Source organism: Electrona antarctica (assembly GCF_951216825.1).
Source record: "Electrona antarctica genome assembly, chromosome: 23".
NCBI lineage: Eukaryota > Metazoa > Chordata > Actinopteri > Myctophiformes > Myctophidae > Electrona > Electrona antarctica.
This window is the reverse complement of record NC_136804.1, coordinates 30,125,446-30,196,213: the sequence shown is the minus strand read 5'-3', so window position 1 is coordinate 30,196,213 and position 70,768 is coordinate 30,125,446. Positions and strand designations below refer to the sequence as shown.

The window sequence follows — 70,768 nt, the reverse complement described above, 5'->3', positions numbered from 1 at the left end:
ATAGATTGATGCAGGCAACACACAAATAAAAGATTGTCAAAAGCTAAAGTAGTAGCCAGGCAATAAAGTAAAATTTCTCATCACTCGCACTAGTGCCCTAACTGACTAGAGGTGAATATGGTGGCCAATCTTCTAAAATCAAACGGAATTAAATTAAAAGATAATTTACATCAAGTTTAAAACTTTTAAATTAACTTTCTGGGGCGCGAAACGACCGTACGACGGACCATAATTTCGGCTTTATTACTTTTATTTTGAAAACGACCCGAGGGCGACGATGGCACAAAACACTTCCGCAAAACACAGACGTCAATCCGTTTATCTGTAAACTTGGTGTCTCACTTGTTTAATGTTTTGACTAGTAATATTTATCTGGACGAAAAAAGAAAAAAAAAACCACCATCCTAATATTCGTCAACATTATGGACGCTTGTGTCACGTCCAAGCATTTGGGAAGTGCAGGTATGTTTAGGTAAAAGTGTGTTGCTATTGCTTGTCTTTTTGTAAACTGCTGCTGCTAGCTCAGTTGCTAAGGTCAAAGCTATAGTGTCCACATGAGCTGCAAGTAAAACAAACGCAATAAAGTTACAAAAGTAACGTTTAACGTTACGTTTTAATCAATGTACACCTCCTTTGTACGTCTCTAAATGTTTTGATGAATTGAACAAGCTGGTGGGCCCTATTGTAAACAAGTGTAATGCTTATATGGTTTCGTCAACTCTTTGTATTGAGTTGTGCTTGAAATGTACTGTAATTCTCCAAACTGTTAATAAATATTTCAATCATTCAATCCTCCGTGTTGCTGAGTGAATACAAAATAAATAACTGACATAAATATTGACGTAGATGTCATGAGCTGAGATCATAGGCTGAGATGGATGACTGACTGTCAATATTGGAGAGAGAAAAAAATAATTATACAAAGCATGAGAAAATTCTTTCCAATATCACTATCATCACGATATCTGGTTAATCATACATTGATTGATTGATTTAAGTATTTAGTAACAGTATGCAGAATGGATACATTTCAGTTTGAAAGCACAACTCAATACAAAAACTGTTACTGAGTGAGGACGACACACTGGTAAAGCATTCAAAAATATAAATATATTTTCGTGAACGGAAATGCATGGCAGGCTTGGCAGCTTTCTTACTCGGATTTCGGGAGGTGTAGTAAAGTTCCAGATTGTGGAATAGTTGTCTGCATGGCTACGCGAGACTCCACTTGTTTACAACAGGGTCCACCATTTTCAATTAATCAGAACATTCAGAGACGCACAAATATACACTTCTATAAAAAATGTAAAAAGTTTTTACAGGAAGAATTAAATAAGAAGTGACTGAAACAGAGCAAAGTGTGACAGTTGGCACCCTGGCCGTAGGAAAGGCTTCAGTAAAGAATCCAGTTCCAACAGTTACTAATGCGTAAGATACAAGTGGATGGGGTGTGGTGCCACATCCTCTTATTAATCGTAAACATGCATGATGGTGATTAGAGTGGAAGCAAAATGATGTGAGGGAGACAGGACAAATCCTATGGAATGGATGTACAACAGAAAGGACTCCTATCCTATCCATCCATCTTCAACCGCTTATCCGTAGTCGGGTCGCGGGGGCAACAGCTCCACCAGAGAGTTCCAGACTTCCCTCTCCAGAGCAACATTAGCGACTTCCTCCTGGGGGATCCCGAGACATTCCAAGGCCAGTGAGTCGATGTAATCCCTCCATCTGCGCCTTGGTCTGCCCCAGGGTCTCCTCCCAGTGGGATGTGCATCGAGGACCTCCCTAGGGAGACGCTCGAGAGGCATCCTAACCAGATGCCCGAACCACCTAAGCTGGCTCCTTTCTAGAAAGGACTCCTAGTCAGAGTTATTTTCCTCCTAATTAAATGGTTCTAACACATGTCATGCATTGGCCGCTCAAAGGGCTATTTGTCACCTCAGGCACATCATGACGTTGTACACCCATGTGTGACCATGCAGATTTATTTCTCCCGTTGTCGTCTCTACGCCTGCTGATACCCCCGCTGCGACTGGTGTCCGCCGCCATGTGGCAAGTGGCTCAGCGAAGAGACATCGTCGACTATGCCAAGCTGGACGATTTTGTGACGCTGGTGACGGCCGTGGTCCCAGACCTGCTGGAGCCTAAGCAACGAGCGAAGCTGCTGCTCCGACTGAGAGCCAGAGTACGTGCGTTGAATTGGTAGTCGGTAAAGTCTTGTTGTTCCAATAGTGGTACACATATATACTGTATAAATTGTGTTGTCTTTCACGGTATCTGTGTTTTTTTTGTCAACTGAAACCACTGACGAAAACTAAATAAAAACTACCGGTAAGCTAAGATGAGATGACAAAACTAACTAAGACTGAATATATTGACAATTTCGTCAACAAATAAAAACTAGACTAAAATGTTGGAAAGGGACTAGTGGACAAGATACCCAGTATAAGTAAAAGACAAGTCATTTAACACTTGGTTGCATGCTGAAAATAGCAGATCTACAAGCTCACAACGCGTCGCAACACGTTGTGAGCTTGTAGTGTAAAATCAGACGTCATCAAGGCCAGCCAGGTGACTAAAATGCTATTCAAAAGACTGAGCAAAACTAAAATCCAAAAATGTCCTCTTCAAAAACAAGTTACACTGCACAGTATCTCAGAGTGATTTGCTAATCGGACAACCGTTTGACTCATTGCAGCCTATATTAGAGTTGTGTGGTGTGGAACAGACAGCCAATATCGTATCTGTACAACCCCACCTGGAGAGGATCCGGCCCCCTGGACACAAAGGGGTAAGTGATGGGTGCAACCCATTTAGACCTGAGACCAGATTCTACAAATGCAGTTTTCTGAAAAACCCCTATGTTTCTATGTCAGTCATTCTCAAACATTTTCATGTCAAGGATCCCCAAGATTATATGTATTTGGCCGCCGACCCCCCCATCTGAAAATATGTTGTTCCAGGGACCTCCCAGAAGCAAATATTTGAGTTAAAAACGTTCGCTCTGAAAGAATATCCATCATTTTACACTCTCAAGAGTTACATTATTGTTAATTAAACATCTGCATTTACTTAATTTTCAAGAAGTCTGTATTGTTATTTTGCCTATAGTTTGCCTGTTATCTCTGAACATGGTGGACCCTCTTGTAAACAAGTGTAATGCTTAATTGGGTCGTCCACTCACAGTTAACAGCCTTTGTATTGAGTTTGTGCTTGAAATGTACTGTAATTCTGCAAACTCTTAATAAATATTTAAATCAATCAATCGATCTCCTGTGGTACCAACATCAATACAGCATGGAATTGTGGACAAAATCGTATCCAATGACAGCAAAATATTGGGTCTGAGAGGTCTAAATGTAATAAATAATAATAAATAAATAATAATAAATAATGGGCCTTGATGTGAAAAGGGTTGAAAATCACTGGTTTTAGCGAAATACAAGGTTCACTCGCTCTCTTATGCCACATTTACTGGCCCGTTCGCCCAGGCTTTTTTTGGTTTCCTTTGAAAACAAAACGCCTGCGGTTTCCGAGGCCTACTTTCTCCCCCTCTCTCTCTCTCTCTCTCTCTGACCTGCCTGTGGTAATGCTCTCTCTCTCTCTCTCTCTCTCTCTGACCTGCCTGTGGTAATGCTCTCTCTCTCTCTCTCTCTCTGACCTGCCTGTGGTAATGCTCTCTCTCTCTCTCTCTCTCTCTCTCTCTCTCTCTCTCTCTCTGACCTGCCTGTGGTAAATGATAATCTCTTCCAGAGTGGGGAGGCTGAGGTGGATGCTGAAGAAGCCATTTTCCTGGAGCTTGTCCAGACGCTGCTAAATGACCCAGCAGAAAGAGAGCATTTTTACCAGGCAAGACATCTTCTCAGCTCTCTGTGTCACGCACCAAAAATAGCCTGTTTACAAGCTCAAGGCATTAATAACGCATCAGTGCAGCGCAGTGATGTAAATAGGTTTTCAATTTAATGAGTCCCGGGATGCAGGGATGGTCTTTTAGATGAGTCCCCGATGCAGGGATGGTCTTTTAGATGAGTCCCCGGGACATGTTATGAGTCCCACTTCAACGACGTTAGGAGTCATATTTTTGCCATTTTTACAATTTGCAGCATTTAACTCCCATTTAATTTTATATAGTTATAATGTGGTTATATTATATATATATATATATATATATATATATATATATATATATATAGAGAGAGAGAGAGAAAACAGAAAACAGGAAGAAATAATTATTATAACTAAAGCTAGCAAAATTAACTAGAATAAAAAACAGTACAGTAGTGCATCCCATCGATGCAGAGGTCATCGTTTTATTGCGTCCCTTAACTATAAACTGCGTTTTGGGATGCAAAATGCACCCTATTTTAATCTCTGCAGCGTCGTAATTCAATTTGAAAGGGTCGTTTTTCTGACTCCCAGCATGTCACTGGACATTAGGGGCTCCCTCCATCTTGCACCACCCTTATCCCTTATCCCTAAACGTATTTGCAATTTTTTACTATTTTTAAAAACATATTAAAATAGTTCAACTAGCCGATCTACATCGAGACATTGTGAGCTTGTAGATCGGCTGTTTGAACTATTTTAAAAGGTTTTTTAAAATAGTGAAAAATGGCAAATTAGTTTAGGGATAAGATTTAAGGGGTGATGTTAAGATATAGCCCTAGATCCCCACATTGACTATTAGTTCTGTGTCTGTCTACCTTTGTGTCTTGTCTCTGCAAGCTAATATTGAACATACTAGCCCACTTGACCCAAAGTGCCTGTTTGGCTTGGTAGTGTTAAGAAAGGTATTTGGTTATTTGTGGCATATGCTCCAGGGGGACGTCTTTAGGCAAATTGCTAATCATTTATAATGAACAATTATGTATGCTTATTCACAACTCAAACATGCTCACCAAATAATAAGTTACCGATATTCATGAAAGTTTTCCTTTTGCAGGAGGTTTTCCCAGTCGAGTATGGAAACGGCTATGACACAGACATGCAGCTTCTTGTGTGGGAATTTCTTTCCAAACTTGAGAAACTACTGCCAGTGCCAGACCTCGGTCAGGTAAGACAACACCTAGGGTTGACGTTAGTAAATAGAATGTCTTTCAGAGGTGGGAATGTCTGTCTTTCAATGGTTTAAAATGTATTTACATAATTATTTACAATATTATCACTAATAATATGTGCACGTCAAATCTAGCCTGACACACTTTCGTTTCACACCATTATTCGACAGAATATTTTTGGTTTGTGATTCAGAGGCACAAGCTGTGATTGGCCAGTAGTAGTCGATGTGATTGACAGTACTTCCTTCGTAGCGTTTTTGCAACTATGCCAACCTAACCTTAACCTCAGTGAAACTATGCCTGCCAGGAAGCCAATCACACACGGGCAAGGCGGGTCTATCCTATAACGTTGGCTACATCGATTCCAAAAGAAAGCATTTTATTCATTTGGATTTATTTTCCTCTTAACAGACAGTCTCATGGCTCAGTTCTGCCCCTTCTGTACTGGAAGACTGCATGCAGGCACTTTCCGATTCCAATGATTTGAGGTCCCTCCTGCAGCACCACAAATGCCTTGAGGATCTTGGCAGCCAAGGCAAGTGGTGGCATTATGATTTACATCCAAAAAGGGACAAATTTGAGTTACGTTATATAGAATATTAAACCCATTCTGGGCGGGAACCCCATTTGGTGTTTTAAGCATTGTGTTATACTTTAGCTATTGAAAAATAGCAGATCTACAAGCTCATAGCGCGGCACCGAGCTTGTATGTCTGCTATTTTTGAAAAATGAAAATTTGGCGCAAATCTTTAAATATATATATACTTTCAGAGCGAACGTTTTAACTCAAATCTTTGCTTCTGGGGGTTCCCTGGAATAACATATTTTCAGATGAGGGTCGGCGGCCAAATACAGATAATTCTGGGGCTCTTTGACATAGAGACATAGAAGCATTTCTGTAGTTTTTCAGAAAACTCATGATTTAGAAGGCATTTATAGAATCGTCCTCAGGTCGAAATGTTAATATGGATCTACCAATCTTCCACTTCTTTCTTCCTTTCTTTTTATATACATGCAGGTAACACTGTAGAGGTGTCTTCTCAGGTCTTCGCCTGCTCCCAGTGCTCCTTTTTCCACATGCAAGAGTCCTTCCTGCTCCAGCACATTGAGCGCAGTCACCCAGAGGAGTACAGCAAGCTGCAGAAGGTCGCGGACAGCGCAGGCGTGCCCAAAAAGAAGGCCCAGAGGCCCGTGTTCCCCAAGCCATTCCCCATCCACAGCAGGCCCGACCCGCACACGTGTCAGGAGTGCGGCAAGACGTTCACACGCGCCTCGGACGTGACCCGCCACCAGCGCATCCACACGGGGGAGCGGCCGTACACCTGCACGGAATGCGACAAGGGCTTCAAGAACTCCTGGGACTTGACCAGGCACCAGCGCATCCACACCGGAGAGCAGCCGTTTCGCTGCCCCCAGTGCGGCAAGGGCTTCACCCAGATGGGACTGCTGAAGCTGCACTTTGAACGTTCGACTGTTTGCAACTCGTGCCATGATCCGCCTCTGGAGACGGAAACGGAGGAGGTGGTGGTGGTGACGGAGGGGGAGAAGGCGAGCAAGTCTCGGTACAAGTGTCAGAAATGCGGCGAGAGCTTCGACACCATCCTGGAACGGTTGACGCACAGGCAGAGCCACGTGGCGAAGCGAGTGCGACAGTACAAGTGCTCGCAGTGCGAGAAGATCTATGGCCGCGCGTCGGATCTCCGGAGACACCAGATGAAGCACACGGGAGAAAGGCCCTTTCCCTGCGAGTGCGGCAAAAGTTTCACCCACGTGTGGCTCCTGAACAAGCATCGACATATCCACACCAAGGAGCGTCCGTACCCGTGCACGGAGTGCGGCAAGAGCTTCACGCAGCTGCAGATCCTCAACAGGCACCTGTTGATCCACAACGGCCAAAGGCCCTTCCAGTGCTCGTACTGCGACAAAAGCTTCACACAGCTGGCGGGCCTGACGAGGCATGAGAGGATTCACACGGGCGAGAGGCCGTATCTGTGCGCCGTCTGCGAAAAGACCTTCCTCACGCACGGCGAGCTGGCACGACACCAGCGCAGCCACAGCGACCTGCGGCCGTACGCCTGCCCCCGGTGCCCCAAGAGCTTCAAGACCAAGCGCGCTCAGGGCGAGCATGTGAACACGCACACGGGCGAGCGTCCGTTCGCGTGCGCGCACTGCGGGAAGCGGTTCGCCAAGTCAACGTCGCTGGTCCGACACAACCTGATGCACACGGGCGAGAGGCCCCACCGGTGCGCGCAGTGCGCAAAGACCTTCCTGACGTCGGGCGAGCTGCTGCTCCACCGGCGCATCCACACGGGTGAGCGGCCGTACCCGTGCGTCCACTGTGACCGCAGGTTCCGCTGCTCCTCGGACCTCAACATGCACGTGCGCACGCACACCGGCGACAAGCCCCACAACTGTCCGTTCTGCAAGAAGTGCTTCTCCACGTCCACGCGCCTCAAGAGGCACGCGCGCACGCACGTAGGGAAGTCATCGTCGACGTGGACTCAATGAGATGTGTGTCCACGACCTGGACCTTTTTTTTGTTAACACATTTAGGACTGAGATCAGATTCTACAAATGTAATCTAATCTATCCTGACAGTTTTCTGATAAGTTTCTATATTAGTGGTTCTCAAAGGACCCCCAGAAATTATGTAATTAGCTGCCGAACCCCATCTGAAAATATGTTGTTCCAGGGACCCCCCAGAAACAAAGATATGATTTAAAAATGTTCGCTGTGAAAGACTATATATTTCAAGAATTGCACACATTTTCACGAGTTTTCAAAAATAGCAGATACAGTATACAAGCTCATGTAGATCTGCTATTTTTCAATAGCTAATGTTTAAAATAATGGTTAAAGTGGTTAAAAGGTGACATTGATGAGTTCCAGTCCTTAATGGGTTAAAGGATCACTTCACCACTTTTCAACCTATCTTAAATTCTTCATATAATTGTGCCTCACTAATGTGTGGGCTAGTTCGGAAACCCGTCCACCAGTGACATCATCGATGGGGAATTCCAAGCTAATAGAAACTGCTGGCTTTCTATTCCTGAAAAGTTGCAATGCGAAAATGGAAGCTATTGCTCTCATAATAAAAATCTAAATATATATATTTTATTTAAAAAAATCACAGGCAACAAAGTCTTATGCACACCTGTATGCTCTGAGGCGGGTGCGTAGGCAGGGCTCAATGTATTCAGAAATTGGCAACGTTTCGGTCAAACACCTTCAGGCATCTGATGCCTGAAGAAGGTCTTTGACCGAAACGTTGCCAATAAAGTTCGTATTGCAAGTGCAGACGGTGTGCGGGTCTTTGTGCACTTTATGTGCATTTTTCTGAATACATTAAAAAAATCACAAAGAAAGGAAAGAGGAGATCCGCACACCGTTTTAAAAGCTCCCAAAACAATTTATTGACAACAGAGCGGAAAACATTACAACGTTTCGGCCTCAAGGGCCTTCGTCAGGTATACTGAAACAGCATATATACTAGGACAACGTTTGGCCCTCAGGGGCCTTCGTCAGGTATACTGAAACAGCATATATACTAGGACGTTTGGCCCTCAGGGGCCTTCGTCAGGTATACTGAAACAGCATATATACTAGGACAACGTTTGGCCCTCAGGGGCCTTCGTCAGGTATACTGAAACAGCATATATACTAGGACGTTTGGCCCTCAGGGGCCTTCGTCAGGTATACTGAAACAGCATATATACTAGGACGTTTGGCCCTCAGGGGCCTTCGTCAGGTATACTGAAACAGCATATATACTAGGACAACGTTTGGCCCTCAGGGGCCTTCATCAGGTATACTGAAACAGCATATATACTAGGACGTTTGGCCCTCAGGGGCCTTCGTCAGGTATACTGAAACAGCATATATACTAGGACGTTTGGCCCTCAGGGGCCTTCGTCAGGTATACTGAAACCGCATATATACTAGGACGTTTGGCCCTCAGGGGCCTTCGTCAGGTATACTGAAACAGCATATATACTAGGACGTTTGGCCCTCAGGGGCCTTCGTCAGGTATACTGAAACGGCATATATACTAGGACAACGTTTGGCCCTCAGGGGCCTTCGTCAGGTATACTGAAACAGCATATATACTAGGACAACGTTTGGCCCTCAGGGGCCTTCGTCAGGTATACTGAAACAGCATATATACTAGGACAACGTTTGGCCCTCAGGGGCCTTCGTCAGGTATACTGAAACAGCATACTATGACGTTTGGCCCTCAGGAGCCTTCGTCAGGTATACTGAAACAGCGCGTCTAAGTGCTGGCATATATAGGAGTCAAGTGGTGTCGCTCACGTCTGTTTGTGAGTGGAGCAACCTGGGACTCACTCCGCCCTAATTTATCAGTCAAATATTCATTAAATATTCAAGGCACTCGTAAATATATGCACCAAAAAATAGAACAACATGACATGACTATAATATATACAGAAATAGTGGTGAAGTGATCCTTTAAGTCATTTATAGTGGAGACACAGTGAAAGCAATAAGGTACACCCGCACACTGTGTATCTGCTCGGCACAAGAGTATTGTCTTATTTAATGAAGCAACGTTTCGGTCACTAGGGACCTTCCTGTTGCCTGAGCAAGGTCCCTGGCCACTGGCCTACGCACCTGTGCGTACGCCTGATTGCTAGGTGTGCGATAGTTTTCTCCTATAGTGGAGACACAGGAAATGCAGAGATTGGAGTAATGAATGACAATGCAGGAAAAGGTCTATCCGGCATGGAATGCGGGGAGACTCGCTGATCACGTATTATGCGCCTTAGGCGCGATTCATACTCCTATTTTAGAGCCAAATAATCGGTTCGGCTCTGTAGAGCCTACAATGTGACGTAATTTGAGGTTCGGGGGGGTGGGTACCGTCCTAAAGTCGGCTCTTCGGTGCTACTGAAAATTTCTGACGAGCCGAATTCATTTCGGCACTACAGCCGTAAAATGGGAGTATGAATCGGCCCTTAGGAACCGCCTTAATGTCCTCTTGGGTCAGCTAAATCAGAGGTTCCCAAACACTGGTACTTGAGCCCCCTCTGGTGGTAAACAGAGGAGTCACCCAAAAATGAAGAAAAAAAGACAATGGTGGAATGAAATATTTATATTACTACAGGTAGTTCTTCTGTTGAAATAGGCTGTCCAGCCGTGCTGAAATGAGCATGACAGCACACCTGGCCGTTAATAGAATATTTGAGAATGGATTAATCACGTTAGAAATATCAGTGTGCTGATTAGACAGAGTTTTGTCAGAGCAAAAGCATTATTGGCTTAGGAATGGAACAAAGATGACAGGTATACACATCAGTTATTATGGTGGTACTTGGAGAGAAGGTTGGGAACCAATGAGCTATTAAATGATGGGAATTTGATAACCAAATGGACCTTTGGTCCCTTACAGATCTTTAACTCTTGAGTGTAAAATTAAACCAAATGGACCCCGTAAGAGTTAAATTATTGTTAAACATCTGCATTACTTCATTTACAAATTACAGAATGTAAAATATTTGTTTTATCAACGTTTGGCTGTTATGGCTGTTTCTGCTATTGGTACCATCAGTTCAGCATGGAATTGTGGACAAAATCTTATCCAACGGACAGCAACAATACTCTCTGGGTCTGAGAGGCTAAATGTCATCAAATGGTGGTCCATGGCTCGAATAAATAATGGGCCTTGATATGAAAAAAAGGGTTGAAAACCACTTTTTCTATGCTATAATATGATTGTTATGCGTTCACAGAAATTATTTGCATTGTTGTACATTCACTGAATGTTTACTAATTTGTATTTATTTGCTGTGGCCTATTAAAACTGGGATCATTGGAACCTCGTTTGTTATTATCAGTATTATTTATTACTATTGTTTGCCAAACTCCTGTTTGCGACCTAGCCCAGCCTACTACTTCAGAACGCCATGCCTCTCCTGTAGCATAGCAACCAGTCACACCCTGTCCCCTACCACATCATGCTAGCATCTGTCTATGCCAAATAGCAAAAACTTAGTCAGGTTTTCAATTCAAATATATCAAAAATAGCTGATCTACAAGCTCGGCTCAAGATTGGCTATTGTAGCTACGACAGTGATATGCAATGTGGCCCTCTGGAGTGAGTTTGGGAATATATTGGCCATTGTCAAAGTTGCCAACCCCTGGTCTATGCAGTCAACAAGCATACCTGTTTATTATAGTGTGTGGTGGTGACTAACAGAATTTATTGCAGCATTTTGTGTGTGTTTGCTGGAATAAATAGAAAACCAACAGGTGTTACTATTATCAATCAGATTATACAAGGTGTATGTGCGTTTCAGCTGTCTGATAATGCCATTCTAAAACATTTTAATGTTATGACACTTAATGCTAATGAAGCCCAAAAACCTTCGGTGAGGCCTTTAGGAGGGCCATTCGAGCCGCAAGCGGAGCCTGCAGTGCCGCCGTTGCCCACGTGTATCCTGCAGAACCGGCTAAAGAATCCACCACTCCTGAATGAAGTGTCTGGTGCTGGGAGTCTGGTGCAACGCACAGGTCCTGGCTGCACCCACAGAGCCTAGTCCCTCCACACGCCAGAATGGTGCCTCCCAGTCCCGGCAGAGTAGTTCCGGAGTGGTTCCAACGGATTGTGTGGCCCTGGTCTTTCCCTAGTGGGTCTGATCGAGGGTAGCTACTGGGACGTAAGTCGGGACTTGATCACGGGACTTGACTGGGTCACCCGAGTGAGGGGTATGATGTTCGCGAGACCTGAAACCCTGATGACCTTGGGATACATCACTGAGGATACGTCCCAGGTGCATCCATGCGATGTATTTTCGTTCTTATTGTGGAAGCTTTATTGAGGAGCCCAGGACATAATTTAGAATATATAATGCACAAGGAATAAAGGAAGATCATCTGAACACTCAGTAAAACTCAATAAAAAAGACGTGATTAAGGCCAATATTAAAACGTATAAGTTACCGCCTAAAATAATACATCCTAGTCCTAAGTCTATTCTAAAGTTGAAGTTCCTGTATTGACAAACCTGTATTGGCATAGGTGTGACTTCAGTTATATCAATGGACAGATTCAAAATAGATTAGCAAATCAAAAGGAAACAACCTATGTAAAGGTTGTTATGAGGCTATTGATAAATTCACTGTCATTAGATATTTCTTTTAAGATGTTGACATAATTTAGCATTTCAGGAGGTAGGCCTATATCTATAAATATGTTCCTGTTGTTTCAGACCCAGACGGGACATCATTTGTCTTGTCATCTGGGTCATCATTCATCATCGTGTAAATGCTAGCACACACACAAAAACAGAATCCATGCAAATACAGATGAACACAGGAACACAATTTGGATGAATAACGTGTCTCTCCTTTTGTAGGTGACAATCTATGTCGATCAAGTGACACAGATATCTCTTGCCCAAGCAGGGGGTCTGCTATCGTAAGGGCCGATGCTCGGATTGTCAATATCATTATTTCCGTTTCCTTGGCTCTCCGTGGCTGTTCTGTCGTCACACACACTCAGGTGATCAAAGCCTGGTGTGTCGGAGAACGGGTACTCGAGGACTTTGAGGATCTGACGGACCTGAGGGACAGAAATTAGGGTTAGTTCACATTTTTGGACTTGAAGCTGTATGAAATACTTGCCATTAATATAGTGGTTGCAAAGGTATTAATGATTGCCCGAGTCCTGTGGTGGGAGTTCTGATCTGGTTTTGGTGAATATTGAGTAGTTGATCCGGTCAGTTGGTGGGGGCCACGCATAAAAACAATAATGAATCCACAAAACTAGCGTAATTTGTATTGTTGACCTATTTCTATCCATATAGCACTACTTCCGTTCAACTGGGACTGCGACGCTCTATTCAGCAATTATTCAGAATGAAATATCCACAGACCTCAGAGAAGTCTCCTTTCTCCGCCAGCTGAATTGCATTGTGGGCGATGTAGTTGCGGAGGACCACGCGCGGGTTTGTGTTGTCCATGACGCTCACCCTCTGCTTTTTCAGGGAACTCAAGTCGGTCACTCCGTCGCTCTCTTTCGCCAAACGCTTCCTGTGTTACAAACCGCGTAGTAGTCTTGTGTTGTTATACCTCTCATCGTAGAGAGCAGGGGCTATATCTTGCACCACCCCTTACCCCTTATAAGGATCCCTAAACCTAATTGCCATTTTTACTATTTTAAAACATTTGAATATAGTTCCACTAGCCAATCTACATTGACCTTGTGTGCTTGTAGATCGGCTATTTGAACTACCGGTATTTTAAAATGTTTTAAAATAGTAAAAATAAGTTTAGGGATGAGGGGTGGCATGTGGCAGATATAGCTGCAGGTGTATTGTCTCAATATAATACATATTAATGGTGAAAAAAGTACTCAACTGTTTTACTCAAGTAAAAGTGTCATTACTGCAATATTGAAATACTCTGTTACAAGTATAAGAGTACAGAATTCTAAATGTAGGACTCATTCAAGTTCTCCTCAAGTTTTTCAAAATGTATACGTAATGTTTGTTTTATTTCTACAAGATCTACAAGCTAATAATCAAAATCTTACAAAGTAACTAGTAATTCAAGTTTTCAAATTAATGTACTGACGTAAAAGTACCGGTACAAAATTTGCCTCTGAGATGTAGTGGAGTAGAAGTAAGACTTTAAGTACTGGAAATTAGAAACAATCAAGTAAAGTACAAATACCTCAATGTTTTTAGTTACTTTACACCACTGTCAATAAAGATATCAGCTGTTCATTCCCTGTGCGTGTAACCCATAGAATACCCACAAGGACCGGCTGAGATTTCTTGTGTTTTCTGACCTGTATTGACGGGTCCAGCGAATCCAGTCGTCACGCTGCTTCAAGCGGAGCTCATCCTGGTCGGTACTGAGAAGCTCCCTCAGTCGGCCCATCTTCTCTAGTTGCTCGGCCACTTCTGGCCTCTCGGCCACCATGCCGAACATGACTGGATTGGTCTGCGCCATGGTCAAGATCATGGCCAGCTCACTACAACGCGCACCAAAATACCAGGTTTTGGATATAGCGAGTGACAGAAAGGCTCGACGGGTATAACAATTTTGGAGAGAGATCTATAAACTAATTAAGTTACTATAATGCACTATTCAGGCCGCTAACCTATCTAAGCTCAGTCACACGCTACTAGTATATCTGCCAAAAACACATTTAACTCACACATTTTCTTGGAAAGCTTTTTCTCCAAAATGCTAGCAGATTGGAAAAATGAAATACAAAATAGTTTAACACAATGTGTGTGTGTGTGTGTGTGTGTGTGTGTGTGTGTGTGTGTGTGTGTGTGTGTGTGTGTGTGTGTGTGTGTGTGTGTGTGTGTGTGTGTGTGTGTGTGTGTGTGTGTGTGTGTGTGTGTGTGTGCGCGCGCGCGTGTGCGTGCGTGCGTGCGTACATACATACATACATACATACTGTACATACATACATACATACATACACACATATATGATGATGAGGATAATGTATGGTGGGATGGTAGCGAATTGTCTTTCAATAAGCAAATCCAGGGTCAAACTATGGCAAATTCCATTCCACTAATATTCTGAATTGAAATCTGCTGGACATTGACAATAGAAAGCGTGACAGGCTTGGGGTTTCTCCCCTGGCTTATTTATTTGTACTTGTTAATTGGTCCTAAATTTAAACAAAAAAAAACATACAGGCTACCATACCACACCACCACACACACCCTCACCCGTCCTCCATAGTAGGTTTGTTGGCCACCTTTAGCTCCTCAATGGATGCACACTGCTCCAAGATGAGGTCCACCACTGGTCCGACTGCCGTCCCCTCACTGTCTCCATCTTCAGGCCAAGGTATACTGCTGAGCAGACGGAAGCTGTTGGTAAAATCTGCGCCTGGAAATGTGGGGAGGAAGACATGACTCAATGACATAATATTAATCATTTGTATGCCATCTATTCGGATCCCTATAGGCTATAGGGTACGGCAGGTGCAAACTATGTGCATGTTCGTAGACCCCCGTATACTCCATATATGAAAGCGGCGACCGTAAATTTACCTTTTAGCATTGCTCCGGTTGCTATGCATCACCTCCGTCCCCACCAGCTATGGGATTTTTACATCCAGGCTCTGTTTATCTCCATAAAAAGCAGGATTTTCAAAGCCCTGTATCTCTAAAGCTGTCCATGGTGAGCCGTCGCGCATCCGACGATCGGATTTAATTTGTGACACTTTTGTTCGAGTTTTTCGTCTTCCTAATGATTTGTAATGGAAATAACTTGGGAGTGACTTTTCCATTGTACCTGTGTTGTGCATGAGACGCAGCAGGTCTGATATGAGCCCCGCGTCCTCCACCTCTTCTCTCACCAGAAGGCCCAGCTTGCGCCTCATGTTGCCCAGGTGGGAGGCCTCGTACGTGGGCATGAACTCGTCCAGGATGGCCCCTGCCTCCGCCGCGTGGAGCTCAGAGCCCAGGGCCTCGGCCAGGCGAGCCAGATTCCAGCGGCACACGGACGGCTGAGCTCGGTAGGAATAGCGCCCTCTTTTGTCCGAGGCATTGCACACATATTCTGGATCGAATCTGCCGCACAAGAACAATGGCGCACGTTATCACGACGCAGCTGAACAGTAGTCATTGTGCATGATTATGAAATTATGAACCGATATCCGATTGTTTGCGATACCGATTCTGACCGATTCCGATATTATACAGAGGACGACAATGGAAACAAGCCTAGGCCCTTGGATTGGCTCAAAGCCTCTTAATATAGGCCAATTAGATATGATTTTTAACCTGTCCATAAATGACTGTGAGAGAGGATGGTTTACCTGTCCATGAAGCCAAAGGGGCCGTAATCCAGAGTTAGACCTAAGATACTCATGTTGTCAGTGTTAAGGACACCGTGGCAGAAGCCAACGCACTGCCACTGGGCCACCAGCTTAGCTGTACGCGTTGCTACCTTGAAAACAGAGGACATTTATAAGCAGGCGTCATCGCCATGCTGGGCTCGTGGTGGACATCTTTGTCAAAATATATATTTTTTGCCACGGACATACAAAATGAGTGCACAATAAGATAATACCAGAAACACGTAAAGAGTTGGCCCACGTAGGACCATAACGGGTCAGCAACTCTGAGAGTATACAAATGGAACCAAATTAACCCGTAAAGGTCCCTGCACACAGAGTGCATTTTTCAGATTTATAGCTGCGTTTCTCCATCGCTTTTGGGTCAACTGCTGTTGTTTTTAAATGTGCTATATAAATAAAATTGACTTGACTTGACTTGACTAATGTGTTGTAAATTGCTATAAAAAAAAACCTGCCTCTTTGAAGAAAGCTGTATTCCTGTCTTTGCGGTTGCTGTGACCATGGTGTATGTCGGGATAGAAAGTCTCGATGACGTAGTCCAGCATTTGAGCGCGAATGTCGTGCCGCCCAGAACTAGGACCGCAGAGTCCTGAGAAATCATCTTGGGGCAGAAAGATCTCGAAAGATCCAAACCTGGAAACAATAGAACATCAAATCTGTTTTAATGACGTCACGCCTACAATCCCTTAACTTTAAGACCTTTATGCTCTCTATATACTGTATAGGGAACTAGGGAACAATATGGAACAATTTCGCCACCAGTCCAGTACTGTGAAATGCATATTTTAAGATTAAAAAACACAAACTCTTTAAACATTTCTAACACATATAGGCATATTAATATACACACACATCAGAGTTGAACAGGGAGCCTGGGGGTAACGCTGGGGGTTGTGTGCAGGTTTGGTTCACCTTCACACATGTAATTCTAGGGGTCCTTGACATGAAATAGTTTGAGAACCACTGACATAGAAACATATGGTTTTTCAGAAAACTGTCAGGATTTGGAAGACATTTGTAGAATCGTCCTCAGGTCTAAATGGGTTATTAACCCACCTGATGAAGGAAGGGGCAACTCGCAGGACAACCGAACACCTCTCGGGTACCCGCCGACCGTTGCCGAGCGGGTCTCTGCTCACGTAGAGGTCAGAGGTGACGAGGGTGGCGGCACGGGTGGTGGGGACGCCCAGGGCGGCCATGGCTTCGCTGCACAGGAACTCTCTGATGCTGGAGCGAAGCACCTTCCTTCCGTCTCCGTTTCTGGGAGAAAAATCACTTCACTCAGGCCCATTTGGAGCACACAACAAATTTCACCATAACTATCATAACCCGGTTAGTTTTAATTATAGGCTCTAAACAAATAAAAAAATCACACCTGTGTGAACTGAGTGGTGCAAGGTCTTATATAGCCTGATCAGCTGTGGTCTGACGTAATGTCAGTGACCATAGTAACCATGCTAATTTTTTTGGTACGAACAAACCAGTTGTTGGAGTGGTTTGCACCACTCAAAAATATTAACATATTTTGTGCTATGGACGTGTAAGTCGTGTATAGACACCAGCTTTCAACTTGAATCTGTCTGTTGATTCAGCCTATGAAAAGATGAACTGAACATTGCATTTAGTGAAGTTAGGTTTCTTTGCTTTTGTGTGGATGTATATATATATGGCTTGTTTCTTGTATGAAACAAAATTAGTTACAAGATGTATTTACTGTATATATCTAGTCCACATCCCACATGATGCCTTACATTGTCATTTACTGCTCTAAACAAACATTACAAATCCCATAGACTCTGCTGCCATATGATGTAATCTTCAAAAGTCCTATACGTAGATACAACAATGGAATGCTGGGCTGCGCATGAATTGTTTCACAATATGGCTCAAGTGTCCCAAGCAGATTAATATCTTAAGTAGGTATTCTTAGGTTCATAAATCCACAGCACGTGCTTCTAGTGCATGGCTGTGACTTATATAGCCTTTATATACTGCTTCTGTTGTTTCTGCAGTTTGGTCAAAAAAGGGAAGATATTGTATGTATAGGATATAGGCCAATCCATGTGTTACACAAATAGGCAACCTGTTATTTCAATGTTGTTTCCGGGGACTATGAGCTTGTATATCTGTTATTTTCAAAAGAGTTTAAGGCTATACAGATTTTACATTTGAAAACCTGTGAAATGGGACCTTCTGTAAAGTTGGCCTACTTTTTGTAGGGTAATCAATGAAATCATAGGCCTACGTTTACAATTACAACATCTACATTTTCGCCAATTGTATAGGCTATACTTTTACTCAAGTAGGCTGCATAACTATACATTTTAAATTCCGGACTTTTACTTGTCTATACACTGCAGTATTGATACTGTTAGCCGTTAGGCTACTTAAAGTAAAAAATAAATAAATAAAAAATAAACAGACCTGGAGTATGGTGTGACGCCTCCACCCTTCACCTGGATCTCCCATCTCTCCTCCCGGTCCTCCACCTCCACCTCCACCTCGCCCAGATACAGCGCCGCTCCGTCCCCCAGCTGCCCGGCGAACAGTCCGAACTGGTGGCCGCAGTAGCAGTGCGCCGCCGGCTCCGAGCCGCCCGGCAGCAACCTGGAAGCGCTCAGGTACGCCGGAGCCGCGGGGTCGCCCAGCACGTCCCGCGCGCTCAGCCCGAGCAGCGCCAGCGCCGGCCGCGACACGGCCACGAACCTGGGCCCGGGCAGAGGCTGCAGTGCGCGGACGCGGGAGAAACACGCCCCGTGGACCGTCCGACAGCCAGGCTTCTCGCCGTGGTCCTCCTCCACCGGGAGCCTCCGCAGCGCCACGTTACGGAACCGCAGGCGCTCCAGAGGAGAACTCTGCTGCTGCGGAGAGGAGGGTTCCATGGTGAATGGATGCGATGTGGGAGCGGTGGCAGCGGTGCTGTCTATGCCTAGGTTCGATCTCCTCCGACCGCCTCCCGTTCGTTCGTGGTGCTGAAATCCCTGTAGGCCTATAGGCTTAAAGCCTGATTTATTCCATCACGTTGTGCGTCAGCCGCGCGCAACTTCGCAAGTCAACAAAAAGTAAACTATAGGCTAATGGATAAACATGGTATAGGCTAGCCCTGCAGGGTTTCTCAAACTTTTTCATGTCAAGGACCCCTAAATTAATGTGGCCGTGGTCCGCAGATGATCAGATCCACATCTGAAAAGGTGTGCCAACTTCTGCCAAGAACCCCGGATACAAGATTTGGGCAGGTGTTAAAAATGTCACACACACACACACACACACACACACACACACACACACACACACACACACACACACACACACACACACACACACACTTAAATCTTAGCTCTGGTCCATAGCTCTAATGCGCAGTGGCGTGCACAGACATTTAGAGGGGCAGGTGCTCAAGTGGAAAAAAGGGCACTTTGTGCAGCGCGTGGGACCAGCCGGTTGCCTTAATAGTGTCACGCCTGTGAGACAGAGGTGCAGGAGAGGAGGCGGAGGCAACCAATCATCTCTGCTATAAAGCCTGGTCCTACCCTTCACACGCCTGCCAGATCTTCAGTCTACCTGGACCTAGTCAGTAGTCAGTCATGTTCCACTCGGGCTAGCAGCAACTTCACTCTGTGTGTTATCCTGAATACTTACATCTCTCTCCTGTGTTTGCAGTACCTCCTACCACCCTGGACCTGGAAATTAGAAGCTTGCCTAACCTGCCTCTGTCTGCCACCTGTACACTAAGGAATAGTAAGGAATGCTATATAGAGTCTGGAAATAGCCCCATGAGCTATGAACTATAGCCCCATGAGCTATGAACTATAGCCCCCATGAGCTGAGTAAGGAATGCTACATAGAGTTTGGAAGTATAGCCCCATGAGCTGAGTAAGGAATGCTATATAGAGTCTGTAACTATAGCCCCATGAGCTATGAACTATAGCCCCATGAGCTATGAACTATAGCCCCATGAGCTATGAACTATAGCCCCCATGAGCTGAGTAAGGAATGCTATATAGAGTTTGGAAGTATAGCCCCATGAGCTGAGTAAGGAATGCTATATAGAGTCTGGAACTATAGCCCCATGAGCTATGAACTATAGCCCCATGAGCTATGAACTATAGCCCCATGAGCTATGAGGCGTCGTTGGCAGTGCGGGATCTCATTAAAAAGACGTTAAAGGAGTCCTTAGTACACATGTTACCAAGAAGAATCTGTATGACGTAATACCAAGGGTGAACTATAGCCCCATGAGCTGAGTAAGGAATGCTATATAGAGTCTGGACCTACAGCCCCATGAGCTGAGTAAGGAATGCTATATAGAGTCTGGACCTATATAGCCCCATGAGCTGAGTAAGGAATGCTATATAGAGTCTGGAACTATAGCCCCATGAGCTGAGTAAGGAATGCTATATAGAGTCTGGAACTATAGCCCCTGCATGAGCTGAGTAAGGAATGCTATATAGAGTATGGAACTATAGCCCCCATGAGCTGAGTAAGGAATGCTATATAGAGTCTGGAACTATAGCCCCTGCATGAGCTGAGTAAGGAATGCTATATAGAGTTTGGAACTATAGCCCCCATGAGCTGAGTAAGGAATGCTATATAGAGTCTGGAACTATAGCCACATGAGCTATGAACTATAGCCCCATGAGCTATGAACTATAGCCCCATGAGCTATGAGCTATATGAACTATAGCCCCATGAGCTATGAACTATAGCCCCCATGAGCTGAGTAAGGAATGCTATATAGAGTTTGGAAGTATAGCCCCATGAGCTGAGTAAGGAATGCTATATAGAGTCCCCATGCATGAGCTATGAACTATAGCCCCATGAGCTATGAACTATAGCCCCATGAGCTATGAACTATAGCCCCATGAGTCTATGGCCAAACTAGGGGTCAAACTAGGGGGTTTTCATGATTCTGAATCCATTCCAAGCATTAGTTTTTCACGAAAAACACTCCTTGGGCTTAAAAAGGCCATAGCCGTCATCACAAATGTGATGAGGTCAGCACATTTGGGGACATTAGGGCACATTTGGGCAAGTTCTATGGCTGAATTTAGCCTACACGAGTGTTTTTCGTGCAAAACGAATGCTTGGAACGGGTTCAGAATCATGAAAACCCCCTAGTTTGACCCCTAGTTTGTCCATAGACCCCCTAGTTTGGCCATAGCCACTTGCCAAAATATGCCCAAATGTGCTGATTTCATCACATTTGTGATGACGGCTATGGTCATTTTTAGCCCAAGGAGTGTTTTTCGTGCAAAACTAATGCTTGGAATGGATTCAGAATGATGAAAAACCCCTAGTTTGACACGTCACATGCTACTTAAAGCATAATGAAATTTATAACATTTTGCCTTATAATGGTTGTATGGTACCCCAACTTTCAGCAGCTGTCACAAAGTTTCCCAAGGGAGTTGGGTTGGAACATTTTTTTCTGTGATAGTAGACACCTTTATGAACACATCTGTGAAGAAAGCTAGTAGTAAGCATTTTTTTTCCAGATTTGCCATCACTTAAGCTAATTTTCCCTTATTAATAGGCTATAAAAAAGGCTGATAATGGGATTACTGTAAAAGTGTTTCAACATTGACAGCCATGCATGAGATATCGGCAAATAAGTGATATTACACGAATTGCAAATTATGTTCTTGAGATCTTTATCCAATTATCCCCCAAAACGTATAGGCCTATAGAGCGTCGCAGTCCCGCCTCCTACCCTGGACCAGGAAATGAAACCCAATCCATTTTCCTCATAGACATTTCTTAAAGTATTTATTTAAAGACGGTTACGCCGCGGACAAAGCCAACTCGAGTCGTGACAACTCATGACAACACAAACAATATTTTGGACCAAACAAATAATTAGAAAGAAGAAAAAAACGGCAGGTTACAACACTTTTTTTGTTGTTTTTCTTCTTTGTAATTATTTGTTTGGTCCAAAATATTGTTTGTGTTGTCATGAGTTGTCACGACTCCAGTTGGCTTTGTCCGTGGCGTAACCGTCTTTAAATAAATACTTTAAGAAATGTCTATTGGAAAAATGCATTGGGTTTCATTTCCTGGTCCAGGGTAGGAGGCGGGACTGCGACGCTCTATAGGAGCACTATCTGGATTTGGATATTCTCGTGTTTAAAGAGAAAGAGAGAGAAAAATAATCTATTTGTTGAATTTCTAGATTTGTTTGTTTTAACATAGGCCTAATAATTATTTTTAACAACAATCTTTTGAAATATATATATGAGATAATACGACTATACATTTTGTTTTGTTTGTTTGTGTTTTAGCTGATCAAGTCGTGAGTGACCCATACAAATTTGACCCACTGTTTTAGGAAATAGTGGTCTAGAGACAACATTCAATATAATAACATTCTTTCTGCATTACCGATCAAAAGATTTTTCCACAAAGCTCACAATGCATTACATCGAGACACATTGTGAGCTTGTAGATCGGCTATTTTCAAATGACCAAAATGTATATAGGGCTGAAGTTGGGTAATGTATGTTTTGTAATAATAATCAAAATCTACAAGTAACTAGTAACTAAAGTTTTCAAATGGAGTAAAAGTAGGCTAAATACAATTGTTGCCTCTTGAGATGTAGTGGAGTATATAGAAGTAATAAAACTAAAATACATCGCATGATGGATGCACCTGGGACGTATCGTATCCCAAGGTCATCAGGGTTTCGGGTCTCCCAACATCATACCCCTCACTCAGGTGACCCAGCCGGGGTGATCAAGTCCCGACATATCGTCCCAGACTAGTAGCTACCCTCGATCAGTCCCATTAGGGAAAAACCAGGGCCACACAATCCGTTCCTACTCTACCGGGACGGGGAGCTGGGAGGTACAATTCTGGCATGTGGAGGGACTAGGAGGCTCTGTGGGTTGACTCCTGTCCGGGCCCCTCCTACGTCTCACCAGGTCCACTCCTGCACTCCAATACAATACAATAAGTAAGTATTGGAAATTGGAAATACTCAAGCATACATTAGAAATAACCCAAAATTGTATTTAAGTACAGTAGCCTAAAGTTACTTGCTTTAGTAACCACTGAGAGTGGGTGGGACTGGGAGTCAGGAGCCAGAAGAGAGTTCTATGGTTGTTACACAGTGACGTGGACAGGGGGCGCTAAACTGCGCCGGCTGGCTTTTGCTCTTCCACACAGAGAACAAGAACAAATACACTTCCACGGAAATGACGTGTGTCTGGGCTGCTCTCCCAGGCAGTGTTGCCATGTCTGCTCATTATAAGCGAACGCAGGCTTGTGTCTCTGTAAAGCTGCTTGTTAATATTGGTAGTTGCGATTTTTTGGGGGGGGGTCTTGTTTCGAAAGTGTAGCTGTTCATTCTTTCATTTTTCATAATGTCGTTGTCGTTTAAACCAGTGATTCTCATTTCTCACACATTTCCACATGTGTAATGCTTAATTGGGTCGTCCACTCACAGTTAACAGCCTTTGTATTGAGTTTGTGCTTGAAATGTACTGTAATTCTGCAAACTGTTAATACAATTTTCAATCAATCAATCAATCCATGTCAAAGACCCCCAGATTAAATTTGTCCAACTAACATCTAAAACTAGTTTATGCCAGGCCCAGGAACCCCCATAACAAGATTTGTGTAAAATGTCTCAAATAACTTGTTTTTCAAAATAGCAGATCTACAAGTGAGCTTGTAGATCTGCCATTTTCAAATATAGCCTTATTAAGCCATGCTTATTTTGGGCTTGTTTTCATGGACCTGGCTGCTTATTTCTCTCACACAATTTGGCAACACTGCTCTCCCAGTTTGTTTTGAAAGCAAAGCAGCAGCGGTGATCAAAATGTGTTAATATCTAACTGTATGGATACAATGTGTCGGGTACAATGGACGTGTGTGTAACGTGTTTGAGGGTTGCATTATAGCTTTTTTCTGTCCTCATGATTGATCACCCAATAACTAAACATCTCGTGAAATGATGGATTCAGAGGAAGTTTTCGAGGCCGCCTTTACAGGTTAGTTGTCAGTTGTCAGTTGATTGTTTCCAACCCATTTCATATCAAAGGTGGACCATTTGAGCCACGGACCGCTATTTGATGACATTTATTAGCCTCTCAGACCCAACACTTATGTGGGTCTGAGATATATATATTTTGTCCACGCTGTATTGATGTACTATAGGGAAGATAACAGCTAGGCAGTAGGCAGTCGTTTATGAAAATAACAATTCTTCTACATTCTCTAATAGTGAGTGATGGTGTAGGCTTCTTGTAAATGAAGTAATGCACATGATGTGCGACGCATTGTGAGTTTGTATCTGCTATTTTCACAACACACACACACGCACACACATTTACAGTTTACATAACGTTTTCAATTTGTTTTGTCAATTGTGTCATACAATCCCATATGGGTTCTGGGCCAAAGTGACATGACAAAAAAATAATAATTGTTAACTTGAAATGAGACAATCTTATGCATAGAGGTCTTATGCACATTGAGTTTTGCTTGCGGTACTTCCAAGTACATTTCAATATAGTGTATTTCTATAACATTGCAGTATTGATACTTTTACTTAACATTTTGAGTACCTTTTTTCCACCACTGTACTGATATAGTCTAGCTATGAATGACATCACTCTGACTGCCCTCTGAGCTAATAGAAGAGTTGCGATATTGAGGGGGCAGAAAACAGCCTGGTCACGTGGTTCATGTACTCACATGAGCCCATAGACTCCAATGCATTCCGCCTTCAATTAGGGACAAACCAATAGAAGTCTATGTAGAAGAGCCGCCATTGGACTGGCCCCATGAAGTGAACAGAGTTTGCGTAACTCTGTCTATAACTCTGCCTCTGAGTACACAGGGTAATGACATCATACTGTACGTACATTAGCCAAAGACAACACCTAGTAATATTCTGTATTTCCCGGTATCGCCAAGGAAGATTAGAGAAGGAAGTGTCATGGTCATGTGACTGTGCTGCGCCATGACACTTTCATGGGAGCCAAATCTTGCACCGGAAGTGACATGTATACAAAGCAGTGAATGGAGCAAGCTGGACCAGCTCATAACAAACATTATTTATGAACCATTGAGACCTTTGTCATATACCGTAATCGGTTCAGGCATTTAAAAGAAGACATATCACAGTTTATTTTCTAAGTGCACAGTACATCATTTTATTTGAGGATTTAAACAGCAGCAGGTATCGTTTCTGTTCGAGATTTGGCTGCCGGACAGGAAACGGTGGGCAGTCTCGCGATACTTGGCACGTTCAGAAACGTACTTTTTGCTCTTTAGATACCTCCTATAAAATTACACAGTGTACACATCGAAAAGCAACACTGCAGAACAATAATGTGTTACATATCTTCTGATCTCAGTCACTCAGAAAATGTGTTTGTTCCTGAGCTGGTCACTGAGCTCTCATTGACTCCAGTGCATTCTGCCGAACTTCCGGGTGCCGTTTGGCTCCAATGGTGCGAATCTGCCGTCTGGAATTGCGTGATAGCGAAAATGACGTCGGTGACCTTACCTCCATTTAATATACCTTGGTATCTCTCTCTCTCTCTCTCTCTCAATTCAATTTCAATTTCAAAAGGCTTTATTGGCATGATAAATATCTTCTACATTGCCAAAGCATACATACAACAAAACAAAAGTCAGCATTGTGCACACAGAGACAACTCTCTGCACACACAGAGACAACAACAAACATCCCAACAATAATGAACAACAAGCAATACAGTAACAATGAAAATAAATTAACAAACAGAAACATAACAGCAACTTAATGACCCTGCACCCTGTTCAGACAGATATACCTGTCTCTTCTGTCCACTGGCTGTCCCTCAGTTGATGACAACTCCACACGTATTTTGCTGCCAAAACTGTGCATTTGGACTGTTCTCCCAGAACATATTGAAATGATGAGTTATTAATGGTGGATTCAAATTCTTTATATTTTTCTTTAAATTCAGGGAAGAATGATTCTCTGATGTCTTCATATTTGTCGCATTGTAACAGAAAATGTAGTTCCGTCTCCACCTCCCCTTGGGGAGGTGGTCAGGTAATTTGCAACTGTGTATTCTCGGTTGAGGGCCAACTACTCTCTCTCTCTCTCTCTCAGGTGTTCTCCCTGCCTTGTCACTTCCATCCCTGCGTCTCCTGGTCCCTCCGCTGCAGCTCATGACAGCGTCCATGTGGCAGGTGGTGAAGCAGCGAGAGGTAAAATGTAGATGTGGAACACCCTACCAACATGTCATTAACCCATTTAGGCCTGACGTAAAAAAATGTCATCTAAATTCTGACAGTTTTCTGAAATACCTCATGTTTCTGTATCAGTGGTGCTCAATATTTCATGTCAAGAACCCCAAACATTATATGTAATTGGCCACCGACCCACATCTGATAATATGTTGTTCCAGGGACCCCTCAGAAGCAAAGATTTGAATTAAAAACGTTCGCTCTGAAAGAATATATATTCAAAGATTTGTGCTGCATTTTCACGATTTTTCAAAAATAGCAGACCTACAAGCTCGTAGCGCGGCACCAAGTGCCGCGCTATGAGCTTGTGGATCTGCTATTTTTCAACAGCTAAAGCATAACATAATGCTTAAAACACCAAAAGGGGTTCCCACCCAGGATGGGTTAAGACATGTGAATCCCTTGACTCCTTCAAAACCGCTCCTGGTTTTTGAGTGGTGTACTGTAAACCACTCCTACAACTGGCTTTGTTAGTTTACGTGTCTGTCTGTTTGTCTGTCTGTCTGTTCGTACCAAAGAATGAGCATGGTTGCTATGGTCACCCAGTTCACACGGGTGTGATTTCATTACGTCAGACATTACGTCAGACCACAGCTGATCAGTCTATATAAGACCTTACACCACTCAGTTCACACGGGTGTGATTTTTTGTTATATAGAAGTGTCTATTTGTACGTTGAATTGAAAATGGTGGACCCTGTTGTGTAATGTGTTATGGTGTCGTTCCACAGTTAACAGTTTTTGTATTGAGTTGTGCTTGAAATGTACCTATTCTGCATACTGTTAATAATAAATCTTTCAATTAATCAAGGTCATGAGCTACTGGAAAGTGGCAGAGTTTGTCTCCTTGGTGACTGAGGTGATCCCGGAGCTTCTCGTGCACAAGCACAGCACACAACTTCACCTGGGACTACGGGCCAGGGTGAGTGTTTAGGCCTGAGACCAGATTCTACAAAATGTCTTCTAAATCCTGACAAGTTTTCTGAAAAATGTTTCTATGTCAGTCGTTCTCAAACATTTTCATGTCAAGGACCCCCAAAAATATATGTAATTGGCCGCCGACCCCCATCTGAAAATATGTTGTTCCCCCCCCCCCCCCCCCCCCCCCCCCCCCAGAAGCAAAGATTTGAATTTAAAACGTTCGCTCTGAAAGAATATTCAAAGATTTGCGCCACATTTTTATGATTTTTCAAAAAATAGCAGATCTACAAGCTCGTGGCGTGGCACACTATGAGCTTGTAGATCTGCTACTTTTCAATAGCTAAAGTATAACATAATGGGTGAAGTGATACAATTTAATTTAAATGTGGGTATAAAGTGCTTCACAAGGTGCACTAGGGCCGGGGCAGATTCACACTATGGTCCCGAGTGCACACTCGGGACCATTTGGCAGATGTTGTGAACGCGGCGTACCGTTCCCGGGAGCGGATCACGCAACCATTCCCGGGACCGCATGGAGGCAGTCTCGGGACCGATTGAAGTGTACTCGGATACGGATCGGTGCAATGTGAAAGCATTGAATACAGTTGGATGAAGTGTACTCGGATACGGATCGCTGCAATGTGAAAGCATTGAAATAATACAGTTGGATGAAGTGTACTGGGATACGGATCGCTGCAATGTGAAAGCATTGCATACAGTTGGATGAAGTGTACTCGGATACGGATCGCTGCAATGTGAAAGCATTGAATACAGTTGGATGAAGTGTACTCGGATACGGATCGCTGCAATGTGAAAGCATTGAATACAGTTGGATGAAGTGTACTCGGATACGGATCGCTGCAATGTGAAAGCATTGAAAACAGTTGGATGAAGTGTACTCGGATACGGATCGCTGCAATGTGAAAGCATTGAAAACAGTTGGATGAAGTGTACTCGGATACGGATCGCTGCAATGTGAAAGCATTGAATACAGTTGGATGAAGTGTACTGGGCGCGGAAGAATCAAGGCCAATGTGAATCATGGCTAGCGGGGGGACCAGGCAATCCTAGTCGGGAACAGTTTGAATCAAACGTGTGAATCTGCCCTTAGATTCACTTTTAAAGGATCCCTGGCTAATAAGACAAATATGCCTTAAAACATTATACTTGCCCTCCTATAACTAAAAATAAAAACACCTTAAATATTTTATTTCTTTCATAAAAATAATCTTTCACTCAATAGGAACTGCTCCCGTCGCAAGTTGATGATGTCATTATGTCTATGTGTGCTCCAGCCCTATGGAAAGTATGGAATGCACATGCTAATAAAAACGATAATAGTTGTCTGGCTACACAAGACTAGCCCTAAGACAACTATATGCACCATATTGTACTGTACTGTATATTGATCTGCAATTGTTTTATTTCCCAGTATATTCTTGAGCTGTGCCGTAGTGAGCAACTGGCAGATCCTGAATTCATCTCGTTGTACCTTGACAAAGTTAAACCAGTGACCCCTAAGCCTGCAGAAGTAAGTATGAAAATTCCAAGTGTACCTTAACAGCTATATCAACTATAAAAGCATTGTAATCGGTGTGATTACAGTTATAAGCACTCAGTCATAAGTACTCATAATGCAATCCCAATAGAGCCTTTTAACACGAGGCCCGCCAGGAACATAGGAATATAGACACGTAGAATAGCGTAGCGTGCCACACCCGGAAAAGCCGTTTTAACAGCGATGTATTCATTAATGCATGTTTTAATACGATCGTATCGAAATCTACCGTTCGTTAGCTTTGTTATGCTTCTGAGCCAATGGCCGCGGCCATTTTGAAGATGCGCGCGCATCCACTTACATTGCCTGCTCTGTTTTCAGACGGCTTTATCTCACAGAAGCGATATTGCAGGGGTCGCTTTGTCCCAGACAAGCGTTTTCAACGGCCTGTAGCAGGCGCTGTGATACTCGCGGTCCACTTTTTCCACCACCGACCGAGAGAACAAGCACCAGCTTCGTCAACACACACGGAATGGTTTCATAGTAAAATGCGATTACGGATATTTGGCTCTTCAAAGTAAGTGTCACGCGCGATAAAACCCTGGCAGGACGCGACGGAGGGATTAAATAATGGTAGCGGTAAATGGGTTAAAACAACTTAACTCATTCCATGCCACAGGACGCCTTATGATTTGGCTGGTCACTCAGACCTTTTTTCTTTTGGCCCGGATCATAGGTTTATTATAATTATCATAGTTGTAACTTGTAATACATGACATTATAATATATTCATATTTATATCATGCATTGTAATCACTGTTATATGATTTATAGTGTGATTAGTGTGAAGTCACTATCCATGGCTCATTGAGTGCTGATAAAGCCAGAGTCGAGAGTTTCACTTTTTTGGATGTGGAGTCCCAAGTAAGACAAACTGCTATTTAGTCATTTTATGGCCGCCGACCCCCATCTGAAAATATGTTGTTCCAGTGACCTCCCAGAAGCAAAGATTTGAGTTAAAAATGTTTGCTCGGAAAGAATATATATTCAAAGATTTGTGCCACATTTTCACGATTTTTCAAAGATAGCAGACCTACAAGCTCGTAGCGCGGCACTCGGTGCCGCGCTATGAGCTTGTAGATCTGCTATTTTTCAATAGCTAAAGTGTAACATAATGCTTTAAGACACCAAAAGGGGTTCCCGCCCAAAATGGGTTAAGAACTCAGAGTACTGTCTGTATATGTGACCCGAGTTCTCGCCTGTGCTTAACCTTGTTGCAGGAGAATGCAGTAGAAATGGATGTGATGGAGACTCATTTTCTGGAACTTGTCCAAACTCTGCTTAAAGACTCTGAAGAGAGGGAACATTTTTTCACGGTGAGACATCACTTAATACTCTATTACTCTAACAGCAACACATCTAGCATTCTAATGGTAGATGGTAGAGTCCTCAATGGGCCTGAAGTTGAAAATTATCACAGAGTAAAAGTGAAACACCAGTCAGCACCATCTTCATAATAGATAAATACACACGGACACTAAAAGCTGGACATAACTCAATATACATCTTTTTTTCATGGAGTAGAGCCCGAGGCATGGCCAGGCCCGACTAATTAGCATACATGTTATGCCTGGCCCGTCCCGTCCCGAAAAACGTCGGGCCGAGTTCGGGCAGAATTTGAGAACTCTGGTAGATGTGTTGGTGGTATATTTTTAAGATGGCTATTTTGGAATTTGGCAAACGAGCATGAGCAGCAACTTTAATGATTATTCAGAAATTGTCCACATTGGCGAAAGGGCCTTTCTGTGTGGAGTTTGCATGTTCGCCCCGTGTCCCCTAGGGTAGATACCCTCACAAAAAACGTTGCAGTAATCCTGGTCTCTAAACTGCCTCCCCCTGGCCAGCCTGATGGAGGGGAAAGGAACTGGTCGGAATAACGTGTTCCTTCCACACGCTACGTCCAACCAGGAAAACTCCCCCCTGTCAGGTGTAAAGGACACTCATGCATGAAGGAAGCATGAGTTCAAGTCCGTTGCTCTCCCCAGGTTGGCGGAGGGTGTGTAGAGCCCAGGATCACATTAGATAATTGACACAGGGGTGAAAAATGGGTTACAAAATTGTGGGATAAAAAAAAAAGAAATTGTCCACATTAGAAACAAACCTGTGACCAACATGACATTGTTGCTGTACTGCATGTTCTCCTTCCTATTCCCTCACAGGAGGTGTTCCCTGTAGAATATGGACCACACTATGACATGTTCTCCTTCCTATTCCCTCACAGGAGGTGTTCCCTGTAGAATATGGACCACACTATGACATGTTCTCCTTCCTATTCCCTCACAGGAGGTGTTCCCTGTAGAATATGGACCACACTATGACAGTGATCTGCAGACTCTGTTCTATGAGTTCCTCTGTCGACTCACTCAGTTCTTGCCAACTCCCGACTTCGAGCAGGTACAGTACGTGAAGTCATGATAAATGCTAACAAGGCTTGCCAGACTAAACCACATAAAACCAGTGTTGATTTCGTCGACTAAACTATAACGAGAAATGTTTGTCGACCTTTTTTCATTGACGAAAACAAATTGGAAACTAAATGAAAACTAAGCTATGATTGATGACTAAAAGATCCAGTATAAGAAGGGGAAAAAAATCATTTTACACTTGGTTGCATGCTGAAAATAGCCGATCTACAATGCGATGTAGATACGATGCGTTGTGAGCTTGTAGATCGGCTATTTTCATCAAGTGTAGCAAGCTTGTTGATCGCCCTTTTCAGCAAGCTTGTAGATCGGCTATTTTCAGCAAGTGTAAAATCAGCCGTTGCGACGGCATCAAGGCCTGCCAAAATACATTTTAGTCGACTAAATCAACTGTAGGTTTAGTTGACTAAAATCTTATGATGTGTAGTCGACTAAAACTAGACTAACATTCCAGGTGACTAAAATGTGACTAAAACTAAGTGAAAACTATTCAAGAGACTGTGACTAAAACTAAAATCAAAATTTGCTGTCAAAATCAACACTGCATAAAACCTACTACCCTTCCCGTACCGGGGGGCAAATATTTGGGGGAAAATATCAGATCTACTAGCTCACGCTGCATTGCAATGTGGTGGAGCATTGTGGGCTTGTAGATCAGCTATTTTTGGGCAAAGAGATGTGATGGGGAGGGGGAAAAGTGAACAGGCCAAGTATAGAGTCCTGTCAGCATTGCATTATTTTATCAAGTTATGAGTGAATTAGATCCAGAGGGTACTGTACATTAGGGGTGTGCTGAAATATCGATATGGCGATATATATCGATACGTCCTCCCGCGATGAATAATCGATATTGATTATTAAAATATCGATGTTCTTTTTTTTTTTTTTTTAAATGTTGTTCATAATGAAGTGATGTTTAGAATAGGAGGAAATTACTGCTAAAATAAAGCAAATCCCACTCAGATTCCACAGCAACCAGAAGTACTGAATTACTGGATGGTGATTTGTCCAAAGTCTCCAAACAGCTTTGTGGGAATACAAAATGCTGCATTTTTTCAGTTCCAAGTATTTTGTAGTTGCAGATATCGTGATATATCGTTGATGAAATTTCATACAATATATCGATATATCGCAAATATCGCAATATATCGAATATCGTGATATTATCGTTATCGAGGGCCTAATATCGCGATATATATCGTATCGTGAGGAACCCATATCGTCCCACCCCTACTGTACATGCAGCAGATCCAGCCTCTTTCTCAATCTCCCACAGACCGTGTCCTGGCTCGGTAGCGCGACCTCCGTTCTGGAAGAATGCGTACTTCTAGTCTCTGCGCCTACGGATCTAAAGAATCTGCTTCAACACCATAAACACCTCGGCCATTTTGAGCAACATGGTAAGTGAAGAATGTTTTTACTCTTCATGTGACCACCGTGCTCTGACTTTAGGTGTGTTACCCGTTCAAAACATATCGAATAAATAACGGTAGTGGGTCGCACACACCAAGACATTTTTTGAACAGGGGACGAACAATCCAGCCTTCATCAGTGATGCTGCAAGATAATCCTATCCTGCATAGCAGCTTTTTTTTTTTTTTTTTACGTCATAGTGTCTGAGCAAATAGGTATAGTGTCTACTTTACGTCATGATGATGTACGATGATACGATTTGCCCCTCACTTCACACAGGTGTTTTATTTAATTAATTTTCAACATGTATGACAATGTGATTCTTGTTTTTGTCAAGTTCCCCCCTCGCCCATGGGTGACTGCATCATTTCCACCCTGTCCGCCATTCACCCTAGCAGAGTGGTGGTGGCTACAGATCAGCCCGGCTGTGACAACCAAATGGACCCATTGCAATGCCTCAACGACGACGCCAACCCTGTGTCATTCGTTGACGACATCGCAGTGGAAATCATCGCCGTGACGGACTACGCGGAGGTCGAACTGGGGACGTCTAGCGCAGAGGACGCCGCAGAGGTGGTGGTGATCACTTGCTTTGAAGGAACGGTTATTGAGACGGTTACTGAAGACATAATGGAAACGCTTCCTGCGCTGCAGCCGGAAGTGCTTCGGGTAGAGAAAGCGGAGGGAGCGGAGGTGGTGCCCGAAGCAGGTGAGGACATCGGTCCGGCAGTCCTCGTCCGCGGAGAAGAAGCTGTGGACGACGACCAGGTGTCGTCTCGCCACAAACCCACCTCTGGGCCTCACGTCTGCCCGCAATGTGAGAAAAGCTTCAAGTTTGCCTCTTCCCTGCTAGCACACAGAGTCATCCACTCCGGCGAACGCCCATACCGCTGCAACCAATGCGATCAGTGTTTCTCTTTCCGGCAGTCCCTGGACAGACACAAGCACACGCACAACAAGCGGGGACGCACGTACGACTGTGCGGTCTGCGGGGAGGCCTTCCGGTCCCCTTCGGCTCGCTTGGAGCACAAACGGACGCACAGGAGAGACGGCGCACACGTTTGCCTGCGGTGCGACAGAAGGTTTGGCTCGGAGTCGGCGCTGGCGAGACATCTCAAAAGTGAAGCAGAATGTCACCACCACCACCACGCCGGATCCGACTCAAGCGGACTCATCGAGACGACGGTGAAAGCCACGCAAGGCGAAGAAGAGGTTGCTGCCGCACTTCCTGAAAGTGACAGCCCGGTGGCCCCACGGGTCGAACGTGAGCATATTTGCGATCGTGATCCAAAGGGAGAGGGCGGTCGGAACAGTCCTCGCCCTTCCTCTCAGCCCGGAGATGATGACACGGCGGAGACCCTGGTGAAAGTCCGCACCAGTGGCCGCAGGCGGAAACCCACCATGAAGGTTCAGGCCATAGATTCGCAGAAACGCATTGGGAAAGATTCAGCCGCTAAGAAAAGACGGAGTGGCTCAGTGCTGGAGAAGCCACCCGTTTTGAAACCAGAGCCTTTCAACAGGTAATATAATGATATGAAACCAGAGCCTTTCAACAGGTAATATGTGAATGATATGAAACCAGAGCCTTTCAACAGGTAATATGTGAATGATATGAAACCAGAGCCTTTCAACAGGTAATATAATGATATGAAACCAGAGCCTTTCAACAGGTAATATGTGAATGATATGAAACCAGAGCCTTTCAACAAGTATTAATCCATTGAGAAGTGAGAACAGATTCTACAAATATCTTCTAAATCCTGACAGTTTTCTGAAAAACCCAACTTTCTATGTCAGTCGTTCTCAAACAATTTCATGTCAAGGACGGTGAAGGACCCCCAAAATTATATGTAATTGGCTACCGACCCCCTTTTGAAAATATGTTGTTCCAGAGAAGCAAAGATTTGAGTTAAAAAAGTTTGCTCTGAAAGAATATATAGGATATTCAAAGATTTGCACAACGTTTTCACGATTTAAAAAAAATAACAGATCTATAAGCTTGTATGATGATAAGAGCGCCCCTCACTTCACACGGGTGTGTTTAAATTATATCTTTTTAGGGGCATGTGGTCTACCTGCACAGCCTTTGTGATCTACTGGTAGAGTTTGCCTGTTATCTCTCCTATATGGTACCACAATTGGATGTGGATAAAATCTTATCCAACGACAACAAAATATTCTTGAGTCCGTGGCTCAAATACTGAATACATAATGGGCCTTGATATGAAAAGGGGAAAAAACCACTGCAATAGATAAATGCCTCACTTCATCATACGAGCGTGTCGCACAAAAGCTTTGCTGATTTCCATCGCTCAAAAATATTCTTTTTGGTATATATCCTCTCTTCATAATGTAAATAGTATCCCAAGAGGCACACTTTACTACTTATTTTGATGGAAATAAGCGAATTAGCACTAAAACGTCCCAATGAGGGCTTATGCTAGGGGAAATAGCCAATAATGGGCTTTTGCACAAAATAACACCTGGACCTCTTTGGTGGGAACAACTACAAAGCCTTCTAGTCTGAAATTCTCCTTTAAGACCTGAGACCAGATTCTACAAAATGCCTTCTAGATCTCAACAGTTTTCTGAAAAATGTGTGTGTGTGTGTGTGTGTGTGTGTGTGTGTGTGTGTGTGTGTGTGTGTGTGTGTGTGTGTGTGTGTGTGTGTGTGTGTGTGTGTGTGTGTGTGTGTGTGTGTGTGTGTGTGTGTGTGTGTGTGTGTGTGTGTGTGTGTGTGTGTGTGTGGTCATGAACCTAATATATGAAAACACATTTTACATGTTTTTGAGGTTACTTCATTATTCTTATGTATCGTCATTGCTGTTATTCATATTCTGCTGTTTCTGTCTCACCAGCACCGAGCATTCCTACGGCTCACCGATGCTGTCGGCAAAGGATGCTGATGAAGGTGAGCCTGCAGTACATAAGTACAACACTTTATGATTTATGTGATTTGCATAATATGATATTTCCTTCCAAGGGAAAGATGTCAGCCCTAAGAGGGGCTTATACGAGAACCTCACCGTTTATGAATTTATTAATATTAAAAAACAAAAACAAACTAGAACTAGAAAAAGTGCCCTTCCGGGCACAGGTCTCCACCAGGAGGATAGGAGTGTGTGTGATGTTTGGCAAGGATGTTTAGGAGGATGTTTTTTTTTTTTTTTTATGATTTGAGGCATTTTGTTCCAAAAATGTGTTTTGCAAAAATCAACCTGTTGGTGGCGCTATAACAGGCCAATGTGAAAAGGGTGGGATATATTCCTCAGCCTAGTAAGAAAAAGTGTGAAAGATTTCACGTAAATTGCATGCTGCGTTCATGATTTGAGGCTATTGTTCAAAACGGGGCAATCTTGCAAACTGTGAAAGCCAATTATAGCCAATTAGGATGGAATATGAAATATCGGACAGATCCAACTTGAGCACATGACCATAGAGATACTGTGTAACGATTTGTGAGATTTTTGGACAGAATCTGGAGGAGTAATATCAAAAAATGTGTTTTACAAAAGTCGGCCTCCTGGTGGCGCTATAAAAGGCAGATGCGGAAAATGCAGGTCAAAGGTTTGTCCTTGGCCTCTAGGGAGTGTGCATGCAACGTTTCACGCAGATCGGTGCAGTTGTAGGTCAAAAATGTGAAAAGCTGCCTCATGGTGGCGCTATAACTGGCCGTTCTGGAAAATGTGGGGCAGAGGTTCATCGTTGGCATCCAGGGAGTGTGTGTGCAAAGTTTGGCATCGGCCGGGTTAACGGTGCCGGAGATTAGCTGTACACAGACGGACGGAAGGACACACACACGGACGGACGGACACACACACGGACGGAGTGCAAAACATACTCTCTCCCCATGCCTTCGGCCTGGTGGAGACAATGATATAAAAACAATTGAAAAAGAAAATGGGATAACAACAATGTACTAGATCCAAAAGTGTATTCCACAGTGAGACTCCTTTATATTTTATGGCAAACTGCCCCCCCTGGTGGTGGTAACATAGAGGGGCATGTCATTGATTTGTTTGCCTAGTCTGGTAAGAATGAAAACTTGTCACGGTTACATGCATTTCATCAGCATTCATTTAGAACTTGATTACATTTTTGACCGTGACTCTTTGTTTGAGGTGGCTCAGTAATATCCAGTAATGGACACCTGGCTCTCGCCTATCATCTGTTTCTAAAATTTTGATTGATTGATTGAAATATTTATTAACAGTTTGCAGAATTACAGTAAATTTCAAGCACAACTCAATACAAAGACTGTTAACTGGGAGTGGACGACCCAATAAAGCATTACACTTGTTTACAAGAGGGTCCACCTTGTTCAATTCATCAAAACATTTAGAGACGTACAGATAGACACTTCTACAGTATATAGCCAAAGAACGGAACAGGAATTTATCATAAAGGAAGTAAAAAGGGTAAAGAAACATATACAGTGAGGGGAAAAAGGGGTGGGTGGTGGAAGGGGGATTCAGATTTTACGGGGGCCAGTTTCGAATTGCAGCCGTCCGTAGGTGCCCTTTGAGAGCTGTTTTGAAGGAGTCAAGGGATTTGCATGTCTTAATGACTGTTGGTAGGGCGTTCCACATTTTGGTGGCATAGGAGCGAAAAGAATCTAGTCCCTTGTTTGTGCCGAATCTGGGTTGCACATGGTTTGTTGCACTCCCTCTGGTGTGTGGACTTCGTTGACATTAAGGAAGTATTAAGTAAATATACTAGTGTGTTGTTATAGTGTGTACTAAGCTGTTGAGGACTGTTTAAAATAAAGACTATTTGTTAATCTACTGCTGTTTTTAGCCTATTTGTGGGCCATATTATTCATGAGTTTCAAATGTAGTTCTACACCTGCCATGTTGGGGAATGGGGACCAACATGGCAGGTGTTTGTCTGAACAGTCTGATTGCCATAGAACTAATTAATTTGTTTGCAACACCAATATGGCAGGTGTATCACTACATTTGAAACTCATGAATAGAGCCAGCCAATGCAAGCTTTTCTTATCGTATTATAGTCGAACATTTGATAGAAAGTGTTTGAGAATAGAATAATGCTACGGACCTCTGTATATAAATATAATCATTGTTTTTCTCTCTTCAGGGCCTGTAGGAGACGGATCAACGACTGCCTTTTCCTGTCCTACGTGCTCCTTCTGTCACACGGACGAAGCTAAGGTCCAGCAGCACGTTGATGACGTCCATTCCGCTGAAGGCAGGGACAGCAAACCGGCCGCCCCGCCGCTCCTCCCGGGAGACCAGGAAGCGGGTCGTTTCGGCTGTCCAGACTGTCCGAAGTGCTTCAAGTTCCGGTCGCTGCTGAAAGCCCACCGGCGTCTCCACACGGGGGAGCAACCCTATCTGTGCTCTCAGTGCGGACGGCGCTTCTCCTTCAAGCAGTCGCTGGAGAGGCACAGGCAGACGCACAAGGACGGGTGCGAGTACGAGTGCCCCGTCTGCGACCAGGTCTTCACGTCCCTGGCGGCGCTGAAGGAGCACAGGGGCAGCCACATGGACAACGGCGACTACGTCTGCACGGAGTGCGGCCGGGCCTTCACCTGGAAGTCCGCCCTGGTGCGACACCTGAAGACCCACAGGGACGAGGACGAGGAGAAGAAGGCCCAGCGTCCTCACAAATGCTCGCAATGTGACATGGTGTTCGGCAGCGCCGGCCAACTCGGCAGACACCTGCAGACGCACAGGGAGGAGAGGGCGTACGCATGCAACTGCGGCAAGAGCTTCGCCTACCAGGCGGCGCTCAGAGCGCACCAGCGAATCCACCAGGAGGAGCGGCCGCATCGGTGCGCGCAGTGCGGCAAGGGATTCCTCTACAATGGCGGCCTGCTGAGCCACATGAAGATCCACTCCGAGGAGATGCCCTTCATGTGCTCCTTCTGCGGCAAGAGCTTCAAGAGGGAGCGGAACATGAAGAAGCACGAGCGCTGTCACACCAGGGAGAACGTGTTCAGCTGCTCCCAGTGCGATAAGAGCTTCGTCTACAAGGCGACTCTGACTAGGCACGAGTTGACGCACTCCGGCGAGAGGCCCTTCCTTTGCTCCGACTGCGGAAAGGGATTCTTCTCCCACGCGGAGCTCTTGAAGCACGAGCGTTTTCACACGGGACACAAGCCGTTCCAGTGCCCGCACTGCGGGAAGCAATTCACCCAGTCCTGCTACCTCACCATCCACCTGCGCTACCACACCGGCGCTCGCCCGTACTCCTGTAACGACTGCGACAAGAGCTTCCTCAGTGCCAATCGACTCAAGAGGCACCAGCGGACGCATACCGGAGAGAAGCCCTACCTGTGTGTGGAGTGTGGCAAAGGATTCAAACAGTCGTATCACCTCAAAATGCATCAGCGAACACACGCCCTGAAGTTGTAACTCGGTTGACTGTTACAGGGTCAGCTACTTAGTTTAAGGGATGGATCCTAGATAGATGTTAAGCCAGGCAGTTTGTGGGCAGTATCTAACTAAGGGGCGGCCACTATATTTCCACACTCACTCCAGAGGGCCAATATATTTCCACACTCACTCCAGAAGATCGTTTTGAGCTTGTAGATCTGCTATTTTTTGCTAAATTTGAATTGAAATCCTGATTTTTTTTTTTTGCTATTTTTTAATTGGAATCCTAAAAAGTTACATTTTTATTTAATTTCAAATGCCTTTAATATTAATATATTTAATTAATGCAAATACATTGGGCATAAAAAAAGATACCAGTCATTTAGCTACTAATATCAGACTGAAGTAATTAAAGCGGGTCATGTTTGCATGTTTGGAACGGCCAAAATCAATAATATATCAGTATTATATATATATATATATATATATATATATACACACGTGTATATATCAGGCCCACAGATTATTAAGTGAAGGTGGGGGCCGCATGTGGCCCCCAGGCCCGCCAGTTGCCCATGTATGATCAATAGATAACCATCAGCCTTTTGTTATAGTGATGTAATAGCTGGGACACAAACTATTATTGAATTATGCTTTATTTCAGATCAATCGGTGTAGAGAGACAGGAAACAGAAGGACAGAGAGAGAGGAGAGACATGTGATGCAAGGCAAGATAGTATGTGATTGGAACCTGGGCCCTCAAGGAGCATTTTGTCAGCAGCCAGGCATTCAGAGAGAATGTAAATCATTTTAGTCAGTTATGAATTATTTCCAGACTGAATAATTACAACAAACACAGGTCAATGTTGATTTTGACAGCTAGTTTTAGTCATAGTCTCTCAAATAGTTTTAATTTAGTTTTAGTCACCTGGAATGTTTTAGTCTAGTTTTAATCGACTAAATATCGTAGAATTGTGGTCGACTTCAGTTGATTTAATGGACTGAAATGTATTTTGGCTGGCCTTTTTACACTTGCTGAAAATAGCTGATCTACGCTGCAACGCATTGTGAGCTTGTAGATCAACTATTTTCAGCATGCAACCAAGTGTAAATTGACTTATACTGGATGTCTTGTCCACTAGTTCCTTCCTAACATTTCGGTCTAGTTTTTATTTGACAGAATTGTCAATATATTTAGTCTTAGTTTTAGTCATCATAGCTTAGTTTTCATTTAGTTTCCATTATAGTCGACGAAATTTTTTTTGTCATAGTATTGGTCGACAAAATCAACACTGACACAGTGCTTGCTACAATTCTGAAAGACTGAAGATTTGATTGCAATACTTTTATAAAATGTACTGCAGTCATTGCCCCCAACCAGTGAACTGTAAATTATTAAATACTCAACTGGACAGCCTTTTTCGAACGAGTACAATTTAAATGAATATACCACTTAAATTAATTTCTGTGAAGATTGTTTTTTAATGGTTATGTTCATATTATAATGAACCCCAGGTGCTTCTTGTTTGCATTTCGGTTAAATTATTTGACATTTTGTTTCTGTCAATAGTAACGGGGCTTCCTCAAAAGGGATATTTCACCATAAAGCAGACCAAATCATGCCTGTAATCTCACGGTTTCTTGATAACTACTGTATGCATATTTAATTTGAATTATCTGATGAGGATATTAAAGTTAAATAATGACAATGACAAGCCTTAAAGTATTTCAGAGGAGTTCTATCAGCGTGAAAGAATTTGATTAGATAATGGAATGTTCAAACAATAAAATAGCTATTAGCCATTTTATTTCTAAGTGAAGGGTTACACAGCTAACTGTAATTTAGACAGCATCTTATTCTGTTATGTTATAAAATGCTTACACTATACTGTGGGGGAAAAGTATGTAATTAGGAAATTGATCCAGTCATTGGTTTTAATTGTGGGGTTATTTTAGTTATAGCGGATTTATTTAATGCCCCCCAATATATTGTTGCTGAATTTTCTTTACCAATTGTCATTAGCTTTGCAATTAATATAAAGGAGACCACACAAAACCATTTGTGATATTTACATCCATTTCTAGACACTTTAAGTAATTCAAAATAGAAAAAAGGACATACATTCTATTTGTATTTATTAGTATGGGTACATTTTTCAGGACAGAAAACATACAGGTTTGGAAGAGACACATGTATAATATAACCTTACAACAAAGTTCTGTCCAGGTGCTACTTGTGACAAAGGTGTGTTGAAGTGGAATAGACAGCAGGCACAGGTCAAGTCATCAACAGTTGGTCTCAAATAACTTATCAGATTCATAACATTTTGTTTATGATATTGCCAAAACAGGGTTGATCTGTAAGCACCGACTTTCTTTACCGTACAATATTACATCTTGTAAAAAGATGGCACCACCATGTTTATGTGGTTTTACAATAAGCCGGTATTATTAATCCCTGAATCTACAGAAATAAGTAGAAGTTTGGTGATTCATCCATGAGAAGTTACAGTAAAACATCAGGGGTCTATCCCAGTAATGGGAGATCCACTCAGGCCCCTTTTCCCCCACGGTTGAACCGCCTAATGTTGAACCAGTTCAGAGTGTTTCCACTGGCAATGAATTGGTTAAGAACGAATCCCAAAAGTTGGTTTGGAACTGGAACCAAAACAATGGCCGCCGGTTCCAAGAATCTAGAACGGAACCAGTTCTATAGAACCAAAGTTATTTTGGTGGAAAAAAGGGGCCTCAGATTGTGTACATTGGCAACCATAGTAGTTTCAACAACTGGTAACAACGGTATAGAACAAACGGTATATAGAACACACAGTGAAAACAATGCTAAACGAATGGCTTTTTAACATTTTTTTTGTGACAGTGACCTAAAGTCCTAAACTGCTATGTGCAGCGTGATGGGGCAGTGGTCGCTTCCCATGGCTTTGTTCCGGATCTTGTTGTCGCACAGGCCCGGCACCAGCGCGGCAGACAGCACGAAGTAGTCGAGCCTCCAGCCCACGTTCTTGGAGCGCGAGTTCATCATGTACGTCCAGAAGGTGTAGGCGCACGCCTGCTCGGGGTAGAGCTCGCGGAAGCTGTCGACGAAGCCGGCGGCCAGCAGCTGGCTGAAGCCCTCGCGCTCGTCCGGCGTGAAGCCGGCGTTCTTCTTGTTGCCCTTGGGGTTCTTCAGGTCGATCTCCTCGTGGGCCACGTTCAGGTCGCCGCACAGCACCAGCGGCTTCTTCTTGTCCAGCTCGCTCAGGTAGGCCTGGAAGGCCACGTCCCAGGTCTTGCGGTAGTCGAGGCGCACCAGGCCGCGGCTGGCGTTGGGCACGTAGGCCGTCACCAGGTAGAAGGCGGGGAACTCGGCGGTGATGACGCGGCCCTCCTTGTCGTGCTCCTCTTTGCCTGGTTGGGGACGAGTAGAGCAGTGGTAAATAAATGGTGCGTTTATATAGGGGTCTTAACCCATTTAGGCCTGACGTCGAAATTTAAAAAATGTCAGTTTTCTGAAAAACCTTATGTTTCTGTATCAGTGGTGCTCAATATTTCATGTCAAGGACCCCAAAGATTATATGGAATATGCCTCCGCCCCACCATCTGAAAATATGTTGTTCCAGGAACCCCCCAGAAGCAAAGAGTTGAGTTAAAAACGTTCTGAACCTCTGAAAGAATATATTCATTTTTTTTTTTTTAAATAGCAGACCTCGTTCATAGCGCGGCACTCGGTGCCACGCTCACAACGTGTGAGCTTGTAGATCTGCTATTTTCAGCATGCGACCAAGTGTAAAATGACTTATACTGGATCTCTTGTCCACTAGTCCCTAACATTTTAGTCTAGTTTTTATTTGTTGACAAAATTGTCAGTATATTTAGTCATAGTTTTAGTCATCATGGCTTAGTTTTATTTTTTAATTTTGTTTTTATGTAGTTTTTGTCAGTGAAAATAGGTAGTCGTCGGACATTTTTCGTCATAGTTTTAGTCGACGAAAACAACACTGCACTCACCAATGCCATAGGTTACATTGATGGGCTCAGTCTTGCAGAGCATGGCCACCCCGCTGTAACCCTCCTTCTCCTCGGAGCCGGCCCAGTACTTATGGGGATACTCCTCCATGGAGGTGATGTCAGCAGGAAGGGCCTTCTCCGCACACTTGGTCTCCTGCAGGCACAGCACGTCTGGAGCCTCCTCGCGCACCCACTGGAAGACACACACACAGGTAAATGTAATGTAAAAGCAACTTTTACCCAAAGCGCTTTACATAGATTGTGCATTACATTCATCCATTCGCACACACACACGCCGATGGCGGAGGAAACCAAGGCAACAACCTGCTCATCGGGAGCAATTAGCCCTTCGCTAAACCCCACCCCCAAAAAGCGATTGTCCAATGCCAATCCAAATAGTTTAGCAACCGTTGCTATGCAGGCAGGGCAAGCTTTCGTCACCTCATAGCCGTCATTGTTATTTTTGCGTGGCTGTGTTGTTGAAGGTTACACGACTGAGCCACCCAGGTGATGGCAATAATACTAATGACCGTAGTCTTACCGTGCAACATGAAAACACCCGCTGGGCGGTCGTTAAAAGTTGATTTAAGCAATATTACACGAGAGGGTGTGGGTTAACGTGATTATTGCCACGACAGGGTTGCGGTGAGGAACGAGACGAAGTCGAGTTCCGCAAGCATCACTGAAGTGGCAATAATCACGTTAACCCACACCCTCGAGTGTAATATTGCAATTATACAACAGTTACCCTTAAAACTAAGAAAATCGCTGAAAGAATATATTTTTTTAATGACAGATGTAGTCACTACGACCACAAATGTCCCAAGAAACTAGCTAGCCTAGCCACCGAGTTTGCTAGCGCTCTGGGAGAACAGAGCAGCTGAATTATTTGTTTTGATTAGGTGGTGAATGGTGCTGGTTTAACCCACGGCTAGAAGGCTGTTTCAACCAATCAGATTGCTTCCTCGAAACGACCTGTGGTATAATGTTGGATAGTGGATACCGTTTCTCCATCTGTCATTTCCTCGTATTTCTAGTTTATTGAAATGTCATGCACATTTGCCCAGTGCATAGCCTACTGCAGGCCTGGTTGACTAGGTTTATAAGTACTGTAATGTACTGTACTGTACTGTAATGACTGTAATGTATAAGACATTTTGAAGGTTTTTCTACTGTAATGATCGATTATTTATATGGAGAAATCCTGTCATTTAACATGCCTCTCAATGGGGGAGAAGGACAGATTGCCCTGTCTCCTCGCTGCTAACGTGCCTATTAGACAAGGACTGGTTGGGGAGGGACTTAGCGAAGGGGTAATTAGGGTTCAGCGTCTTGCTCAAGGAGTGCCCACAGTGTCCCCAGCGGGAATCGAACCCAGGACCTTCTAGCTGTGAGGGCGACAACACTACCGGCGACTGTGCCACCGTGACCCCCGCCACCATGTGACTACATTGGATCCATAACTTGGAACACAGGTTTTGTTGTGAAAAGTACAGCCTCTAAACTCCATCACATCAAACTCACATCCAGACCCTTCTTCTTCACCCAGGCCCTCAGGCCGTCCACGTTCCAGGAGGTGATCTTCATGTTGGCCGCACGGCCATCTTTGCTGGTCATCTTATCCGGAGGATCCTCGTACAGTATCGGCGCATCTGGCTCCTTCGACTTCTTCCCTTTCTTTGCCGGGGCTGCGTGGAGGTGAAGCACAGTGTGACGTTCGTGGACAAGAAAAAGTTTATCCCATTCAGGACGGGAACCCTTTTGGTGTTTTAAGCATTATGTTATACTTTAGCTATTGAAATATAGCAGATCTACAAGCTCGTCACAAAGTGACGTGTTGTAAGCTTGTAGATCTGCTATTTTTTTTAAACATTGGAACGATTACGCAAAAATAATTGTGATTATCTCAAATAATTGTGATTAGGCCATTATGGTGGCTTAGGAGTGCATAATTCAGTAGTAGTACCAGTGCCGTTTTCCTGATCTCCATCTACGGCCTCCTCCTCGGTCTCCTTCTTTCCCCTTTTGCTCATGCTTGAAAGCACTCTGGCACCACCACGCACACGCTGTAGACACGCAACACGCACAGCTACACACAACAGCCGCTCCGCTGCGAGGGAGAAGAGAAGAGGGAACAGGTCAGAGAGAGAGAGAGATCACTTTATAACTACTGGTCCGGCAGCCAACAGGTTTCTTTTGTTTAACCCATTTTGTGGCCAGAACCCCTTTTGGTGTTTTAAACATTACTAGACCTGTAAGTGCCCGTTGCAGTCGGCCACCGGCCTACTTGGGAACGATGCAACTTGGGAACCTAATGATATACGTTGTCATAGCACCCGTTTTAACTGTCAGCCGGTGTCCCACATGTGTATGTGCCTGTGTCTGAAGACTGCAAAAAGTGTACTTGGCAATCAATTCGGCATTTCGGCCCACTGGCAGAGTTCCCAGAAGTTTTATTTTTCGCCACTAGGGGGCGAGAAAATCTAAATGCTAAACAGTGCCACAATGTGCACAACATGAATAATACTATCGAAATGGTGCCACACAAGGTGCACAGTATGCATATATTATCAAATACATCTAAATTGTGCCCCAAAGTGCATATTATACAACAATATACATGTGTAGCATCTAAATAGTGGCACAATTGTGCATTATGCAATATTGCCACAATGTCCATAATTACGCAATATAATGTATTGTCTAATAATAAAACATGCCACAGTATTCTGCATAGCCTAAGTATGCAATGCAACGCATGTACATGCATATAATGATGCATGCATGCAATCTGAGGGGATATGTATGTACTGTTGTGGTGTGAATGAATGAATGGGCCGAGTGAGTGGCATCGAAGGCTATGCTAAAGCTAGTCTGACAAAGAGATGTGCTGCTGGCTAACGTTACTACGTATTATAATGGACTTTTGTTTAGGTTTTAATCATCAAATGCAAACTGCGATTAAATCAAAGTGCCCTTAAGAATGCTGTCTGATATTTCAAAGAAAGCTTACTTTTACGTGTTCTCCACAATAAGTTGTATAAAGACAACTATGCACTCTGTTCTGTTCTGTTCTGCGATTTGCTCCAGTCCACTCACACACAACACAAAGCCCAGGCAGTGTTGTTGCCAGATTCTGCGACAGGAATAAGCGACCAGGGTATATGAAAACAAGCCTCAAAAGTTGCCACTCCACAAACGAGCAATTTAAATCTAAATATTAATGTAATAATAATAATAATATCATCTAAGACAAATCTCAGAAATCTTATGATGAATTGAACAAGGTGGACTGGACCCTCTTGTAAACAAGTGTAGTGCTTTATTGGGTGAGTGAGGTGAGGTCGTCGGAAATTAGAACGGTCGGATCGTCCACTCAAAGTTAACACTTTTTGTATTGAGTTGTGCTTGAAATTTACTGTAATTCTGCAAACTGTTAAATACTTCAATAAATCTCAGAAATCTCAGAAACAAATCCATAGAGTTCCATGTCCTTGACATGGAAATGTTTGAGAACCACTGGTTTAAACTACGCTAGGAAACAAGCCCAAATAAGTAAAACTACAAACAATTAAGCCCCCCAAAAACATGCAACCGCCAATATTTACAAGCAACTTCACAGAAAACAAGACCACATAAAGTCGCTTATAATAAGCAGACATGGCAACACTGAGGGTGAGCGTAGCCTTGCCCGGTGTCGCGCACGTAAAAAGGCCGATCTACAAGCTCACAACGGATGGCGCCACGTCGCTTTATTGAGCTTGTAGATCTGTTTTTTTGGTTCAGTTTCGGGCACGTGCGCTCGTGGGGAGGTGGGTTGTCCAAACCAATGCCTGATGGATATTCGGTTATCCATCCATAAATTAAATATCTATTTATAAAACACATTTTCGTGACATAATCATAACCAGTTCTATATATTACGTGGATGTGTAAAGAAAATACACACATACTTGAGTTTGACAGGACTTTATGTTATATTAATTTATTTTTAAGGCGAGGATGAGACCTTCCATTGTTGTGGGTCCTACTAACCGAAATGCAATGCATGCCTGGGAAGTGTTCATGTTGTGGTGCAGAAATTGAAGCTCGTTTTAGAATTATTTATAGATACTAAATAATTTGACTTGAATTGGCGAAGAAGACTTATTGGCGGCTAAAGATAAAGCAAGGTAGTTTGTTTGACCCTAAAGTATTTAGTTGAACATGGTGGACCCTCTTGTAAACAAGTGTAATGCTTAATTGGTCGTCCACTCACAGTTAACAGTCTTTGTATTGAGTTTGTGCTTGAAATGTACTGTAATTCTGCAAACTGTTAATAAATATTTCAATCAATCAATCAGTTAAATGAAGTATGTCAGTGCCATTGATTGTAGGAATACGGTTTACTCAGCTGAGGTTTTTACTGTGTGTAAGGTCTATATATTCGGCATTTGAGCCACTTAACACCATTTGATCTGACATTTAGCCACTTAGATCTATGCTGTATTGATGTGGTACCATTAGGAGAGATAACACTCTAGGTAGGCGTTGATACAATAACAATTATTCTACATTCTCTAAATTGTGTAGACTTATACATATTGTAAATTAAGTAAGATGCAGACCTATGTTTAACAATACTTTAACTATTCAGAGCATAAAATGAAACCAAATGGGTCCATTTGGGGTTTCATTTTACACTCTCAAGAGTTAAAGATCGAATAAGTGCATTTGGTTACCAACTAATCATTTAACTGGGGACCCACTTGGAACCCCCTCAGGGACCACTGGTTGAGAACCACTATCCTAAGAGACTGTACACAGAGTCTACTGATGTATGTGGCACAAATGTATGATTGTGTGTGTTGCCATTTAAGCCCCTGTCATCATCTCGTACTTTATTTTAGGACCTTAGCTGTCATGACTGTGGTGATCGGCTTCGAGGGCAGTGCCAATAAGATTGGCATAGGAATCATGAAGGATGGCGTTGTACTTTCCAACCCCAGACGCACCTACATCACGCCCCCGGGCCAAGGCAAGTACCGAACATTCATTCTCAAGACTGCTGCTAGTCCAGGAGGGTTGGACTCAGTAGGGGTGGGGTGGGCGATATGGGAAAATATAACATCACAATATTTTTTCAAGCAGTATCACAATCCACGGTATTATTATCACTATATTGTTCATGCAGGTTTTATGGTTATTTTTCAAGTTACAACCACCTTACGAGGCAACAGAAACTAAAAGAAAAGGGAGTAAGTTGTAACAGACCATTTAGACCAGTACGGATGATTACTAGCCCCTCTCGGGACCCCCGGTTGAGCTCTTTTCATCGTTCACCCGTAGGGTCCCTTGCCATCGGTCCCAAGCTATACCGTCGAAAACGTCCTTTCTGTGCTGTGTGAGTAGTCGTGATATGTGTCTATAGGAGACAACGGAAACCTCAACGAATTTTCCTTTGGCGCAGAAGCCGTTAAGTATTACTTTGTTTGACCGTTTTGGCAGCTCTGAAATTCTCTCTTCCTTCCTTCCTTGACTTCCTTATTGACATCCCATTGTACCGCCTCCAGCGCCAGGTTGGCTAGCTGCGCGTCCCTATGTTCCTGCCTCTGATCTGCTCTGTCGCAGCTAGCCAGTTCCGGCGCTGGAGGTGGTACAATGGGATGGACTTACCGTTTTCGACGGTAAGTCCGTCTGAATCCCATATAGCTTGGGACCGATGGCAAGGGACCCTACGGGTGAACGATGAAAAGAGCTCAACCGGGGGTCCCGAGAGGGGCTAGGATGATTACCACCATTTGCAATTTTGGCACTTTTTTGGGGGGTGCTGCCCACACGTTTAGCTGTGTTGCTCATTCCACAAATGCCTGGTCCTTACAAGCTGTACCTGGATGTAAAGGTGACTAATCAACGATGAAAATGATATAAAACACAATACCAATTGGTGGTATTAAAGGGGAGAAATAATCGACCAAAGTTATGTTTCTGAACTTTTTGTGAGGAGTATATATTTAACTGTACTGGTCTTCACCAGTAAGACGCTGAGGTGGAGCGCCACACCTACCATCAGCTCCCGGTACTTCCCGCACGACTTGCTGCACCCATATTCTGCTCATACGCTGAGTTGGCGGTGCCCGGGCTCGAACCCATGAAGTTGTGATCCAAAGGCGAGAGCTCTACCGACTGAGCTAGCCAGACAAACTAATATTAACTAATAACTAATATTAATATTAAACTAATAATATCTAATATTTATAATCTATAATGCAACACTGCTGAAGTCCTCACAGAGTGTGTGCTGTTCACGAGCGCTAGTTGCACAAAAGGATTCCCATAATTTAAAGTGATAACTTGTTGTATTTCTTCCCGTCAGGGTTCCTGCCCAGTGACACAGCCAGGCATCACCGCGGTGTCATACTGACTGTCCTGAAGGAGGCGCTAGAAGAAGCGGGACTGAAGCCTTCTGATATCGACTGTGTGGCGTACACTAAAGGTGAAACATCATACTAGATTCATAATTTTCAACCTGTTGTCCCTCCTGTTTTGGTCATGTGGTGTTATTGTCAAAATGGTTAAACTACTCTTTTCTATTCATCGTATAATTAAGTCTATCAGGCTTAAGTGGGTGATAGGGTGAGAAGTTCAGTCACACGGGAGAGACTCGGAGTAGAGCCGCTGCTCCTTCGCCTGGAAAGGAGCCAGCTTAGGTGGTTCGGGCATCTGGTTAGGATGCCTCTCGGGCGTCTCCCTAGGGAGGTCCTCGATGCACGTCCCACTGGGAGGAGACCCCGGGGCAGACCAAGGCGCAGATGGAGGGATTACATCGACTCACTGGCCTTGGAACGCCTCGGGATCCCCCAGGAGGAAGTCACTAATGTTGCTCTGGAGAGGGAAGTCTGGTGGAGCTGTTGCCCCTGCGACCCGACTACGGATAAGCGGTTGAAGATGGATGGAGCCTTAAGTGGCAAAGAATTGAACTCAGTCAGAATTCAGATTGCAGCCGTGTTGTACATTTAGGTGTCCATATGGTCAATGTTTTTCATTTCAGTAAAGCTTAAGGGCACTTACACCAAACTAGAACTTTTCAATGGGAACGGAGTGGTTTGTTACATTTGTGGATTTCTCCCCAAAAAATACTATGTTCCCATTGAAAATAATTGGCAGAATCCAGTGCAATCCACCCTCATAGGCAGTATAGAGGGTATGCATAAAGTGAGTCGCAAATCGAGTGGCAAAGTGAGTTTAACGTTGTTTAATGCAATCAGATAGGACTTTTATGTTTAGATGTATGGGCTGTCAAGGCCAGAAAGTAGTTTTTTGCCACTCAGTAGGCGTTCCCGCAAAACCTCTGGGTATGATGATGATGATGTCACGCGCATAGCCTCTTTAACGGTCCGATGTGACCGCACCCTAATGAGGCTTTACTGTCCTGCAGTGTTGAGTGGTTGTTACTAGGGCTGTGAATCTCTGGGTGTCCCACGATTCGATTCGATTCCGATTCTTGGGGTCACGATTCGATTCAACTCGATTCTCGATCCAAAAACGAAAGCATTTTTTCCAGATTCAAAACGATTCTCTATTCAAAATTATTCTCGATTCAATACATAGGATTTCATCACAATCTACTACAGTCTTGTACTGAAGTGACTACAGTAACTTGAAAATTATGTTTACTGTGATTAGGGTAAGCTTACATTTCATATCACAAACACCATGACACCATGTAGTGAAAACTCCTGTAACTGTAACCAGAAAAAAAAATCAATAATCTCTCATCTCGTCTCGTCTCCTCAGGGCCTGGGATGGGTGCTCCACTGGTAACGGTGGCTCTTGTGGCGCGCACAGTGGCCCAGCTGTGGGGGAAGCCCCTCGTTGGCGTCAACCACTGTATCGGGCACATCGAGATGGGCCGGCTCATCACCCAAGCCGATAACCCCACTGTGCTCTACGTCAGTGGGGGAAACACACAGGTTAGTAGCAGTGTTGTTTTTGGCAGCACATTTAGATTTTAGTTTTAGTCATAGTCTCTTGAATATGGTAGTTTTCATTTAGTTTTAGTCACCTGGAATGTTTTAGTGTTAGTCTAGTTTTAGTCGACTAAATATCATAAGCTGATTTAGTCGAACAAAATGTATTTTGGCGGGCCTTGATGCCGTCGTAATGACTGTTTTTTTCACTTGCTGAAAATAGCTGATCTACAAGCCCACAACACGTCGCAGCACGACGCGTTGTGAGCTTGTAGATCGGCTATTTTCAGCATGCAACTAATTGTAAAATGACATACTGGATCTCTTGTCCACTAGTCCCTTCCTAACATTTTAGTCTAGTTTTTATTTGTTGACGAAATTGTCAGTATATTTAGTCTTAGTTTTAGTCATCATAGCTCAGTTTTTATTTAGTTTCCATTTAGTTTTCCTCAGTGAAAAAAGGTAGTCGACGAACATTTTTCGTCTTAGTTGTAGTCGACGAAATCAACATAGTTAGTAGTAGCCTAAATCAGTGGTTTTTATAACAAGTACCACCTCAGAAAATATCTTGTCTCTCCAAGCACCACCATCATAACTGATATAGAGGAGCGTAGACCTGCCCCATCCTATTCAGCTATGCACACTTAACACAGGAGGGAAATTTAATTTGTTTTTGTTCCATTACTAAGCCAATAATGCTGCCGCTCTGACGAAAATCAGTCTAATCAGCTGATAACTGATAATACTTCTAATGTGATTAATCCGTCCTCAGATCTTCTATTCTGATGAATTGAAAATGGTGGACCCTATTGTAAAGTAAACAAGTGTAATGCTTTATGGTGTTGTCCACAGTTAACAGTTTTGTATTGAGTTGTGCTTGAAATGTACTGTAAACTGTTAATACTTCAATCAATCAATCTTAACGGCTAGGTGTGCCGTCATGCTCATTTCAGCACGGCTGGAGAGCCTATTTCAACCAATTGCTTGGTCAGAAGAACTAGCTGTAGTAATATAAATATTTCATTCCACCAGAGGGGGGCTCTCAAGTGCCACCAGTGTTACTAACGCGTACCACCGGTTGACTGGCCTAAATGCTTTAAAGATTAATATTTTGTCCTTGCTCTCAGCATAGGGAACAACCAAGTGAAACTTTTACTAGGCTGATATTGGCTACAAAGAGGATTTAAAAAAATACATGGTTTTGATTCTACTCTACCAGCCAATTTCACATTTTCCCCATGCTTGGCTAAGACCCACCTTTGCATAATGCATTTGTTGTCTTAGAATATGGTTCATGTAAACATCTAGCGCGTCAGAGGATACTGGGTCATTTTTAACTGTTACTCTTTCAGAAGAATGTCTGGATAATCAACAATTGTTTTAGGATTTCTTTTGTTTTTCTCTCCGCCGTGGAGGTCATCGCATACTCAGAGCGGAGATACCGAATATTTGGGGAGACCATTGACATTGCCGTCGGAAACTGCCTGGACCGGTTTGCCAGAGTCATTAAGGTGTGTACCATGATTACCGTATGTTCTTCAGAAGAATGAGCTGTCTCTCATTATGTCATATGTGTTCCATAATATCTCCATCCCTCCATTTGGAACCATTTCTGGTGTAGATTTCCAATGACCCCAGTCCTGGTTACAATATAGAGCAGATGGCCAAGAAGTGAGTACCAGCATTCCTTTATTTCATTAGTTTTCAACACTTTTCATATCAAGGCCCTTTACATATTCGGCATTTGAGCCACATGGACCACCATTTTGAGATTTAGCCTCTCAGACCCAACACTTCGATAAGACTTTGTACACAATTCCATGCTGTATTGATGTGGTACCATTGGGAGACATAACAGGCAAACGTAGATCAAAATTACAATTCTGCTACATTCTCTAATTGTGTAGACTTCTTGTAAATTAAGTCATGCAGATATTTAATGATTTAACTTCAACTTATGAAAATGTAAAATGAAACCAAATGGACTCGTGGTCATTTTACGAGTTAAAGATCTAATAAGGGTCCGGTTGGTTACCAGAGTAACTTACCAACTCTACGTCGTTTAGCTGGGGACCACCTGGAACCCCCTCAAGGACCACTGGTTGAAAACCACAGCTTTAGTTTTTCTTTAAATTGGTAGAGATGCTGATATGAAACTTTATACAGTACATAATGCTTCGGAAAGACGGTTGGAGTCATTTAGAAATTGTTTCATATTTGTTTTATACATAGTTTACAGTCGACCTCTATAAAATCTTATTTCTATCTGAGGATGGCTCATATTACTTGATTTGAGTTTACTAAGAAGAATGAGTTCAGAAGATATTAGCTGGGACAGGTGTTATTATTCGGCCTCATTGTGTTTGTGTTTGCATTTCAAACTTCTTTTCAACCCACATTTACAGGGGGACCCAGTATGTGGAGCTACCATATACTGTCAAAGGGATGGATGTCTCATTTTCAGGGATATTATCTTACATCGAGGTAAATCAATTTCACTTTGATTTGATTTAAATGGTAAATGGTGCATTTATATAGAGCTTTCATCCAAAGCGCTTTACATATATTGTGCATAAACATTCACCCATTCACACACCCATTCATACACCGATGACGGGGGAAACCATGCAAGGCACCAACCTGCTCTTTGGGAGCAATTAGGGGTTCAGAGTCTTGCTCAAGGACGCTTCAACACTAACTAACGCTGGAGCGGGGGGGGATCGAACTGGGAACCTCACAGATGATCCCATCCACTCGATCTACCGGCCACCCATAAGGTGTGTTCTGAAGTTACAAATATTGGAAGTTTGACACCGGGCAATTAATGATACAGAGCTTAAGCTTTGTGCATAATTATTATAATCATTTCCTTCCCTTATCTTAGCTAAGATTTGTATCCAGCCAAGGTTTCATTTGGACAGTCGTCTTTGCATAGTTTGTATGTATTCTCTATTGAGCACGGTGGATTTTCACCGTGAATGCTATGCAAATAGTCTCGATGTAACTTGTTTTTTGCAGTTGTGGTCCAGGCGCGATGCATTGCAATCCTAACATACAATTATATATTTTTTAGGATGCTGCTCACAAAATGCTGAGCTCTGGCACGTGTACAGCGGAGGACCTGTGCTTCTCCTTACAGGTGAGAAGCAGCACACAGATGCAGTCCTAGAGGTGCACGCACATCCACAAATACATTTGACAGGCGCTCAGATAAAAATGACAAAATGGAGCAACAGGAGAAATAGCCGCACACCCGTCTTCAAACTCAAAGCTCATAACATTGTTAGTTTGGTGATCATACTAACCCGACAACTATAATAAGAAAAATAGATCAATTCGATGTCTGTCACTCAGACAAGTGCCTTTCCCCATTCAAATCACAGGTACAAGGTACACATAGGCCTACTACTGTTAGGAATATACTGATAATAAATAACATGGTTCATGTACGGTATGTTTCTGAGGAAGTAGACCTCTGTAGGTTGGAACTAGAGCCCTGCATTGGGAGCGGGATCCCGCGGTACCCGCAGGCCAAACCTAACGCAAATGTCGCAGGCGGTTTTTAAATACCGTCCTGCGGTCAGGAACAGGCGGCCAAAGTAAGGGAATAGAAGGGATAGCCCCTTGAGATGCAGCATCTCATTTTAGAGGGGGACCCGTAACATACAGACAAGATACATAAGACGTACAGTACACAGATAAAGACAATATACAGATACATACATACATAAATGCACAGACAGCTTGCTCAACCTCTCCCACCCACAAAAAAAACAGCGGGCCCCGCAAAATCCTGCATCCCCCCGCAATAAACCAGCATACAGTATTTTTTTTTTTTTTTTAAACACGTGTGTGGAACAGCTAACAGTAAAACTTGGTTTTCTATATAGAAACAAGGCATGTCTCTCTAAGAGAAAAAACATTGTTCAAGCCATGTCTGTCTTTGATTATGGAGATGTTCTATACATGCACAGCTATACTGAAGCCTCTCGATTTCAGTCTACCACAGTGCTTTACGCTTCATTACCGGTGATAGCTTTTATACTCGGTTCTACAGTTGGAGGCCATCGATATTGTCCTTTTCTTTTTGCTGAGGTTTGCATGATCTGCGCAAAAGGACAGTTAACCCATTTTGGGCGGGAACCCCTTTTGGTGTTTTAAACATTATGTTATAATTTAGCTATTGAAAAATAGCAGATCTACAAGCTCATAGCGCGCCACCGAGTGGCGCGCTACAAGCTTGTAGGTCTGCTATTTTTGAAAAATCGTGAAAATATTTAGAGGATTTAGAAGGATCTTTTTAAAATTTTGAGGTCAGGCCTAAATGGGTCAAATGATAAGGGACAATATCGGTGGCACCCAACTGTATATGAAAAACTGGGCTGGCCTTCTCTCGCCACTCATAGAGAACAACATTGTGTTTTATTTATTTATTCATACGGCCCTGTGTGGCAAGCTCCCGCTGTATTTATGCTCGCTTTTAATTCCAAAACACACAGGAGAGCTAACGCGCTCACAGTCTTACGTTACACTTAAAGTTCCACGAATGAACAGTGAACAAGGAAAGACTGCTTTCATCTTGTACGCTCCAGACAAATGGAAGGAAGTCCAGGACTCTCTTAAACTGGACAATAATTTAAAACACTACTCGAGGATGCAACACACAGCGACTGTACTTTTGTAGCCCCAATGCATTAGCATTATGATGTTCTTTAGATTTCTCATCTATATTTTACCTTATGTATAATTTTGTTATTTGTTGTTTCTTTTTTGCATGTATTGCACTCAGGGTGTCTCAGGGTCTCCCCTGATTAAATAAAGGTCAATATTTTGTATGTGTAGACATGCAATTGTCATTGATTTTATTGAGTCCTGACTGTCCCGTAATGTTCTTATTTCAGACGGCACTTTACATTTTATTATGTATCATTCATTATCCATCAAAGTTACATAGTGCTTTACATACAATAACAAATAGTGACAACAGGCTAAAACATAAATTGCATTATTATATTTAACCATTGACAAATAGCAAAACTAAAAAAGGGATCTATGTTAATTTGGCCCAGGATACAGTATGTGTAAGAATTTGAATGATCCAGCCATCCTATACACTCCACCCCCTAAATGTGTTGACCTGCACATGACTAATAGTAGACATTATGATCACATGCGTACGTTCAAGTTTCAACGTGTGGCGTGTTCTCCCTGTGCAGGAGACCCTGTTTGCCATGCTGGTGGAGATCACAGAGAGAGCCATGGCCCACTGTGGCTCCCAGGAGGTGCTCATCGTCGGGGGAGTTGGCTGTGAGTAAAGGTCCCTGCACACAGAGTGCGTTTTTCGGATTTTTAGCGGCGTTTCTCCATCGGATTTCCAAAAAACGCGTCCAGTGTGCAACCACCTTAACCACCCTGTTGTTGGATAACCTACCTTGTTCCCTGGCCTAGTGGTTCCCAAACGTTTTGGCGATGTAGATCGGCTATAATGCAACCAATTGTAAAATGACTTATACTGGATCTCTTGTCCACTAGTCCCTTCCTAACATTTTACCGGTAGTCTAGTTTTCATTTGTTGAAGAAATTGTCAGTATATTTAGTCTTAGTTTTAGTCATCATAGCTTAGTTTCCATGTAGTTTTCGTCAGTGGAAAAAGGTAGTCGACGAACATTTTTTATCGATGAAATCAACACTGGTCCAGGCACTCACATACACAAATGGGTGTTCATTCACAGGTGAATGAATAATGTGACCGACGATCACTACATTGTACAATGACGTTGGTGAGAAGAAAGAAAGAAAGGTCCCCCATGAACTGTGTGTTTTAATGTGCAGGTAATCTGCGGTTGCAGGAGATGATGGAGAAGATGTGTGAGGAGAGGAAAGCAAAGCTTTTTGCCATCGATGAAAGGTAATCCAGTGTGTCTAGGCCAGCGGTTTTCCAACCACCAGTCAGTGGGCAAGCCAAGATCTCCAAGCACAGTGGAGTGCACAGACATTTAGAGGGGCAGGTGCTCAAGTGAAAAAGGGCACCTTCTGCAGCGCGTGGAACCGCCCTGTTGCCTTAATAGTGTGAGATGTATAGATTTTGGGGCCTAAATAATATATTAGAATCTTTTTATCAAGAATTGACCAATGTCACCCATGGTCCACATACTGTACACTTGTACAGTGTACACTGTACAAGTGTTTTCTTTTTTCAAAAGGGCACATTGCCAAAAAGGCAGGGGGTGCTCTAGCACCCCCTAGTGTCTATATGTGCACGCCACATATAGACACCTTTATTCATAGAGAAGATATTTTTTTAAATGTGTCTAAAAATAAATACAATTACAAAAGAAAAAAGATAGTTTACTTGCCCAAAATAGTGATGCCCGGTTGATATATCTTAACATATGTTTTTGAGTGTATTACCTCCGTAACTGTACTGATATAGTACATTTCAAATAATTCATAACGTTTTGTATAGTTCTCAATTAAGGCACATCCATTTGGCAGTGGCACACACACAGTTTATGAACCACTTGTCTACCCTCTGATCCACATATACGTACATATACTTCCACGTAAAGTGAATAACGAAAATTGCCGATCTATAAGCTCACAATACATTGCAATGCGACACGTTGTCGTCATTGTGAGCTTGTAGATTGGTTATTATTCAGTACTTTTGAAAGTATTTGAAGCAGCCTATTTTGGGCCGTTTTTGAGGAGTGTCTGGGCTTTTGGAAATTACTTCATTTGGCAACCAAGTCTATGACTTAATGTTTGAGGCGCCCCTCACTTCACACAAGTGTTTTTTTTTTTTTTTTTAATAAGAGCCTGCCCTAAATAGGCATACCAAAGTGGAAGTGGTTAACTTATAGCAGTGTTATAATGCAGTGCTCCCAAATGTACAATATATACAATTGACCTATAGCTAAGCCCCTCCCCAAACTGCTATGGTCCAATCACAGCTAAGCATAACATGGGTTAGACAAACCTCTCCACCAGTAGTTTTCCTATTATTTTAAAAATGAAATGCCACGCACATATTTTTCCAATGCATATGGCACTACGGATTTGGAAGAGATTTTGAAGGTCTGGTTCCAAAAATGAACCAGATGTAAAATCCATGATATTTACATTGGCATGAATGAGCCTGGCTGGAAAGTGTCCAAGTGGGAGTGTCTAAATGGGTGAGGCCGGGTCTTAGCTATAGGTGAATTTAATTCTAATCTTGCAAGCATTCTGTTCCAGGTTGAGTACAGATAACATTGTGTTTGTGGTCTTACAGATTTTGCATCGACAATGGGGCAATGATTGCACAAGCTGGCTGGGAGATGTTCAGGTCTGGCTACATAACAGAGTTAGAGGACTCGTGGATTACCCAAAGGTATGTTTCTGTTCATTTAACCCAGCCACTGTAGACTAAGGGCCGATTCATACTCCTATTTTACCGCTGTAGTGCCGTCAGGAATTTTCAGTAGCACCGAAGAGCCGACTTTAGGACGGTACCCGCCCCCCTAACCTCAAATGACTTCACATTGTAGGCTCTACAGAGCCGAACCGACTTTTATTCGGCTCTAAAATAGGAGTATGAATCGGCCCTAAGCCAGTGAATTAGATTTACCAGTAGTATAGTGAATATACATTACTCAGTAGTTTATGGTGTCGTCCACAGTTAAGAGTTTTGTATTGAGTTGTGCCTTGAAATGTACTGTAAGTCATTCTCCAATCTGTTAATAATACTTCAATCAATCAATCCCTTCAAGGCCCCATTATCAACAGTGTCGATAGCTTTACGGTAATTGGTATTAACCCATTTTGACCTGAGATCAGATTCTAAAAATGTCTTCTGACAGTTTTCTGAAAAAGCTATGTTTCTATGTCAGTCGTTCTTCGATTTTTCAAAAATAGCAGATCTGCTATTGGCAGATCTACAAGGCGGTGGCGGTGGTTTGCTCTTCACCGCGGCTTGTGACGTCATGTTGTAGTTCGGTGGTCACCTAACCACCGAAAATACAGACTAGTATGTATGAGCCTTAACAATATGTCTCTCTTGTGCTGCAGGTACAGAACGGATGAAGTGGAAGTGACCTGGAGGGACTGAGAGGACAGAAGAATCGTACGGCTACTGGCTTCAGAAGAATTAAGGAAATTAAAAATAAAATGCAAAATACATTGTCATGCAAAACGAAATGCGTTGTGATGTGGCATGTGAGCATTTAACTAGATTTTTTTCACAATTTTTTGTAACATTGTTTGACATTGTACGTGGCATCGAACAAATAGACGATCTACAAGCTCAAAGGTGCGACATGCCGTGAGTTTGTTACTGTAATCTATATTATATTCTGAAAAGTTGCTCAAAACAGGGACACCACACCAGGTTAATTGTATACTTTAAGCTGTTACATCCTGGTTCGAACAGTTAAAGTGTACAGGTAAGAGGCCAGGTGAATGCCAAGAAAAGTGGATGTGATAAATGACCTCACAAGTACTTACAAATGTTGCAGTTTGATCCAGATGTGGCCACTGCAAATGTGTTGAATGTGTGTGTGTGTGTGTGTGTGTGTGTGTGTGTGTGTGTGTGTGTGTGTGTGTGTGTGTGTGTGTGTGTGTGTGTGTGTGTGTGTGTGTGTGTGTGTGTGTGTGTGTGTGTGTGTGTGTGTGTGTGTGTGTGTGTGTGTGTGTGTGTGTGTGTGTGTGAGACAGTATATAATGTGCCTCTGAGTCTGTACTGAGAAATGAATGCAGATAAAGTACTGTGGAGTAAAATATATATTGATTGCTAACTTTTTTTATAGTTATATTTGCAATGGGTGGTCGTCTTTATTAAGTTTGCAGAAAAAAGCACAGTAAAGTACAGTTCAAACTGGTTGCTAAAAAAACCATACTATTCATCAGAAAAATAAACATAGTTGTCTTTTCCATGTCCACAGCAATGTCCGTGTCCGTGTGACACCTATGTGACTCGTGTTAACCTATGTTTGTGTGTGACTCATGTGTGACTCATGAGTACCAGTAGGGGTGCTGTCAGAAATAGTGTGTGTGGGGGGGGTAAGGGGGGGAGTTGCACCACTCAGTTCACACGGGTGTGATTTTATTTAACTATGTATAATGAATTATTAGAGCGTCGCAGTCCCGCCTCCTACCCTGGACCAGGAAATGAAACCCAATGCATTATTCTCATAGACATTTCTTAAAGTATTTATTTAAAGACGGTTACGCCGCGGACAAAGCCAACTCGAGTCGTGACAACTCATGACAACACAAACAATATTTTGGACCAAACAAATAATTACAAAGAAGAAAAACAACAAAAAAAGTGTTGTAACCTGCCGTTTTTTCTAATTATTTGTTTGGTCCAAAATATTGTTTGTGTTGTCATGAGTTGTCACGACTCGAGTTGGCTTTGTCCGCGGCGTAACCGTCTTTAAATAAATACTTTAAGAAATGTCTATGAGAATAATGCATTGGGTTTCATTTCCTGGTCCAGGGTAGGAGGCGGGACTGCGACGCTCTATAGGGAGGGCCTATTAAGAGTCTGACTTGTATTTATACGTCTTTAAAGGGTAAGACCACTTTTGTTGAGGTTTGGGTTGTGTAGTTACCTTGCCATGATGTAACTCCAAATGTGGACAAGAAATAAAAAATAATTGCTCCAGTGATTAGAAATTGATAATTCGAAATATGCTCCTCATTGACTTACATTGTACACTAAAACGGCTCTCAAAGTCACTCTTTTAGTACGTAAACAAACACAAACAAAGTTGATTCAGACAATATAGAGCATCACCAAAACTCATGTGGTTTTATTTTTTCATAAAAATGTTAACCTCCTGTTGATTTTACTATTTGAAGAACTGGATCCGGATCCACGGATCCAGTCCGGGTTTTCTTCCTAATAAAATGGACAAATCAACAGGAAGTTAACGTTATTATGAAAAAATAAAACCACATGAGTTTTGGTGATGCTCTATATTGTCTGAATCAACTTTGTTTGTGTTTGTTTACGTACTAAAAGAGTGACTTTGAGAGCCGTTTTAGTGTACAATGTAAGTCAATGAGGAGCATATTTCGAATTATCAATTTCTAATCACTGGAGCAATTATTTTGTATTTCTTGTCCACATTTGGAGTTACATCATGGCAAGGTAACTACACAACCCAAACCTCAACAAAAGTGGTCTTACCCTTTAAATGTCTTGATGAATTGAAAATGGAGAACCCTGATGTAAAACAAGTCTTAATAGCAGATTTTGTATTGAAATGTACAGTACATTTCAACCAGGTCAAAACAAAATCTGCTATTGTACATTATGTACCCATGCTACATGCCGTGAATAACATTTTCAATCAATCAAATCAACTTCCCTTATATTTAATCTTATCTTGAGTCTAATAGAAACTGATTCGTAGCGCGCCTGTGTCGCGCGCGAAAACAGCCGACAAGCTCACAATGCGTTGCGGGTTTAGTTGTGAACCCGCGTCGGCTGTTTTTCGCGCGCCACTGTGGCGGGCGCCGGGCACGCAACGCAACCGCAACCTATGCACGCAACCTTATGACACAGCCTCCCCCCCCCACACACACACACACACAACGGCCCCACCCACACGGTCGTCACGTCCGGGGGTCCCTCCCTCCTGCTTCCGGTGTGGACACAAGGAGGAGGCTCATAGCTAGCTGACCACTCCGTGTGGAGGACCCACCGTAAACAACTAAAAGTTAGCGAAACGGTTTAACTTCAACGCATCGGTCAGCGAAAAGACATGCATATCAAAACAGGTGAGTTAAAAAAAAAAACTTTTTGCCGAGGTTTCCCTTTCCCTACCTCACAAACAAACGCTTCAAATTCCAGCCGGAGGGCTTTTTTTTCTTTTTTTTTTTTTACACTAGCCATTAATCAGGAGGCTAGCTAGCTTAGCCTAGCCGCTAATATGCTAAGTGTTCGGTGTCAATCGACTCTAAGCGCTTTTTGAATGGAGGTTATGATGAAACTTTTTGGGGGGACTGGCTGCTGCTGTTGTGGCTAAACCTGCTAACTAATGTAGCTTAACGTAACGGTCGAATTGGGGCAATTGTGTTGTGACGTTTTGCTTTTTTTTCTGTGTGTGTGACAGACAGACAGACGGGACATTGTAATGTCCCACTAGCTGGTAGCGGTGGATTAACATGTTGGATCACCGGGGCCTTAAGTTTCGCGTGACAAACGTGGTTGTAAATTCGGCGATAAACCCACGGCGAACGTGGCTGTGCTACTAGCCTTAAGTTTAGCTAACGCCGTGCTAGCTTAGCTAGCTAGCTGCTGTCTTGTGTTATATATGGCTCTCCAGTCCGTGCCGCATTATTTATAACATGAACCGTAAACAGGGTTTCGTTTCGTTGACTTGAGGCCAGTTAACTTTCACCCAAATCTATTTGCACTGCATATAACTGTCAAAAAAATAATTAACCGTTATGATGATGCTGCCTTACTTAATGTTATCCTGGACCTGTGTTGTAATAAAAATGTTGGTTGGCCCTTCCGGCCGGTCGGTCTGTTGCCCCAAACAACTTTTTAGAAGAAGGAAAAATAAGGTAATTCCACAAGTAATCTTGACAACAGCTCGTTCTCTTGGCATTGATGTGATGTATTGCCTGTTGTATACAGTTAGGCGCTGTGTGTCAAACCCATAGAGTATATATATATATATAAGGTCAAACCGCCAAGACATTTCCAGAATGCGCCGTACGGACACCAATATTACATCAGTCTGAGAGACATTGATTTGAGCGCTTTAGCAGGAGCCATCCCCGTACTACTGGCTTGTGTAGTCAGGGGATATTAATACAATCTGGGAATACATTTCTTACCAAGAATTTTCTTCCCCCATGTGTTTGTAAAAAGTGTCTACTAACATATCCCACCTTGGTTTCTATTCAACCACCCTAGGGGAATTTTTGACAGCTGCAAAGGTTGGGGTACCATACAACCATTATAATGAAATTTAGAACATTTTACCGTATAATGGTTGTATGGTACCCCGACTTTCAGCAGCTGTCAAAAATTCCCCTAGGGTGGGTGAACCAACTTGGGATATGTTGGTAGACACCTTTACAATCGCATTGGTGAAGAAAAGTCTTGGTAAGAAATGTATTCCCAGATTTGACATTATATATCGTATATATCATAAAACCCCCTGACTAATTTTTCCCACGGACATACAAAAGAGTGGACAATAATATTACCATAAACACATTTAAAGAGCGATTCCTGAATGACCATGACATGTCTGTAACTCTAAGAGTGTCTATGTAGTTCCATTTGTACACTCTCAGAGTTAACCCATTTTGACCTGAGATCAGATTCTAAAAATGTCTTCTACATCCTGACAGTTGTCTGAAAAAGCTATGTTTCTATGTCAGTCGTTCAAAAATAGCAGACCTACAAGCTCGTAGCGCGCCACTCTGTGGCACACTATGAGCTTGTAGATCTGCTATTTTTCAATAGCTAAAGCATAACATAATGCTTACACCAAAAGGGGTTCCCGCCCAACATTGGTTAAGGGAGTCCTTGCAAATATAACACCCGAGAACCACTAGTACTAGTTGGACTCCTAATATTATGCCATAGTGTCGTAGTAAATGAGTGTCATACATATTCTGAAGAAATTCAGTATTTTTGGTCTTGTGATCAAAATTAGAACATTATAATGGTGTTTAAAGAAGAAGAAAAAAGAACATCAAACATTCACCACGGACAAGCGCAAGTCTTTGCAACAGGCACATTTGTCGGCGTACGGACACATTGATGACGCCTGCGCTTTAGCCATTTACCCATTTAGACCCGAGGACGATTCTACAAATGCCTTCTAAATCCTGACCGTTTTCTGAAAAACAAAAAATGTTTCTATGTCAGTTCTCAAACATTTTCATGTCAAGGACCCCCAAAAATATATGAAATTGGCCGCCGACCCGCATCTGAAAATATGATGTTCCAGGGACCCCCTCATAAGCAAAGATTTCAGTTAAATCGTGCGCTCTGAAAGAATATATATTCAATGATTTGCGCCACATTTTCAAGATTTTTCTAAAATGGCAGATCTACAAGCTCGTATCGCGGCACTCTGTGCGATTGTAGGTCTGCTATTTTTCAATAGCTATAGTATAACCTAATGCTATAAACACAAAGGGATTCCCGTCCAGAATGGGTTAATGAATGTAAGTGATAAACAAGCAGTGAATATTGAAAACCAGGACATTTAACTTAAGTGCCTTATGGATATTGTCTTTGTCAGGACTTGGCTTGACACTTGACATTGACATTCCCAGTCAAAGCAGTCCCGGTTCCCGGTCATCACACATTCTAATCTAGACCATGCCTAAAGTCTAATCTATTGGTTTTCAACCAGTGGTCCGGGGACCACCAATGGTCCTTGAGGGGGTTCCAGGTGGTCCTCAGCTAAATGGTGTTGGTAACCAAATGGACGCTTACGGGTTAATTATTGTTAAACATCTGCATCGCTTACTTTACAAGAAGTCTATACAATTAGAGAATGCAGAAGAATGGATAATTTGATCAAAGTTTGCCTGTTATCTGACTTATCTCCTATGACTTGTCTACTATGGTATATCAACACCGACAAGTTGTCATAATCTTATCCGTCAACATTTTCTAAGGTTTGCGTCTTGAGCGTCAAAATCTCATCAAATGGTGGTCCATGGCTCAAAGGCCAAATAATCAGAATAAAATAGAACAGCGCACATCCTCCGATCTTGGTGCTGAGCTAAACTGTTAAGCTAACAGTAACATATATCATGAAGAAAAGCAAAGGCTTGCAACTCACTTTTGTAAATGCACCAAGTACTCTAAAAAGACCAATACCGGTTGAAACGTATGTCCTGCCTGCAGTGATTGTAAATAAACACTTGGAGCATTACAAAAGTGAGCTGCGAGCCTTTGTTTTTCTTCAAAGGCCAAATAAGTAATGGGCCTTGATATGAAAAAGGTTGAATGAATTCCTAATGAAGTCTAATCTCTACGTTTTCGTTTCTCCCGTGCCCAGGTACATGGGAATCGAACAACGCTGCCTGTGAGACCGATGCCCTGTGTGACCCAGCAGTCCTCGTTTCCTCCACCGCCGCCGCCACCACCACCAACTCAGAACCGCACATTCGCAACCGACGCCTGTCCCCTGGCTCAGGAAACGGTGGAGGCGGAGGAGGCTGCACCGCTGGCGTAGACCAACAACAACAGACCCGTCGTGTTTCGCCCGCCGGCACTCCCGAGGGCAACCACCAACCGAGCGGACCCGGCCACCACACGTCGTCGCACCACCCCTTCGCCTTCCGCGGCGAGAAGGACCAGCGCCGGGGCCAGCAGCAGCGCCGGGGCGGCCAGCGCAGAGAAGCCCAGAGGGGGCCCGGGGGGGCTGGGGGCCGCACCACCGCCAACGACAGATCTCAGAAGCTGCATCAGAAGGAGCGGTGGGTGGGGGACAGTTTGTCGCTGCTCAAGCCCCCGCCTGCATTCCCGGTGCAGGACAGCCCCGCCAAGCTGCAGCCCGCCGTCAGCTACGCCTCCAAGGTGAAGTCGGGGGCTACAGGCGGCGCGCTGGAGGAGGACCCCCCGGCCATCGGAGTGCTGCTACAGAACCAGTGGGGTCTCAGTTTCATCAGCGAGGCGAGGCCACCGGCGGAAGGCGGTCGGGTCACGGCGCCATGCCCTAGCGTAGCCTCTGCTGCTGTGACACCACTACCACCACCACCACCGACGACAGACGCAACAGAATCAACCAGCCCACCACCACCACAGCAGGGGACGTGTTGCGCAGCAGAGCCCCTTGACGAGGCGACCGTTGTTCCGGCCGCCGCTACCTCCCCGGTCACTCTTAGCCAGTGTCCAGAGGTGGATGACAGTAATGGGAAGCTGCTGCTTAGTTGTCGCCATCTGGTGGAGGCCTTAAAATATCACACTCGCGGTAAGTGGGCCTCTAGTCTAGACCAGCGGTTCCCAAACTTTTTCATGTCAAGGACCCCCAAATTGACACTCATTAGACCCCCATATGAGAAGATATTTAAGGCTATAGCAGTGATTCTCAACCAGTTTAATTTCAAGGACCCCCCCCAGTTTGACATGCATTAGTCTACGGACCCTCATTTAATGGCATTTCTATCTCTGAGACCCCAGTTTATCGTGTAAAATCAATGTTAATTTAACTCTTGAGTGTACAAATGTTCGTTTCCATGTGTACACTCTCAGAGTTATAGACCCATAAGGGTCCATTTGGTTCCAAACCGTCATTTAGCTGGGAACCCCCCTGGAACTCCCTCAAGGACCCCTGGCGGTCTCCGGACTCCCACTTTGGGAACCACTGCTTCTAGAACAATTCAAGCCACTGCACACCACCACCACACACATGGTTGTTTTTGTCTTATCTTGACATTGTCCATTTCACAACATCAGTTTCTAACTGACCTTTTTCTCTTCTCATAGAATGGAATGCTGTCTGTAACAAACAAAAAGGTACGCTCACTCTACACTGTCTGTTCAATGTGCCTTAGCCCATTTAGACCTGAGACTGAATCTACAGATGTCTTCTAAATCCTTAAAGGGGAAAACCACCCATTTTCAACATTTTACTATGTCATTAATATACATTAGAGCTGTTGTGTGAAAATAATAAAAAAGTCCCCCATTCTGTGTTTCTTAGAACTGTAATTATGAAAAGAATCATTAACATGGTGAAACACATCTTGATGACATCATCAGGATGTGTTTCACCATGTTAATGATTTTTTTCAGACCTCTAGTTCTAGGAAACACAGAATGGGGGGACTTTTATTATTCAAATGTTGAAAATGAGTGGAATGCCCCTTTAACAGATTTCTGCCGCTATGCTTTAAAATAATACACATTCAAGGATTTGCAAACATTTCCACGACTTTTGAAAAATAGCAGCAAAGTATAAATTAATTAAAATTGATAGAATCCAAGGTGACACGGATGCTTTCCCCGGTCTTAATTGGTTAAACGTTGAATTTCTTGGGGGCTTCATGTGTGTGAGTCAGGCTTCAAAAATGTGCTCAGACCCCAGTTTCAACTCTCAGCCCTGTCACAATTCAACGGATTCATGTTATCACTGCATTAAATAACCATATATGTATATATAAAGGCTAGATGGCTCAAGGCGGAGTCTCTGACACTTGCTGAGTGGCTACAGTACAGTATGTTCTATAGTCATAACTCGCTCAAATATTGACAGATTTACAAACGGGTTGGTTTAATACAAACGTTATCAACATGGCTGTGATTCAGGATGTTTATTTTTTTTATATGAACGTCGTATAAAAGCATATAAGTATGCGGACGTCTCTGACGTTTATAACAAACCAGACCGTTTGAAAATTGAGCAAGTTTATATGGTTATTTAAAAAGTACATGCCCCATAGACACAATGTTACGCTGCCCCTCGGTAAGATGGCCGCCACGTAGCAACATCGCTCTCATTGGCCAGCAGCGAGGGTTAGCCATCTAGCCTTAATTATTTATATAGATATAGATATATATATATATGGTTGCAACGCTCGTCACGGCACCCCTCCATCATGGTCACGGTCAGTCACAAAAATCAAGCGCTCCCTAACGTGTCGGTAGTTTCACTTCTGCGTTTCCTAGTATGTCTGATTATCACACATTGGCTCTATTCCAAGCTTCTGATCACGGGACATATTCTTGATTATATTCTATGAGTCCTACTCCATCACCATTGGACAATGGAGTACAGTATTGCATCCCAGGAGCCCCGGGAGGGTGACATGACTGCGTCCTTTCTCAATTTAGTGAGTCTAAAGCCCTAACCACACCAAAGGATCAAGACGATTTTTGCGTTGTGCTAGCGGTGTGATATGTCCTGTCAACTTAATACATTTTGACCTGAGGACGATTCTACAAATGCCTTCTAAATCCTTCTGAAAAACCTATGTTTCTATGTCGTTGGTTCTTAAACCTTGTCATGTCGAGGACCTCCAGAAATATATGTAATTGGCCGCCAACTGACCGACTGACTATCTGAAAATATGTTGTTCCAGGGACCCCCCAGAAGCAAAGATTTGAGTTAAAAACGTTTGCTCTGAAAGAATATATATCCAAAGATTTGCGGCACATTTTGACAATTTTTCAAAAATAGCAGATCTGCAAGCTCGTAGCGCGACACTCGGTGCCGCGCTATGAGCTTGTAGATCTGCTATTTCAATAGCTAAAGTATAACACAATGCTTAAAACACCAAAAGGGGTTCCCGCCAGAATAGGTTAAATGTGTAGTCGTGACACGGCCCTAGCAACAGATGAAACAAGCCATTAAACAAAGCTTTGCTTTTTTTTTTCAGACCCGAAAAACAAGGTTGTCTGGTATAAGGATCCCCTGGAGCAGCCGGCCTAGCAGTGTGAGACACTCACTACACACGCACACACAAACACGTCTACACCACACACACACACACGAAAAGGAAAATGGACAAAATTAAAGTTCCCTTCACACACTGCACTCAGGATTACGTCACACTGAGACACTTTGGACTAACTCCTTTGAGATCTACAGCAATGGACTTTTTTAACGCCTTACAAGAAGCCTGCCTTAAGTAATTGGACCTGTTTTCATCGCCTCTTCATGACGATTCTTAGTTTGTGTTAGAGCCGGTCGTTTTTTAAAGAACGATCTCCAAGGAGCTGTCATTGTTTTCTTCTTCTTTTTTTTTTGTTGAGTTGCAGTTTTTACGACCCCTTTTTGTCCTGTCCTCTGTCAAGTCAAGCGACTGGTCAATCACGCACTTTCTAAATCTGTTGTTGTGACCAATCCTTGCGTGCGAACAAACTTTAAACGGAGTGATTTTTCTTCTTTTTTGTATAAAATGGAGAATGTCTTGTACCTGCTTCTATTTCATTGTACACACGAGGGGAATCATGTTAACTAAAAGTTGTTTTTGTTTGGTTTACACGAGGGTGCAGTCAGTGGCACAATAGATTTCACCCGTTACCCCTGTCAGATCTTTATGCTGACCTCCCCCCCTCCCTTTTCTTTTGTTGATTCCCTAAGTGGGTTAGTGTTGCTCATATATATATATCCATAAGGGATATCATGTTAAATAAATTGTTGATTTAATTTTGAAAATGAAATGAAATATATACAATTTACACTGGAGGAGGAATGTAAGTGAACAGTATTGCTTAATAAAATGAATAAACTTGACATTGAGCTTGTAGATCTGCTGTTTTCAAATGATTTTGTACACATTGTACATTTTGAACCTCTGAAATGGGACATTCTGCAATATGAGTACTTTTACTTTTAGTACTTTTAAATAATTACATTTTGATGCTACTTTTGTACTTTTACTTGTAACAGAGTACATCTACATTGCAGTATTTATACTTTTACTTAAGTAAAACATTTGAGTACTTTTTCCACCCCTGCTTTAGGGCCTGGACAAGTGGCAAAGTAATTGTCCGAAGGACAAGTGCCTGCAGACAGATGCCAGGTTATTATTGATCTGGCATTCCATACTGTTTATAGTATCAATGTACAGATTCTACTGTTTGACTCATAGGACCTTTTTGAAACTAGCTCCTCGCCACTCGCCCTACACACTTCCACTCGGTTTGAGCATAGATATATAAACAATAGAGACGGCACTGGAATTCCCCTCCCATCCGGTGCTGTCTCTATTATTTATATATCTATGCTCAAACCAAGTGGAAGTGTGTAGGGTGAGTGGCGAGGAGCTGGTTTCAAAAAGGGGGATAGGCTCTTGGTTTACTTGGTTTACTACAAAAATTGTGAATTATATATAACTTAAATTTTGGATCATGTTCAATTCAGGGGTTGAAAGTTGGAGTACCAAAAATCTAATTTTAATTATGCTTTAAGAAGCTTCTTAAAGCTTGGAATGCTTTAAGAAGCATTCCAAGCATGGCTATGTCCATGCTTGGAATGGATTCAGAACTATGACAACCCCCTAGTTTGACAGGTCACATGCTACATAATGGATAATAGCATAATGAAATTTAGAACATTTTGCCTTATAATGGTTTTATGGTACCCCAACTTTTAGCAGCTGTCTCAAATTCCCCTAGGGTGGTTGAATAGAAATCAATGTGGGATATGTTAGTAGACACCTTTACAAACACATTGGTGAAGAAAATTCTTGGTAAGAAATGTATTCCCAGATTTGACATTATACTGGTAATATAGTATGATTTGATCAGTTTCACATTGCTGCATGCAGCATTTACGGCCACCAGGTGTCGCCAGTGTGTTTGATATTCGTTCCAACTCCCCACCTACAGACTCGACACATCACTTTTAATATTATTATCGTCTCATTTTTAACATACTTTTGTGTTAAATTGTTTTTATATTTGAACTTGTGTGTTTTTAAGCCATTGGTTTCACTTACTTTGCACAACATTGTATACGATGTAAGCCTAACCTAACCTAAAGGTTAACAACTACATCAGAGCCTATGATGATAGTGGGGGATTCTCAATTAGATGACCTGGTCTCTTTTTAGGAGATCTAACCACTAACCTAGGGATTCAGATATCTCGGGATAATCCTTACTCCTAAAATTACACAATTATACAGTTCCTATTATGATAAACCGGTGAAAGATATAGAAATTTAAAAAAAGATCTACATAAATGAGATCTAGCTGCCTCGATCTGTCCTTTTTCGGAAGGATAGAATCAGTCAGAAATTAATATTTGAACACGAATACTTTTCTTATTTCAATCTCCCTATCGCAGTATTACACAATCCCTTTTCAAATGTACTAGAATAAAAATCACACCCGTGTGAACTGAGTGGTGTAAGGTCTGTCTGACGTAATGAAATCATGTCTGACGTAATGAAATCACACCCGGGTGTGATTTCATTACCTGGCTTTTTTGTGCAGAAAAAATGAGCATGGTTGCTATGTTCACCCTGTTCACCCGGGTGTGATTTCATTACGTCATTACAACAGGGTGAACATGGCAACCATGCTCATT

General features: G+C 43.1%; 6 protein-coding genes across 6 annotated transcripts; 4 read left to right on the top strand and 2 right to left on the bottom strand.

The window, feature by feature from the left end:
- The first annotated feature begins 291 nt into the window (after positions 1 to 291).
- LOC306916666 (uncharacterized protein) lies at positions 292 to 8,305 on the top strand. The gene is made up of 7 exons (XM_079494653.1): positions 292 to 462; positions 1,986 to 2,188; positions 2,702 to 2,794; positions 3,757 to 3,852; positions 4,946 to 5,056; positions 5,472 to 5,595; positions 6,079 to 8,305. The coding sequence occupies exons 1-7, from the start codon at positions 423 to 425 to the stop codon at positions 7,566 to 7,568; spliced, it is 2,157 nt and encodes a 718-aa protein (XP_079350779.1). The 5' UTR covers positions 292 to 422; the 3' UTR covers positions 7,569 to 8,305.
- A 3,879-nt stretch (positions 8,306 to 12,184) lies between these two features.
- On the bottom strand, positions 12,185 to 18,793 carry selenoo2 (selenoprotein O2; the record flags this gene model as incomplete). The annotated part of the gene is made up of 9 exons (XM_079494762.1): positions 12,185 to 12,638; positions 12,952 to 13,108; positions 13,869 to 14,054; positions 14,773 to 14,935; positions 15,344 to 15,621; positions 15,870 to 15,996; positions 16,363 to 16,544; positions 16,968 to 17,171; positions 18,336 to 18,793. 9 exons carry the CDS (start codon positions 18,791 to 18,793, stop codon positions 12,450 to 12,452), a joined length of 1,944 nt encoding a protein of 647 aa, XP_079350888.1. The 3' UTR covers positions 12,185 to 12,449.
- Positions 18,794 to 23,688: 4,895 nt separating this feature from the next.
- Positions 23,689 to 40,469, top strand: LOC306916115 (uncharacterized protein). The gene is made up of 10 exons (XM_079493855.1): positions 23,689 to 23,900; positions 26,018 to 26,115; positions 26,965 to 27,075; positions 28,507 to 28,605; positions 29,853 to 29,948; positions 30,916 to 31,026; positions 32,332 to 32,455; positions 32,806 to 33,988; positions 35,327 to 35,379; positions 37,566 to 40,469. The coding sequence occupies exons 1-10, from the start codon at positions 23,861 to 23,863 to the stop codon at positions 38,843 to 38,845; spliced, it is 3,195 nt and encodes a 1,064-aa protein (XP_079349981.1). The 5' UTR covers positions 23,689 to 23,860; the 3' UTR covers positions 38,846 to 40,469.
- A 456-nt stretch (positions 40,470 to 40,925) lies between these two features.
- Positions 40,926 to 45,976, bottom strand: apex1 (APEX nuclease (multifunctional DNA repair enzyme) 1). Its single transcript, XM_079494254.1, has 5 exons — positions 45,825 to 45,976; positions 44,778 to 44,921; positions 44,336 to 44,499; positions 42,812 to 43,004; positions 40,926 to 42,211 (listed from the first exon to the last, which is right to left on the bottom strand). The coding sequence occupies exons 2-5, from the start codon at positions 44,842 to 44,844 to the stop codon at positions 41,697 to 41,699; spliced, it is 939 nt and encodes a 312-aa protein (XP_079350380.1). The 5' UTR covers positions 44,845 to 44,921; positions 45,825 to 45,976; the 3' UTR covers positions 40,926 to 41,696.
- An 869-nt stretch (positions 45,977 to 46,845) lies between these two features.
- osgep (O-sialoglycoprotein endopeptidase) lies at positions 46,846 to 59,662 on the top strand. Its single transcript, XM_079494654.1, has 12 exons — positions 46,846 to 46,983; positions 47,701 to 47,828; positions 49,167 to 49,286; positions 50,588 to 50,763; positions 52,176 to 52,271; positions 52,382 to 52,431; positions 53,166 to 53,244; positions 53,834 to 53,899; positions 55,977 to 56,067; positions 56,593 to 56,668; positions 58,034 to 58,132; positions 58,810 to 59,662. The coding sequence occupies exons 2-12, from the start codon at positions 47,714 to 47,716 to the stop codon at positions 58,847 to 58,849; spliced, it is 1,008 nt and encodes a 335-aa protein (XP_079350780.1). The 5' UTR covers positions 46,846 to 46,983; positions 47,701 to 47,713; the 3' UTR covers positions 58,850 to 59,662.
- A 1,691-nt stretch (positions 59,663 to 61,353) lies between these two features.
- LOC306916245 (uncharacterized protein) lies at positions 61,354 to 68,982 on the top strand. Its single transcript, XM_079494061.1, has 4 exons — positions 61,354 to 61,527; positions 64,788 to 65,702; positions 66,218 to 66,247; positions 68,110 to 68,982. The coding sequence occupies exons 1-4, from the start codon at positions 61,512 to 61,514 to the stop codon at positions 68,160 to 68,162; spliced, it is 1,014 nt and encodes a 337-aa protein (XP_079350187.1). The 5' UTR covers positions 61,354 to 61,511; the 3' UTR covers positions 68,163 to 68,982.
- The last annotated feature ends 1,786 nt before the right edge of the window (positions 68,983 to 70,768 follow it).

Bases quoted from the DNA above. Each gene is read 5' to 3' on its own strand.
- apex1 (XM_079494254.1), bottom strand. From the start codon at position 44,844: ATGAGCAAAAGGGGAAAGAAGGAGACCGAGGAGGAGGCCGTAGATGGA. The intron at 44,500-44,777 runs GTACTACTACTG...ACCTCCACGCAG, and splicing joins AGATCAGGAAAACGGCACTG to CCCCGGCAAAGAAAGGGAAG. The intron at 42,212-42,811 runs GTGAGTGCAGTG...GTCCCCAACCAG, and splicing joins CAATGTAACCTATGGCATTG to GCAAAGAGGAGCACGACAAG.
- osgep (XM_079494654.1), top strand. From the start codon at position 47,714: ATGACTGTGGTGATCGGCTTCGAGGGCAGTGCCAATAAGATTGGCATA. The intron at 53,245-53,833 runs GTAAATCAATTT...TATATTTTTTAG, and splicing joins GGATATTATCTTACATCGAG to GATGCTGCTCACAAAATGCT. The intron at 56,068-56,592 runs GTGAGTAAAGGT...TTTAATGTGCAG, and splicing joins CATCGTCGGGGGAGTTGGCT to GTAATCTGCGGTTGCAGGAG.
- LOC306916115 (XM_079493855.1), top strand. From the start codon at position 23,861: ATGATGGATTCAGAGGAAGTTTTCGAGGCCGCCTTTACAG. The intron at 29,949-30,915 runs GTGAGACATCAC...ATTCCCTCACAG, and splicing joins AGAGGGAACATTTTTTCACG to GAGGTGTTCCCTGTAGAATA. The intron at 31,027-32,331 runs GTACAGTACGTG...AATCTCCCACAG, and splicing joins CAACTCCCGACTTCGAGCAG to ACCGTGTCCTGGCTCGGTAG.
- LOC306916245 (XM_079494061.1), top strand. The intron at 65,703-66,217 runs GTAAGTGGGCCT...CTCTTCTCATAG, and splicing joins CTTAAAATATCACACTCGCG to AATGGAATGCTGTCTGTAAC. The intron at 66,248-68,109 runs GTACGCTCACTC...TTTTTTTTTCAG, and splicing joins TGTCTGTAACAAACAAAAAG to ACCCGAAAAACAAGGTTGTC.
- LOC306916666 (XM_079494653.1), top strand. From the start codon at position 423: ATGGACGCTTGTGTCACGTCCAAGCATTTGGGAAGTGCAG. The intron at 2,189-2,701 runs GTACGTGCGTTG...GACTCATTGCAG, and splicing joins TGCTCCGACTGAGAGCCAGA to CCTATATTAGAGTTGTGTGG. The intron at 2,795-3,756 runs GTAAGTGATGGG...AATCTCTTCCAG, and splicing joins GGCCCCCTGGACACAAAGGG to AGTGGGGAGGCTGAGGTGGA.